Here is a 63,513-nt window from a genome sequence, read left to right on the forward strand (position 1 = left end):
TGAGAAAGTCCTAGTGAGTGAAGCTAGATAGAAGGAAAATTCTAGTGAGTGAAGTCAGATGAAAATCCTAGTGAGTGAAGTTAGGCAGAAGGAAAATCCTGGTGAGTGAAGCCAGACATGTGAAAATCCAGATGGGTTAAGGTTGACCGAACATCTGATGTTTGGAAGTCCAAGTGGGTCATGGAGGATCGGACACTTGGCACGAGACGGTAAGTTCATGTAGGTCAAGGTTGACCGGACACTTGGCACTGAGACACTTGGTGGAGAAGTCCTAGCTGGTCAAGGTTGATCGGATGCTAGACAATGTGAAGTCCCAACATGTCATGGTTAACCGGATGTTGGGTAAATGAACCCTGGACTTAAGTTGATCAGTTAGGGATTGGTAATCGATTATACTAATCGATTACCATATCTTAAGCAATTAGACAAATCACTTAAGCTCGGTAAGCGATCTGCTTGATTACTTAAGCCAGAATTTCGTGAAGCATAGTAAGTTTCAATTTGGCTTAAACGATTAGGGTAATCGCTTAAGCTAGGAATTCATGAAGGCACAGAGAGATTGCTAAGCGATTTAGCAGAGAGCCTTAATCGCTTATAGGTCGTTCTCACACAAACAGAAGTATGCCAAATCAATCAAGCTAATCGATTAGGCATGCATAATCGACTGGTCATTTCTTGGAGACTTAGAGTGAAGTGTTTCTGAACTTCCAAGTAGCTCAAGAGGTGATTCCAAGTAAGAAGAGAGCAAGCTAAGGTTTCATTGTTGTAATCTTATATTAGCTTCTCAGTCTCTTCTTCTTGTATCTTCTTTGTGTGTGAGCTTGTACGAGACTTCTCCGCCTCCGGATTGTTTCTGAGAAAGAGTGTATTCATAATGGATGTGAGAGAGAGGGTCAGATCCTTGGATTAGTCACCGTATTTGAGGTGGATACTAAGTAAATCCATATTGTTAGCATTAAAGAGATTGCTTCGAGTATTCCGCTACAAAAAATCATCGTTAACACGAAGCGAGCTATTCATCCCTAACTCCGGAGTGACCCAACAGTGTGGTGTATAAGGAATCAAGTATAGCTCAAATGGAAGATTGTATGATTAAGTCCACATGGGCGGACTAAATCCAATTAATTCTACATGGGTGGACTTAATCTTCTTGAGGTGGGCTTATAGTTGATTAACACACACACAATTAATTACCATTAAAGAAAATAAACCTTGATTAAGTGATTTAATGTTTAATTACATATAAAGGGAGTTTAGATTAAATGAACGTGGATTCAATATCTAAATCTAATAACCCGATTCATAACATTAATGAGCTGTTAATGATGGATAGACTTTAAGGTGAATGACCCCTATACGATGAGCTTAGTATATAAGACGAGATGCTCATGGATTAAGGCATGCTCTTGAGCTTCTTTGTTGATTTCCTCTCTTCTCCATTGAGAAGGAATACAGATTGCTGCCATCCACTCCTGCAGAAGACAAGCAAAAAGTAAGAGTCCTTAGCAATGGATTCAAATCAACTCTTCGCTAGTTATTGTTTCTATTTTCCATGTTACTTTAAAAATTAATAATAGTTAAATTTTATTATAAATTCATCCTTAGTTCATTATTGATATATCGCAATTCTAACCTATTTAAGCTAAACCTACTGTACATAAAAGGTAAACCTAAAATAAATATTTCAATATTAGTTTTTGATAAGTACTTATTTTAATTTTTTAAAAATAATTTTAAAATTATAAATTAAATATTTTTAGGGATTTATAAGATTCTTATCTATAATATTTTTTTGACAATATATTAAAAAAAAGATAATTACTTTCTATTTAATAATTAATCCTTTCCAGATAAGATCACACTGCAAGTCAAAGCTAGATTTGATCATAATCCTCACTGTCATTGAATCAATCAATAAGGATCATATAGAACATTGAGAGAAATGTCAAGGGTCCCTTCGGATGGGTCTAGTAGCTAGCGCATGAAGTGTTGTCACCATAAGACCTGAGGTTTGAATCTCGGTAAAGTTGAGATAAATGTCTCCTTTATGTGTTAGTCATTAATCCAAAGGTTAGTAACCGCCCATGATTTACCTCCTCCGTGTTGACCCTGGGACGGATTGACAGAGGCGCTGGAAATAAGCGTATTCACCTTTGCCACCATATAAAACATTGAGAGAGAATTGTGTTCACAAATTCCTCATTTCCTTCCCAGTATCAAAAATGAAACATAAGAAAAGAAAAGAATAATAAGGTTAGAAATATAATTATCAAAATATTTAGATTTTCTATCCTTTTTCTCGACTAACCGTCAATTATCATTGATCCGGCGGTACGGACGTGGGACCCCCCTTTGAGGGGAGTCAATGACACGTAGAGGTCAAAAGTCAAATGGTCGTTCGGAGAGGAGTAGGATCGACCGGCCGGAAGGCTCCGAGTGGAATCAAAGACAGCCCGACGGGGAGTTGGGTTTCCGACGCTCATGGTGAACAGGGTCACGGGGCCAAGCGAGCAGCCCGCTCGGCCGAGGCGTAAAGCAGCAATGGTGGAGGAACCGTCTCAGCCGACCGGAGAACGTGGAGTGGAATCTCACCGGTCGGACTGATGCCTGCCGAGCGGATGGACACTCGGCGCGGGGAAAGAAGAGACAAAAGGACAAGGGGACATTGGGAGACATCTTCTGACAACCGGCATGTTCAACGATCAAACCATACGCAAAATCTTACGACAGAAGGTTCTGCTGTCCCATCAGAGAGGTTCTCGGATTGTAGCAGTATAGTGTTAGGCATGCTCCTCTGGTAAGCCCATGCTAAGGTATGGGCAAAGGACACGTATACGCCTTGTTAAGTGTGCCTGAGCCTCCCCACAGCTCTATATAAGAGCCCTCAGATTTCGGCGGAGGTACGCAATCACGCGATCTCACATCTTCGAAGCCACTATCATTTTCCTCTTGTCTGACTTGAGCGTCGGAGGGTCGTCGCCGGAAACCCCTTCCCGGCCCAACTTCTTTGCAGGTTCGCCGGAGATCCGTACGGCCGGTCAGAGACCCACGTCATTAATTGGAAGAGCGCCACGTGCCCAGCGTCCATCGATTCAGCGTTCGGACAGGATCAAATTGGCACCGTCCGTGGGAACACCGTCTGTGGGCACCTGCATCCGAGCGGAAGAGATGGACGAAGCTGGACGACAGCATGCCGTGATGCTCTCCCAGGAGGAGCTCGACGCTCTGATCGAGGCAAGAGCAGCTAAGCTTGTGGAACAACAGAAACAGAAGGCGCAAGCCGAGCGGATGGAGCAACAAGCGACGTCCGCGTCGGGAGGCCGAGCGGAAGCACCACCAGCCACGGTTCCATTTCATCGGGCCCTATTTCGTACGCCTCCTGAAGCCGCAATAGTTAATCGTGACCGAGGATCTTCGTCCGACGAGGCGCCGATGCGAGACAACAGAAAAGGCAAGGCTCCCCGAACAGACGCCTCCCCCGAACGGATCAACCAGCAATTTTCAGACGCCATCCTGCGGGACCCTCTACCAAAACATTATGTTCCACCGGCGATCGGGGAATACAACGGAACCACCGACCCGGACGACCATCTGGGTAAGTTCGACAACACAGCTACCCTACATCAATACACAGATGGAGTAAAGTGCCGGGTGTTCCTTACCACCCTCTCGGGATCGGCGCAACGGTGGTTTCGGAGGCTGTCGGACGGATCCATTACAAGTTTCAAGGAGTTCCGCACGGCCTTCCTCCACCATTTTGCAAGCAGTCGGCGTTACCCGAAGACTAGTGTTAGTCTATTCGCCATCAAACAAGAGCCCAGGGAGTCGCTCCGAGCATACATCCAACGATTCAACCGAGTGACCATGGATATTCCAACTGCCACCTCAGAAACGATGATGAATGCGTTCACACAAGGCCTCGTGGACGGTGACTTCTTCCGTTCACTTATTCGGAAGCCGCCCCGAGACTACGATCATATGTTACACCGGGCCAATGAATACATTAATGTGGAAGAAGCACAGGCGGCCCGAAGAAAAGAAATTCCAACTAAGCGGCTAGCCCCTGCCGAGCGAAAGGTTGTCACTCGACAGGAGGCGCCCAGAGGACCGCGGACCGAAGCAGTCCGCTCTCGCCATGCGAGGTCCCATGGAGTCCAAGAGGTAGCTGCCGAGCAGCCCAAACCAAAGAAGAAGGTATGGACCCCCATGTTTTGCTCGTTCCACCGAACCGACACGCATAACACGCGAGATTGCCAAAGCCTTCCCCAGATCACCCATCCCGCTCCTCGGGGTAGCCGTCGTCGATTGCCATCATCCAACAGGCGACAGCGACACTATGAAGTCGATCAGCGGATATCCGACAGGCGACAGCAACTGTCTCCCGAGCGACATCATCCTCAGAGGCACGAGGACAATCCCCGGATGTCCAAGGAACGACCTAGGTCGTCCGCACGGGAAGAAGAAAATAGAAGCAACACGTCCCGAGGCGAAATCAACATCATCGCTGGCGGACCGACCGGAGGTGACTCCAACAGAGCAAGGAAGGCAAGTGTCAGGCAGCTCCAAATCCATGCGGTCGGCTGTAGTCAAGAACGGGCGAGCGAGCCTCAAATCAACTTCGGGCCCAGGGACCTTGAGGGAGTTGAAGTGCCACATGATGACGCCCTCCTCATCAAAGCGGTAATAGCTAACTATACTATTCATCACATTTTCATCGATACAGGAAGCTCGGTCAACATTATATTCAAAAAGGCCTTCGACCAACTGCAAATTGATCGAGCCGAGTTGCTGCCCATAACAACCCCCCTCTACGGGTTTACGGGCAATGAAGTTCTGCCGGTCGGACAGGTCAGACTGGCAATTTCACTGGGAGAAGAACTGCTCAGAAGGACGCGGACTGCCAACTTCGTCGTGGTCGACTCTCCTTCAGCATACAATGTTATCTTGGGACGACCGGCGCTCAGTGAGTTCCGAGCGGCCGTCTCCACCTTCTACCAAAAAATTAAATTCCCGGTTGAAGATAAAGTTGGAGAAGTGCGAGGAGACCAGCTGGCGACTCGGCGATGTTAAGTCGAGATGGTCCGAGCCGAAGCTAACTCCGCTCGGAAGACGCCACGGATCGAGGTGAACGCCATAACCGAAAAACCACCCTCTTTGGTTTATGAAGAAAAAGAGGAAGTGCAGATTCACCCGACCCGATCGGAAGCCACCACATTTATTGCGGCCGATCTGGAGGCAAGCCAGAAAAAGGAGGTGATCAAATGTCTCCAGAGAAACTGTGATGTCTTCGTTTGGTCGACGCATGAGCTGCCGGGAATTTCACCAAGTATCGCACAGCATGAGCTTCACGTCCGACCGGATGCTCGGCCGGTGAAGCAAACGAAGAGGGACTTCAGCGTCGAACAAAACACCATCATCCGAGGGGAGGAACATGGTGTTGGACTTGATCGACGAAGAGCGAGCCAAAGCGTCCGTCCGGCTGATGGCATACCGGCAGAGAATGAAGCAGAACTACAACCGGCACGTGATCCCTAGAGCGTTCCAGGTCGGCGACCTAGTGTGGAAGAAAGTAAAGTCGGTCGAGGACGTTGGCAAGCTGGAGGCTCCTTGGGCGGGCCCCTTCAAAGTCATCGAAAAGCTCCTCTCGGGTGCCAATTATCTGGAGGATGAAGACGGACGACAACTGGATCGACCATGGAGCGCGAACCACCTCCAGCCTTACCGGGCGGGGTGCAAGATGCGCCAATGTAATGTATGTTGTATATTTTCCGTTCGGCTGTATATTTGAAATGCAGGAGTAAAAAATCAGAAAATTAGCGCAAGTATAAGGCATCGTCAGTCGAACCGGAAGACCGTCGAGCTCCGACGTTAAATATCGAGAGTCGAACCGGCGACTATAAATCCTCCGGGCGGAAGACCGTCGAACTCCGACGTTAAATATCGAAAGCCGAACCGGCGACTATAAACCCTCCGGGCGGAAGACAGTCGAGCTCCGACGTTAAAAATCGAGAGTCGCACCGGCGACTATAAACCCTCCGGCCGGAAGACCGTCGAGCTCCGACGTTAAAAATCGAGAGTCACGTCGGCGACTATAAACCTTCCGGCCGGAAGACCGTTGAGCTCCGACGTTAAATATCGAGAGTCGAACCGGCGACTATAAATCCTCTGGGCGGAAGACCGTCGAGCTCCGACGTTAAATATCGAGAGTCGAACCGGCGACTATAAACCCTCCGGGCGGAAGACCGTTGAGCTACGACGTTAAAAATCGAGAGTCGCGTCGGCGACTATAAACCCTCCGGCCGGAAGACCGTCAAGCTCCGACGTTAAAAATTGAGAGTCGCACCGGCGACTATAAACCCTCCGGCCGGAAGACCGTCGAGTTCCGACATTAAAAATCGAGAGTCGCGCCGGCGACTATAAACCCTCCGGCCGGAAGACCGTCGAGCTTCAACGTTAAAAATCGAGAGTCAAACCGACGACTATAAACCCTCCGGGCGGAAGACCGTCGAGCTCCGACATTAAAAATCGAGAGTCGCATCGGCGACTATAAACCCTCCGGCCGGAAGACCGTCGAGCTCCGACGTTAAAAATCGAGAGTCGAACCGGCGACTATAAAACCTCCGGGCAGAAGACCGTCAAGCTCCGATGTTAAAAATCGAGAGTCGCACAGGCGACTATAAACCCTCCGGCCGGAAGACCGTCAAGCTCCGACGTTAAAAATCGAGAGTCGCGCCGGCGACTATAAACCCTCCGGCCGGAAGACCGTCGAGCTCCGACGTTAAAAATTGAGAGTCACGCCGGCGATTATAAACCCTCCGGCCGGAAGACCGTCGAGCTCCGACATTAAATATCGAGAGTCGAACTGGTGACTATAAACCCTCCGGGCGGAAGACCGTCGAGCTCCGACGTTAAATATCGAGAGTCAAACCGGCGACTATAAACCCTCCGGGCGGAAGACCGTCGAGCTCCGACGTTAAAAATCGAGAGTCGCGTCGGCGACTATAAACCCTCCGGCCGGAAGACCGTTGAGCTCCGACGTTAAAAATCGAGAGTTGCACCGGCGACTATAAACCCTCCGGCCGAAAGACCGTCGAGCTCCGACGTTAAATATCGAGAGTCGAACCGGCGACTATAAACCCTCCGGGCGGAAGACCGTTGAACTCCGACGTTAAATATCGAGAGTCGAAACGGTGACTATAAACCCTCCGGCCGGAAGACCGTCGAGCTCCTACGTTAAAAATCGAGAGTCGCGCCGGCGACTATAAACCATCCGGCCGGATGACCGTCAAGCTCCGACGTTAAAAATAGAGAGTCGCTCCGGCGACTATAAACCCTCCGGCCGGAAGACCGTCGAGCTCCAACGTTAAAAATCAAGAGTCGAACCGGCGACTATAAACCCTCCGGGCGGAAGACAGTCGAGCTTCGACGTTAAAAATCGAGAGTCGCGCCGGTGACTATAAACCCTCCGGCCGGAAGACCGTCGAGCTCCGACGTTTAAAATCGAGAGTCGCACCGGCGACTATAAACCCTCCGGACGGAAGACCGTCGAGCTCCGACGTTAAATATCGAGAGTCGAACCGGCGACTATAAACCCTCCGGACAGAAGACCGTTGAACTCCGACGTTAAAAATCGAGAGTCGCGCCGGCGACTATAAACCCTCCGGCCGAAAAACCGTCGAGCTCCGACGTTAAAAATCGAGAGTCGAACCGACGAATATAAACCCTCCGAGCGGAAGACCGTCGAGCTCCGACGTTAAATATCGAGAGTCGCACCGACGACTATAAACCCTCCGGCCGGAAGACCGTCGAGCTCCGACGTTAAAAATCGAGAGTCGCGCCGGCGACTAGAAACCCTCCGGCCGGAAGACCGTCGAGCTCCGACGTTAAAAATCGAGAGTCACGCCGGCGACTATAAACCCTCCGGTCGGAAGACCGTCGAGCTCCGACGTTAAAAATCGTGAGTCGAACCGGCGACTATAAACCCTCCGGGCGGAAGACCGTCGAGCTCCGACGTTAAAAATCGAGAGTCGTGCCGGCGACTATAAACCCTCCGGCCGGAAGACCGTCGAGCTCCGACGTTAAAAATCGAGAGTCGCGCCGGCGACTATAAACCCTCCGGTCGGAAGACCGTCGAGCTCCGACGTTAAAAATCGAGAGTCGCGCCGGTGACTATAAACCTTCCGGTCGGGAGACCGTCGAGCTCCGACGTTAAAAATCGAGAGTCGCACCGGCGACTATAAACCCTCCGGCCAGAAGACCGTCAAGATCCGACGTTAAAAATCGAGTCGCGCCTGCGACTGTAAACCCTCAGGCCGGAAGACCGTCGAGCTCCGACGTTAAAAATCTAGAGTCGCGCCGGCGACTATAAACACTCCGGTCGGAAGAAGACAATAAAGAAGTCGATTTGTGAATCGTTTGGCCGATCGGCCAAGTAACCAAAAGTACTTCATGAGCATCTAGCGAAAAGTTCATTTGCAAAACAGGATATATTCAGCCGAGCGGACCAACTATGCAAAATACTTCGTAAAAAATCTCTTTCGAACACAAGAGGAGTGGGATGAGAGGCGAATAACGGGGAGAAGTACGGGAACATGAACGGTGGTTGGTGAGCCGAGCGGACGGCACGCGTATTGATTAGCAAAAGAAAAGGCAGGCGAAAGGATAGTGATCCTGTCTGAACGCTGAATCGATGGACGCTGGGCACGTGGCGCTCTTCCAACTGATGGCGTAGGTCTTTGACCGGCTGTACGGATCTCCGGCGAACCTGCAAAGAAGTCGGGCCAGGAAGGGGTTCCCGGCGACGACCCTCCGACACTCAAGTCAGACAAGAGAAAAATGATAGTGGCTTCGAAGATGTGAGATCGCGTGATTGCGTACCTCCGCCGAAGTCTAAGGGCTCTAATATAGAGCTGTGGGGAGGCTCAGGCACACCTAATGAGGCGTATACGTGTCCTTTGCCCATACCTTAGCATGGGCTTACCAGAGGAGCATGCCTAACACCATACTGCTACAGTCCGAGAACCTCTCTGATGGGATAGCAGAACCTTCTGTCGTAAGATTTTGCGTATGGTTTGATCGTTGAACATGCCGGTTGTCAGAAGATGTCTCCCAATGTCCCCTTGTCCTTTTGTCTCTTCTTTCCCCGCGCCGAGCGTCCATCCGCTCGGTAGGCATCAGTCCGACCGGTGAGATTCCACTCCACGTCTTCAGTCGGCTGAGACGGTTCCTCCACCATTGCTGCTTTACGTCTCGGCCGAGCGGGCTACTCGCTTGGCCCCGTGACCCTGTTCACCATGAGCGTCGGAAACCCAACTCCCCGTCGGGTTGTCTTTGATTCCGCTCGGAGCCTTCCGGCCGGTCGACCCTACTCCTCTCCGATCGACCATTAGACTTTTGACCTCTACGTGTCATTGACTCCCCTTAAAGGGGGTCCCGCGTTCGTACCGCCGGATCAGATAGCATATCATTAGAGAAATTAAGATCGAGCGGCCGAATTACAAAACAAGGATGGTTTTGGCCGAGCGGCCGAATTACATGAAGACTTCTACTCAAGAAAATCATAAATGTCCTTTGGGATGAAGGAGAGAAGCGCCACATAATCTTCGGCCGGGATAGTTGTGGAGTCGGGAAGCTGAGCCTTGGACTTCAGGTAATCCGTTGTAGCGGTGATGGCAAGCTCAAAAGCATTATACATCCGCTCGCACACTTTTTCAGAAAATTCGATCGAACGGATGTAATTCAGCCTCAGGGTGGCGACTCGGCGAGGTTCCGCCTCTTGGTATTCCTTGAAGGCGACTTGAGAAGCTTCGAGAGACTCCTGCAATGCCTTCAATTCATCTTTGTGTTTAATCGCCTCGGCCGAGCGGCTTGCCTTCTCACCATCTAGCTGCTCCATCAGCTCCTTGACTCTTTGCTCCAGGCCCCGGGCCTCGACATTCTTCTTCTCCAGATCGGCGATAGCCGTGCTCTTCCGCTCGGTTGCCAGACTTATTTTACAGTCCCGTGATTTGACCTGCCGCTCGAGCTCGGCTAGGGTATGGGCCTGATCGGCCGTCTTTTTTTGCTCAGCCGCCAACAGGTCTTGGGTCTTTTTGAGTTCTTTCTGCAGCTCGACGTATGAGGGGCCTTGAGAGCCGAGCGGGCCACCCGAAGCCTTCAACCTCTTTAGCTCCTCGTCCACCATGGCAAGACGATTGGAGACAGCAATCTCCTCCACCCATCTCTGGAATAAACAAGATTGTTAATGGCCGATCGGAAAGAATGCGTAAAAGACTTCAAAGAAAACATACTTACCCCAGTGGCCTGCTACATGTGGTTGTTGGCCAGATTGCGGAGCGGAATCATCGCGACGCGCGCCCGAGCGTCGGCCCACATCTCGGCCAAGGGCCCCTTCATTGTGATCATGTGCTCGGGCGCGATTGGCCGAGCGGACTCGGGCAGTAGTTCTTCGGTGGGAAGATGTAGGGAGACCCTGATGGTACGGTGTCGTCCGGGAGTCGTCTGAGCGGAAGCTGAAGAAGGATCGGAGGCCAGCGCAGACATCTGGGACAAAATTGCCGAACGTTGAACTTGGAGGGGAGCGGGCGGAAGGACGCTGACGGGAATGGCCTCGAGGGGGTCCGCGAACACATCCAGCTGAGATGGGGTCCGATCGGACGAAATCGCCTCAACCGCTAGGGCTTTGCCACGAGAATCAGCGGTGGCCCGCTCGGACGGCTGCACCGCGGAAGTGGCCGATCGCAGGGGTGTCTCCGCTCGGCGCCTTTTTTGTCGAAGAGGGCGCTCCTCCTCCTGAGCGGAGCCTTCCTCCCGAGCGGAAGACCCTCGGCTGGAAGTTATGCCAACCGCCGGCTCCGAGAGAGAAGCCTGAGTGACCGACTCCCCCACATTCGTGTCGCTCTCTCCTTCGTGCGAGCCGACCGGCTCAATGCCCAGCGCCTTCATCTCTTTGGCAGCCGCAGCCTCGAGCGCCGCCACTTTCCTCTTCAAAATGTCGGCCATCACGGACTCCATGACGATGTCCGCTGCAAAGGAAAAAGGAGAAAATCGGTTAGCAATCAAAGCAAATACGCAAGTAAAATTTTTACCGAAGTCGCTCGGAAAGGGGGTCCTGATCGGACTCAGGCCGAATATGTACATCACCCCTTCAGGCAGGAACTTATTGATATCAAACTTCAGACCAACTAATATGTTGGCAGCGTGCAGATAGTCCGGTCGGATCTTGAACCTTTTAAGCTCTAGGGAGATTGGCGGTCCGACCTGCCACTGGGTTCGGAAAGCGACCCGCTCGGGGAGACGAAGATAGAAGTAGAACTCTTTCCAAAGTTTATTGGAAGAGGGCAGTTTATTGAAGAAAACTAAACCGGGCCGAGCCTGGAACATGTATGTGCCCAGCTCGAACTGTTTAGGGTAATAAAAATAATAGAAAACCTCCGGTCGGAGGGGGATGTTGTGGATTTTGAACAAGACGACGACGCCGCATAGAAGGCGGAAAGTGTTAGGGACTAGGCTTCCAAGCTGAATGCCGAAAAAATTGCAAACTTCAACGATGAAGGGATGGATTAGAAAGCGCAGACCGGCTATGAACTGGTCGCGGAAAACACAGAAAGTTCCGCGCGGCGGTTTGTGCGGCCGAGCGGAGGGAGAGGGTAAGATAAGTTCAAAATCAGAAGGGATTTCAAAAGAGTCCATCAGAATATCGACGTCGCGCCAATCGAAACGCGACTCTATGGTAGTATACCATGGGCCGAGAGCTTAGTCTTGAGGCTGAGAGGAGCTAGTCATTGTCCGAACGGACGAAACCACAAAAGGCAGATGATAGAAAGAAGAGGACGACAAGCGAGGCAGCGCCCAGAGGACCAAAACTCGGGAAAGAAACGCAAAGAAAACCAAAGAGAGGAAAGAAGAAGAGCCTTACAGAGAAAAATAGAGATCGAGGAGGAACACAGAGTCGCCGGAAGAAGTAGCAACGAGATCACTGGAGCACTGAAACGCCAAAGGAAGCTACTGGACACGCGAAGACGCAAATGCGGCGAGGAGGGGGAGAAGGCGAAGGCTTTATAGGGTTGGGCCCGAGCAGCCTCCACCGTCGGATGTAGGTCACGGGAACCGAAGCACGCATCGGGTCATCCATTTCGAACCGTCTCGATCCCGTCGGACACTACGCCGCCGCCGTACGATGACGACAGCATCGCCACGTGGCGATCAGCTACTGGAGTGCATTTAATGAGCGCGTGCTCGGCCTTAATGATGGAGATTGATGCAAACTTCGAAGAGATCCGAGGAATGTTGGCGTTGACTGACCTTATAGCTACCCCCGTGAGGGCCGAGCGGAGGATAGTTGCATATAGACGTCGCTCGGCGTGACTGACAGTCCAGTCAATCGGACTAATCGCCTCCTTCGACTAGACTTGAAGGGGAGGCAAGTGATACGACGGTACGGACGCGGGACCCCCTTTGAGGGGAGTCAATGACACGTAGAGGTCAAAAGTCAAATGGCCGATCGGAGAGGAGTAGGGTCGACCGGCCGGAAAGCTCCGAGCAAAATCAAAAACAGCCCGACGGGGAGTTGGATTTCCGACGCTCATGGTGAACAGGGTCACGAGGCAAAACGAGCAGCCCGCTCGGCCGAGGTGTAAAGCAACAATGGTGGAGGAACCGTCTCAGCCGACCGGAGAACGTAGAGTGGAATCTCACCGGTCGGACTGATGCCTGCCGAGTGGATGGACGCTCGGCGCGAGGAAAGAAGAGACAAAAGGACAAGGGGACATTGGGAGACATCTTCTGACAACCGGCATGTTCAACGATCAAACCATATGCAAAATCTTACGACAGAAGGTTCTGTTGTCCCATCAGAGAGGTTCTCGGACTGTAGCAGTATGGTGCTAGGCATGCTCCTCTGGTAAGCTCATGCTCCTCTGGTAAACTCATGCTAAGGTATGGGCAAAGGACACGTATACGCCTCGTTAGGTGTGTCTGAGCCTCCCCACAGCTCTATATAAGAGCCCTCAGACTTCGACGAAGGTACGCAATCACGCGATCTCACATCTTCGAAGCCACTATCATTTTCCTCTTGTCTGACTTGAGCGTCGGAGGGTCGTCGCCGGGAACCCCTTCCCGGCCCGACTTCTTTGCAGATTCGCCGGAGATCCGTACGGCCGGTTAGAGACCCAGGCAAGAGCGCCACGTGCCCAGCGTCCATCGATTCAGCGTTCGGACATGATCAATCATCTTATCGACTCACCCTTGCACAATATTAATTAATGAACATTTAGTATATAAAGATATTTATACTTCTTTTCATATCTGGAAATATAAAATTCAGATTCATATGATAAGCCAAGAACATCTAGAGGCTCATTTACTCTACAATTTAGATAAAAATGGAATTATGATATTAAGATCTTGGATAGTAACAGGTGATATTTTAATAAGAAAATTAAGATCTCAGATGGCAAATATAGATGCAAAATTATTACCGATTTGTTATCATTTGCAGTGTCAACATCCTTCCATTTTTTTTTTCACCATCAATTATACTCTCCACCCAAACATCTTCGACAATTATCTATCTTACCTCAATGTTACCTCGGAAGTAGGGTCTAGATGTTACACCGAAAGTAGGGTCTAGAGTTCAAGACTCAACTACAGAATATTATTAAAAATTTTCTTATTGATGGATAACAGACCTGAGAATACTGACTATCAGGATAGGTCTCCATCTATACTTTCTCGATTCAATATTACCTGATCTGATTAATTATTTTTTTATCTTACCTCAATGTCGACCTCGTTTACATGAACCTTCAACAATCGATACCTCTTCTCGAGTTTGAAGTGACTACCCAAATGGTGACAAAGCAATGGTGAGAAGAAGACTTTCCATCTAGTTCAAGGCAAATGCCCACTTATTTTTCACCTCTCTTATTTTCTTTTTTTTTTTCTTGCCTTTGTGTCTTCCTTCTCTCCAAAGTACTTAACCTTTTCTTCTTCTCCAAGAGAACACCGCAAAAATGCTATGGTTGGATCCTTTTGTAAACAAATCTTTAGCATCTGAATGAATGAAACAGATCCATAAACAATGATCAAATCAGTTGAACAAAGGTCCCATGATTAGTCGTCATAGAATCCCACTACGCCCTGGTGTTATGATCAATCGACAGCTATCCATTTCTTTCCTCAGCTGAAGCACATCATACCACCTACCTGCGTCGGCATAGATATTCGACAGCATAATTCTTGCTGCACCATGAGTTGGCTCTAGCCTACCCAAACTCTCCGCAGCCCTCTCCCCTATCTTAAGATTCCCATAAGTCCTTGCGGCAGCCAACATACTCCCCCATATCATCACATCCGCCTCCATAGGCATTGATTCGATCAACCCTTCTGCCTCCTCAAGACAACCCGCTCGGGCAAGTAGATCGACCATGCACCCGTAATGCTTGATCGTAGGTGTGATCTCGTACTCCTTTCTCATTGCATTGAAGTACTGCTTTCCTGCCTCGACCAAACCATTGTGGCAGCAAGCACTGAGAACGCCGATGAATGTGATCGAATTAGGTTTGATGTTCTTCCCACACATATCTGAGAATGTTTGCAGTGACTTAGCTGCATGCCCATGCATGGCTAAGCCACATATGATGGCATTCCAAGGAGAGACTGAATCCAAGTCCTTCACAGCTTCAAACATTTCCATTGCGTTCGTGATGCTCCCGCGCTTTGCATACATGTCGATCAGCCCTGCAGCCAAGTTATCGGCGAGAGGCATGCCTCTACTGGTTATGTAGTCATGGATCCACCTCCCATACTCGACATTGCCACAGTCAGCAACCGCCGAGAGAACACTCACCAATGTGACTTCGTTTGGCTCAAAACCCTTGTACAACATCGTTCGGAAGAGGTCTAAAGCCAGTCGAGAGGACCCACTGTGAACATGTCCAGCGATCATGATACTCCATGAGACAATGTCTCTGTCAGTCATATTGTCGAACAGATGAGCTGCTTCGTCAACCATGTTGTTTCGCGTAAGCCCGAATAGCAAGGCATTCCATGAGGGGACATGAGACTTGCAGCCAATTTGGAACTGGAGAGCAGCATGATCAATGAGGCCACAGGCGCCGTAGAAATGGATCAGTGTTGACTGCACAAAAGCATGGCAATCAATTGCCGTCTTGACGATCACTGCATGAAGCTGCAGACCTTCCTGTGTGGCGAAGCAGCGGCCACACGATGATAGCAAATCGACCAGCAGCACTTCAACCTGTCTCTGGCCCAAGCTCTGCAGCATCCCGCGGTAAGTTTCCAAAGCTTCGCGCAATCTATTGGCGCGCAAGAATCCGTCAACCATCGTGCTCCAAGAAACCAAATCCCTCTGTGGCATTCTGTCAAACAGGTCGCGTGCGTGGGAGATTAGACCGGCCTTGGCATAGCCGTTGAGCATCACGTTCCAGGTTACAATGTTCCTCTCCGTCATGGAGTCGAAGGTCAATCTCGAGTCGTCCAGACGCGAGCAGGTCGCGTAGGCGTGAACCAGATTAGTGGCGACGACGACTAGATCAACGACGCCGTACTTGATCGCGGCGGCGTGGACCATCCTCACGGAGCGAGACTCGCGCAGGTGGGCGACAGCGGATGTGACAGTGGCGAGGGTAACCTCGTTCGTCAGGACTCCGGCGGCGATCATATCCCGGAACACGGCGAGGGCATCGTCCGGTCGGGCGCCTCGCACGAGGCCCTTGATCATGGTGGTGAAGGAGACGGTGTCCCGGTGGGGCATTTCGTTGAACACGGCCAGGGCGTCGGGAAGGCAATCGGCCCTGACGAAGAAGCCGAGGAGGATGTTCCAGGAGGTCGTGTCCCGGTCGGTGGCGGAGGAGAAGAGGCGGAGGACGGCGTCCAGGCAGCCGCATTTGGCGTAGAGGCTGAGGAGGGCGTTGCGGGCGAAAAGGTTGGAGCTTTCAAGGCCGTGCTTGAGGGCGAAGGCGTGTAGGCGCTGCCCGGCGGCGACGTCGAGGGCGGCGGCGGAGGATTTAAGTGCGGCGACGAGGGCGAATCCGTCGGCGTAGAGGCCTTCCGCCTGCTGTTGCCGAGGTATGACTGCGGCGGCGGCGGCGGCGGAGGAGAAAAGGCGCTTCGTTACGGTGGTTGAAGAGAGGAAGTAGAGAAAGGCAGCTGCCCTGGACATTCGCAGTATTAAAGATCCATGGCAGCGTTCTTTCTTTATATTGAGTTTTCCCAACTAGATTTGAGGGGGCAACAAAAACGAACTTCGTTTCCTAAAATGGACAAATCGAAACCCTAATTGTCAATTAAAAAAAAAAAAAGTAAATAAAAGAACATTTATAAAATACTTTTATTTGAACGCTGTTAAAGTATTTTTATTTAAAATACATATTTTAAAAAAAAAATTAACTTAATTAAAAATCTTACTTTTATATATTTTTATCAACTTAATTAAAATTATTTAAAAATAATTAAAATCATTTTAAAACTCATATAACAATTATTTAATAACTGTTATAATAATTGTAAAATAATTTTAACTAACTCAAAATTTTAATTATTGTAAATATATTTTAATATACAAGCTTTTTTATATATAATATGCTTTTTTATGAAAAAAATATATTGAAGCAATAACACCGAACTAAAAGAAGTTATAGCTAGGAATCGAATTGTAATAGCAACTTAGGCTCTTCTATTGCACCATTGCCAGAGAGCTATACTATATTTAAAGTTAAGTTTTATAGAAATTATTAATTGACTACTATAATAATAGGGAAATAAAGATTTTTTTAGTATGATAAACATTTAAACTCTCTATTAACTTTTTTTTACCAAAAAAAATATCCTTTTTAGATGAGCAAGTTTGGTCAATTTAGTAAAAATTTATTTATATTTGTTTAACATACATCAAACGAATTAAGTAATAAGCTTAATAATTCATGAATAAATTTGAATATATATATATATATAATTTTCAATGAATAATATTTATGAATCATCTTTATGAATAATGTTTATCAATAGCAAGGATTGTGGACTCTTCTCAAATAATATTTATGAATAAAGTTTATAAATCACATTTACAAATAAAATTTATGAATCATGTTAATCAATTAAACTCTTATCAATATATTAAATAAATAAATATCTTTTAAAATGAACTCAATAACGAACCAATCAAATTTAAAATATAAAAATTTTAAACAATAGATAAATTTGAAATTGAAAATTTGATAATATCTAAAAAAATAAAACCCAAACTCATAAAAAAAATTAAGTCAAATCTCAATAATCATTTCAACAAGATATTTCATTTAAATTTAATTTGATTTAAGCCGATTACTTCATTACTTTATCAACTAAGCCGTAAAATTTAACTGATTTAATGCTCTACCTTTTAATGATTAATAGGCCTTTTAAAAGTGTATCAATATTTTAATTTTAAATTCATCAAAATTAATTATTAGAGGTGGTAAAAAAAACTTTTTTTAAATGTTGACAGATGTGATGTGTTGGATAAAATATGCAAATTGCTTTTTCACCCCCACAGCACCCATCTTAAATGACTTTTATGCCCTCTTTCATCTTATATTTTATTTATTTATAATTTAGTTTTTAAATAAATAAATTATTTTTCATCAAATATTTTTATTTTTTTATTTTATATAATTTTAAATCTTCCTTCTTTTAAATTATCTTCCTAATTGACATTTCATTTTTTAAATATATTTTTATTTACTTTTATTTCTTTCGTTTTATTAGTTTTATTTTTTTAAATAAGTTTTATTTATTATTTTTTCATCCATTTTTATTATATTTTATTTTAGACATGTATCAAAACCTCTTATTCCTTTTAAATTACCTCTTCTTAAATCCTTGACAACTCATGATATATATCATAACTTTCCTCTCTCTTTAAATTACTCTCTAACCTCTCCTCCTTTTAAATTACCCTATAATCTCCTCTCCTTTTAAATTATCTCCATCCAACCCTTTACATATGTAATAGGTACACCATCAAACATGTCGGAGCTGAATTTGGAGGCATTAAAATTTCTATTTTTATATATTTTCATGTATTTTTTTATATCTATAAATGTGTTTACTATTTGTTTTTTGAATAAAAAATTATTCATAAATTATAAATATGTCTACTATTAATTGTTAATATTTTTATTAATTTATATATATATATATATATATATATATATATATATATCTATATATATATAATTTTTATTTTGATCCATAATTTTCATACTTTTAAGATGTTTAGAAATAATAACTCTTAGAATCTATAATAAAAATAAACAAAGATTACAAATATATAATAAAAAAATATTAAAAAATAAAACTGATAAAAAAATAAAATTAGTTAAGAAAAAAACAAAACTAAAAAAAATATCAATAAAAAAACATGAATAAAAAAAATAATTAATCAGTCTGAAAACGTCGAGGAATAAGAAAAAAGGTGTGTAATTATATTTTATGATGAATCAAGGGAGAGGAGTGTGTCAGCGGGATGAGAAAAGCAGCTCTCATAAAATATTTGATTCTAGACTAAAAGCCCTTTATTATTAGTTTAGTGCCATATAGCTTCAATCATATTGTTTTTTTTTTTTTTCTGACGGCCATGGCATCGCGTTTACGGACGGAGATGGAGAAGAAAAGGGGGCGACCGACAGCCGCCGCCACGCCCGTCCACAGCCACTCCCGCCGGAAGAAGAGCCCTCGGCTGCTCCTTTCTCGGAACGCCTTCAAGGCGAGCTTCGCAGACCTCCCTTCTGATTTACTCATGCGTCTGGCGGCGCCCTTCGACATGCCGACCCTCTGGGCGGCGAGCATGGCGTGCCAGTCCTGGAGGGAGGCGCTCCGTCCGCTCCGAGAGGCCATGGTTCTGCTTCGCCTCGGGAAGCGGTACAAGCATGGCCGCGGCCCCGGGATCGCACGCCCCAACCCTAGACGGGCCCTCGAGTACTTCCTCAAGGGAGCCGATCGTGGTTCGGCCGCCGCCATGGTCGACGCCGGGCTTATGTACTGGGAGATGGGGAGAAAAGGGGAGGCCCAAGCGTTGTATACCAAGGCAGCTGAGCTCGGTCACCCGGTTGGACAGTGCAACCTTGGTGTCTGCTACTTAGAGGGTACATTTTTCTTTTCGTGTTGATTGTTTTTTTGTTTATTCAATTGTTGATTCCAAGGATTCTCTGCTTCCTTAATTTTTTTTTTATTCTCACATGCTGATAATCCAATGGAATGGACTGATATATGAGTCTTACCAACTCATGGAACCTGTTACTGAATGAGAATTTTGTATTTTAAGAATCAAAATATTCTTCAAGAATTTATGTCTGTTGCAGGTAAAGTTTGCATCTAATGTTCTCCATCATTTAAATATACGTGTTTTTAGTGCAATTGTCTCTGAATACAAATTAACAATAAAAATCTTATCGTGCATAAAATTATCTGTAAAAGATCTATCAAATAGAGCAAATGTTAGATTTTACATCAAATACAATGAATACAATCATCCACCTATCTAGAAATCTCATACTGTTCTTTCATTGTTCTGCAAATACCAACTGAATATATATCTCCTCGTAACAGTCTCTACTAAAAAATATAAATAACTACAATATATTATGCGCATGCTAAGTAGAATTCCCCTAAATAATTTCAAGCAAAAGGTCTAAAGGTTAAGGATTCAAATAATATGGTACATAAATCCAATACAAAAGCAAGCAATATAGTAAATTTTGATGATCTAGCAGTGAACATAATGGAAAAGATTAACATAAGAGATTAATGAACATGAAAAATACAACAATATCATAAATCAAATAAATGGATGTTGTAATCGAGAGCATAATATAATGAAACAAGTTTGCCGTTTGGGGTATTGTTATTTTGAATGGCATCTATATTCTATACTACCAGGCTTATTGGTTTATCCAATGGAAAATCTATAAAATCAAGTGCTTACAAGAGATTCAATATCGACAAAGAGCATAAAGAAGTCAAGTGCATACACAAGATCAGAGTGAAATGAAGAAACTTTTGTTCTCTCTTGAAGTGTTGTACACACACTATAATGTGTTACAGATTCACCATACTCTTCGTAAGGATGATGAACCTTGTCATTGCAATATCTGACAACTTGAATTCGAAAAGGTACCACCACAAAATACAGATTCTATGACAAAAACTTTTCATTATTTAGAAGTTGTCAAGCAAGGTAAGAGCCATATATTAAAGACTACTGAGTATCGAGATTAGGGACATCATATTAAGAGTTATTGAGGAACTAATATATCAATCTGAGGCAAGTTAGTCTCCACGGCCATTGGCATGGAACCTATGACAACTGAGTGACAATATTGTTCACTTCCTAAGACAAAAATAACCATACAACTACAATACAATTTGCAAATTATATTCACAAACATATTTACTGGACCACATCATGAAAAATCTATTAAATAGAAGATCAATCTGTATAGAAATGTCTCCATCTAAGTTCTTATATGATCAAAAGCATACGTGAAAAGAAAATATCAAACATATACAAAATTGCAACTACATAAGCAAAACACGTTAAAAATTACCAAAGAAATTCCAAGGATAAGGTCTTTTAAAAAATTATTATCAATTATCAATTAATCATGGAGAACAAATTAATAGTTTTTTTTTTCTTGTCAAAGATTCGAGTGTTTGTACATTGGTCAAGAAAGTATTCAAAGCCATTAAAATATGAAATCATGAGATACAATAAAAGATGTATACTGCTTGGAGGAGGGAAACATCCTACCTCAAAGCCTAGATAAGGATACATTCTCTTCATACAAAATCCTTTTAGTTACCATGAATAATGGTTGAAGATAGATGATTTATTAAATAGAACTCATTATTAGCTTGTCCAACATAATTCTCCTTAATGGATGTGAATTGTTTTGAATGTATGACCAAATGAACAATTCATCTAAAATTTTCATAATTAAGTAATTTGGAAATATCATTTGATTAATCTAAAATACACAAAATATAAGTAATTATTCTACATTTTATATTTTATTGGATGTTCTTTTGCTTGAGTGAATTATATATAGCTAAGATTTAATGCTGCACATGCTATAGTTATATATGCTTTCACATTTTTATTTTAAATTTTAAATTTTTTAAAATCTTTTTTAGGTTCTCTCTTGGTAGTCTTGTGCATGAAGTTGAGCTTGTCTACCCTTTAATAGATCCAAAGGACGCTTGTAACCTAAGGCAAGGTTTTTTCATTTCAGCTGATCAACCTAATCCAGAAGAGGCCGTCAGGTGGTTTTACCAAGCAGCTCAAGCAGATTATGCACGTGCACAGTATAACTTGGCTCTATGTCTTCATAAAGGACGTGGCTTAAAGATTAACATGGAAAATGCTGTATGCTAACCTCTCAACTTCATTATTTTATTAAACTGTCTTCGTATGATTTTCCAATTCATCCTGATCATTATATATCGGCATTTAACCCACAATCTACTATGATTTTTTTTTTTTTCATTTAACATGAAATCTACTGTGATTTTCCCCCCTCATTTGGCTATGCAGTTATGTGCAAATGGTAATCCAATATTGATAGTATTTATGGTCAATCTGATATACCCATATCAAATGGCTACTTCAGAAATCCTTCACCTTGGTTGGTTTAATGTGAATATTTTTATTTGTCATCTCTACTAATAGGTGATTCAATGACTGTTGGGTTTGATTTTAAAGCAACGCTCAACATAGTTTGGTATTTGATTCATAGTTTAAAATTTTGTTCTGTCAATTGATATGGGTGATGCTTATCATTTTGCCCGTGAGCCAAAATCAAAAGCCATCCGCATGAGCAAATATTACTGGTTTCTCGTGTCAGTGCTTACCATGCCTCCCCCTTGTATTGTCTGGTACACCTTCAAACAGTATCGAGCAGAAAACGTATTTTCCTATATTCTGAACTACACTTCTGATAAGTTTTTCCTTTTTCAAAAAAATATTGACACACCTGAAAGTCCTGAGGTAAGGGATACATGAGTTACTTTCAGTTCTAAGTAACTGTCAATTGTCTGATATTCATAATTTATGTATTAAGTGAACCACATTTCTGACTAATACCTACCCTGGCATTAAATCCATCTTATGACTGCTCAAATTACTAACCACAACACTCAATAGCAAGGCACCTGTACAGGTTATAATTGTAATTAGTCATGAATATAATGAGCCTTGCTTTAAAGCAATGAAAATTATAAAATGTGGGAGCTAGTTCCTGTAGATGACCCTAAATTTTTTTTGAAGAAAATTACAACATAAAAATAATTATCTATATCTAAAATTATTTACTGCATTAGTGTTCCTTCGATTCTTTCCTTATCTATCCCTATTTCTGCTGTTTATGATGGATTTAAAATAAATCATTTATCATTCTATTTTTATCTAGTTCACTGCAGTGTATTTGTTTATGAATTGCATGTTGAATGATAGTATATTTGTAATATCAGGCCAAATGGTATCTTAGAGCTGCAGAAGGTGGGTACGTGCGAGCAATGTATCTTCATTATGTTATTCAACTGGAGAAGGATTGGCACAAAATCTTAGACGTGCAAGAGAATGGATGAAGCGAGCTGCCAAAGCTGGCCACGGTAAAGCACAGTTTGAGCATGGTCTTCAACTTTATTCTGTAAGTGTTTTTGATTATTTCCTCTAATTTTGTTCTTCAATGTTGAACATCTTTTTATTGAAGTATATAATGTGGGGACCAAGGGGAGCTAGAGGGGAGTGAATAGCTCGCTCGCTTCAATGAAGATGATCTTGCAGCGGAATATTTGAAGTGAAGAACTCTCCAATGCTAACATGAGGATTTACTTGGTATTCACCTCCTTGAGGTGACTAATCCAAGGATCCACACAGTACACACATCTACACTATGAAAATACTCCTCGGAAACAATCAGGAGACAGAGAAGCCTCGTACAAACTCACACACAAAGAAATACAAAAAAAAAAAGACCGAGAAGCTAATACAAATGAAATCTTATAAGATTACAACAATGAAACCCTAGCTTGCTCTCTTCTTCCGCGGAGTCGGGCCGGTCACCTTAGGCTCGACGTTACCAGCCTGGTTAATCATTTTTTCTGGTGGCCGGTGGGAAACTTCCGTGGGGTCGGGCCGGTCACCCCAGGCTCGACGTTACCCAGTCTGGTTAATCATTTTTTTTAAGTTTCCAAGAAATGGTTGTGTGTTGTTGAGAAGCTGTGTGAGAGTTGTTCTTTATGCCTTCGTGAAAAACCTTTTTCTAGGGTTCACTCGATGCCTCTAATCGATTAGGCTTTTCCTTAATCGATTGTTACATCATCCAACCGTCCAACACTTGCAGAACGACGCTTTTTTGTAACCCTAATTGATTGATAAGTCATCTCAATCGATTCAGAAAGCCTTAATCGATTACTCAATCCATTCCGCAACTCTCTGTTCACTTGTAAAAAGACCTTAATTGATTAGCCCAATCGATTAATCCTTTTTAATCGATTGCCTCAATCGATTACCTCTTCTTGTGATAAAATACTGCCTAATCAACTAACCGAATCGATTAGCAGTGGTTGAATTGATTAAGAAAAACATTGTTTTCATGATTTCTCTTCACGAAGAAAACATCTTCAATCGATTCTTCTAATCGATTAAAACTGCCTAATTGATTGACCCAATCAATTCAGCAGCTTTCTGTGCCTTTGCGATTTTGCCTTTGTGAACCTCCTAATCAATTAGGAATCCATCCTAATCGATTTGAGCATGTCCCAATCACTTATCCTAATCGATTGCCCAATCCTAACTCACTTGATTTGAGTCTAGGGTTCCCTTGTCCAATCTCCGGTCAACCGTGACCTGTTGGGACTTCTTCACCAAGTGTCCGGTCAATCCTTTGACCTACTTGGATTTTTCTTCTCGTGTCAAGTGTCCAGTCCTCCATGATCCATTTGGACTTCCAAACATCAAGTGCTTGATCAACCTTTGACCCACCTAGATTTTCTCCTCGTGGCAAGTGTTCGATCCTTCATGACTCACTTGGACTTCCAAACACTAGGTGTTCGGTCAACATTTGATCCACCTGAATTTTTCCATGTTTGACTTCACTCACCAAGACTTTTCTCCACCTAGCTTCACTCACTAGGATTTTCTCACTCATTAGAGTTTCCTGCCTAGCTTTACTCACTAGGACTTTCCAACTCACTAGAACTCTCCAACTACCTGATTTCACTCACTAGGACTTTCCAACCGACTGACTTCACTCACCAGGACTTTCTATCTGTCTGGCTTCACTCACCAAGATTTTCCAACTGTCTGGCTTCACTCACCAAGACTTTCAATCTATCTGGCTTCACTCACCAGGATTTTTCAACTGCTTGGTTTCACTCACTAGGATTTTCCAACTGCGTGACTCTCTTACTAAGATTTTTTAACTGCGTGACTTCACTCACTAGGATTTTCCAACTTCACTCACCATGACTTTTCATTTGGCTGGCTTCATTCTCCAAGGTTTTTCATTTGCCTAACTTTACTCACTAGGACTTTCCTCGCTGTCTGACTTCACTTAATAGGACTGTCAACATTGACTCGCTTGGCTTTTCTTCTTTTACCAACCATTCCGTTAGTCTTACCCTTGCCTAACCTCCCGTTAGACAAGTATCTAGTCAACCTTGATCTGCTTGACTACTCTCTCATATTAAACTGGTCAACCTTTGACCAAAGGAGACTTGCACAAGCATTTTTCCTAATGGACAATTGCACCTGCAATCTTCATATATTGTTAAACATCAAAACTCAAACTTAAGCCAAACTGGCTAACTTTGACCCACAATTGCACCAACATATAAAACCATAGTTGAGTTGTATTAGGGGTGTCAATTCAGGTGAGTCGGGTCTGGTCGGATTGAAAAAAAATTTATAAAAAATCCTAACATGAATCCAACTCTAACCCGAATGCCCAAAACCCGAATTCGAACCCGACATGAATTACCCGATTAAAAATGACTTACTTTGGCTATTTTTTCTTTTCACTTTTATCTTAATACTCCATCGTTAGCATACTAACATTGATATTGATATACATAAAAACATCTTAATTTTTAAAATAAAATTTGATTTAATCCAAAAAAAATTCACTAAAACCTAAATTCGGACCAATCTGAATCTGACCCGAAAATTTTCAATCCGAAAACCCTCCAATCCGAACTCGAATTGAACCCAAAAAAACTCAATCCGAATTTGATTTTTTTCTGGTCGACTTGGGTTAGGTCATCCAGTCGGATTCAATTTTAACACCCCTAGGCTGTGATGATATTCATTATGCATAATCCACAGTTCCACACACATATTGATATGGTTCTTACATATGAACTGGAAATTATAAGAATGTGATGATTTGGTTCAATTGAATATGATTCAATGTGAATGTACAATTCTTAAAAATAAGAAAGAAAGCTCTCGTTAAAGTTAAATTAACAATTAGACGTTAAAAAATAAATTACAAACCCAATATTTTAGAAACTAAACAAAGCTCATAATAAAAGAAGAATGAAAGGATGAGCTTTATCTTATACATCATAAGTATAAAAGTTGAATAGGGTGGAATTTCAAAGTCCGTGATGACATGAAGAAAATTTTGTAGAAACAGAGTTTATGATAGCCATAGTAGGCTCAACACCTAATAAGAAGTACAAGTCCTGTCATATTGTTCACAAATGGGAATGAGGGCAAAACTCATGATGCCTTGGAAGCTATCTGCCATTTGACGGCAATGAATTTTTTTATGTGAAAAGTATTTGATGAATAATTTTTTATTGATCATTTCATTTCAATCTTAGTGGAATGAAATAAAGATACATGAACTCGCATATCCCTTGTACCTGTCAACATCAACTTCAAATTATATGCTATTAAATGGAATGCTATACTATTCTATATATTATAAATATCAAAACTAGTTTGAGTAAAGTAGAATTCTGTTTATCTAAGTTCCTTATTTCTTATCTGAACTTTACGGTTCCCAAAACCATGCATGAGAAACTATGCTTTTGCAGCTAAATTTTATTTTTGTTTGGGCGTTTTGCAACTGAGAATGGAAATTGAGCAATTTCTGTTATATGATTTTTTTTTTCCCATCTTGATTCCCACGTTCTTGATTTGGTATTTTTTACAAATCTATACCTCGTGTGTGTGTGGTATGAAACATCCTGGAGCTAATTTATTCATTCATTCTCTTCTGGTCGTTTTGTTATATAGTAATTTCCTATAACATGTGGCAAAAGGCGATTCGCTCGCCCCAGCGCCCCCGCCAACCCGTCCCTAGTACAGATATCTGATAGCTTTCATCCCTGGTCTCTTCCTAGTCAGGGGATATGGTGGAGGCTCTTGTCTACCTTGAACTGGCAACACGAGCTGGAGTGGATGATGCCACACATACGAGGGACGTAATTCAACAATCTCTCTCCCAAACCTCACGAGCTCGAGCCCGTTTACGAGTGGAGAATTGGCGGCCTTCATGATTGCATCTTTCATCTTTGGGCTTATATATGTTACTTTGTGCAAGCTCCTTCACATTGGTTATATTGCAGAATCCATACTACACTCGATTGAAGCAATGTACCACCATGAATTGGACTCAGAAATCGAATCAGGTTCAGTCCAAATCATGTGGTAAAAGTGGTGCAAACCTAGAGCAGAACCATAGTCAGTTCGATCTTCAGATGACCTTGTAGCTCAAAAGCAATTTTGTCAGCCAAAAGCCGCAAGAAGCGTCCAAGTTGCAGTTCTGCCTCTGCTGAAATAGATAAGTAAATCAGAGAAGATTCCTTTTCTTATAGTTTTTAATCTTAGATGTAATAATTTGAATATAATCAAGCATTGTTAGTTGTGGATTCTTAAATAATGTATACGGTACTAAAGACTTGAATTTGGGGTTTCAGATTACAGAGCATCTTATCAGTATTCTGCATGATTCACAGAAATGAACATTACTATCATGCTACAAAATCATCAACATTCCATTACAGAAACAAGTTATACACGATCGTTAACGAGACAGTAAATTAAGATGAAGGACCATTGGCCACAAAACTAATCCAACAATAGCACTTCCCTAACTAGGTTATATTACAACAGAGTTTAGATTTAGAATGGAAATAGAACTAACAAAAACTCTCTAGACCAATACTTTAGGTCCCAATCAGGATCTAAATGCAAGTCACAAAATGGTCATCTTAAACTCTTCTCGTTATCATAGTCATCTTTCCTGCGACTACTAGCATCACTCACTTTCTCATTTGGTATCTACTTGCTATAGGTGTTGCACCAAACTCATGATATGCCTCAATATCAGAACCACTAGTTTCAGAACCGGAGTTGTTCTCGTTACTCAGAATTAAATTTTCTTCATTCACAAAATTTCCTCCAGCATCTTGTAGGAACTTCGGTTCAGCTGGAAATTGCGCCAACGATGCTGCATCGATTATTTGGCTTGCCTTCTGTTTCTCCCTATTCACGATTTCAGTTCTATAGCGCTGCATGTCTTGATACACCTGAAATATCAAAGGTTAAAATAACTTTGTGGGGTTTGATATGCCTTGCAAATTGATGGTTCTTACCGCCTTCTCGCTCTCAGGTAACTTGCTCCACAACTCCCGAATCATTTTATTGATTTCTCGGCCCTTTCTAGGATAGAGTTGCTTAAACTTCGCCTGCTGCTCAGCAAAAAATAGAGGGTACCCACTCTTGTTTACTTTTGGTTCTGCATTATTAGAGTAACTTTTGTGAAGTTTCTTTCGCGTGCGACCACCACTCCGGCTCTCCAAGTTGCTATCGTCAACAACCTCTGCGTGCTTAGTTACTCGTACATCAGTCTGTCTAGGAATGTGATAGAGAACACCTTTGAGTTTTTCTGCTCCAATAGTAACGGTCACAAAGTAGCCCTGCTCGAATTTTCCGTCAATTACTCCAACAACTTTTTGATATGGAGATGAGGCTGCCAGACCTGGAAATACAAAAAAACGCAGTTATTAGTGACTAAGAGGCAAAAGCTTCCTATTGTCACAAAATGGGTACTAGACAAGAAAAAAGTTAACAAAATATAAAGGCTTATCTATATTTTGATCTATTGCATTACCTACAAAGAAATAGTATAACAATAAGTCGTGTGAGTTCCAACTCAGCTATCTTATTGATAGCCTTTAGAAAGTCGATATCATCTTAATCTATTTTCTATATTTTTTTTGCCACATATTGAAGTTATATCTACTTCCTCTTCAAAAATGTTGAGTTTGGGTTTGTCTTCTCACTTTCGATAATCTTAACATTCTTGTCTTTCCCAAACTATTTCTAACTGATATTACAAAGTCTTTCCTCAAGCCTAAAGGGAACAAAAAATTTCAAAAACTCCTCTTAGTCTCAATCACCCACTTCTACAAATTAATAACATCATCAATATTCTCTTACTAAAACCAACTCAATAACTTCGACATAAACCGATAGCTAATGTGGTTAGAGGACTCAGAATCCTTTCAAGATATGGAGGGTCATAACTTCATAGCATCAGTAGCGTGCAAGTTGCGAGCACAAAAGTATAAATATATAAAGTACACAAAGACTCACTATTCTTTCTCCTTCGTTTTTGTGAAATAGCCTGAGTTTCAGAAGATGGTTCTATTTCTTCAACAGATCGCTCTGTCAGACCTGATGTTGCGGAACTCATGTTCATGGAAGCTAAAAGACGAGAACACATTGAGAAACAGGACAATTGCCCTGTGCCACACTAATGCATATGCAAACAAACTGGAAGCACTAACCTGATGACCGAAAGAAATAGACTTGCTCATAACTACGCAGCAAAGACATGTAGTTTTTGCGAACCAAGTAAGATGCACTTGTGGTAGTGGATGAGAAAGTAAAAGCAGAAGTTACTTCTTTCAATTTCCGGTCTTCGATTACCTGTGACCAAATAAAAATAATAACCAATTATTAATATTTAGTTTAAATGGTGCTAAAGAAACCAAGGCACGAGAATATGAATCAGTAAATTGTTAATACTGTATTTTGTAAGTCGAATACTTAAATGCCTTATCACCAGAAATTTCTGAATAACCCAATAGATGAAGATAATGTAGCTACATGTACCAATCGTAGTGTTGTAGTATCTGTCAGATAAAAGGCAGATGCAATCGGCACAGAATTTCAAAATATTTTGTTGTTGGCAAGTATCAACATAAATCTTGATTGTGGTTTCCAAAGGTAAACAAACTTCTGTAATCATGGAAACGCCATCTCTATTTGCAGGCCAAGGCTTATGCGCACTCGTGGATCGTTCATTCAAGTTCAATTCTAGAATGTGATCATTCACTCTGCTACTAATCAAGAGGAACTCCTTTTTTTCGTTTAATTTACTCATAATATATTAAAAGAGAATTCCAATTCTATATATCCTCCACGCAATTTGCCAACTATATTTACAAGAGCTTCATAAAAATGACACGGTGCTTGTCAGTGTCAAGCAAACGACGACAAGTTAACCAGAACATAGTAGAAAGTTTTGAAATCTTAAACAAAATTTCAATATGGCACTAACCTTTTCAATGCCTCCTCGGGACGTTACCTCAACAAAAAGGCGATGAAGGTCAAGCTCCTTGCCTCCAACAGTTGGTACCCTTTGAAAGAAAACAAATCACCAGATTAAACACCAGATATGTTAAATACATGCCAATTTATCAGCAGCATTTCTGAAGGCAACTAGCAAGATGCTTAAGAGTGTATACCCATTCTACAAAGATAATAGATATTCATGTCGTACTTCAGTGTGGGGTCAAACTCAAACCTCATGATTTTTAGGCAGGAGCGGGAAAGCCAAGGGGCCTAACATAGCACTTGGTACCCAATTCTTTTGTATTCCCTCCTAATAGAGAACTTGACTCCTGACAAGTGGTTGCTATCTTCCTTTGATTGTCTTTTCTAATGAGGACGTTGTAACACCATCTTAGTTTTGACCCACAATAACAAAGTTTATATTTATTATCTTTTTCTTTAGAAAACTCTGCCCGAGGGCAGTCCCAAGTTCAGATAAAGGAAGAGGGTTGTGTCAACTAGCATTAAAACTAATGTAAATGTTCAATGAATGAATCCATTAATCTATTGTGCTAATGCTAGATTGTTCTCCGGAAATAATGTTTAAGGGTCCGATTGTAATGTCTAAGCAAGAACCGCTACATCTCCAAAATTCAGGTGTAGTACTAAATATGCAAAAGTTCATGTTGCAGAGTCCGATTGTAACATATCAACAAGGACCGTTGCATCTCCATGAGAACTTGGATGTCGTGTTAAATAGGTAAAAGTTCTCACACTATAAGTTGGATAATAACAAATATTATAAAAAAACTAATAGTTTAAAATTGAAACATGAAACATAAGAACTCTCGCTAATAAATCAATGGAGGTAATAGATGGTATTTTGTATATATAAGAGACAAAATGAGTAGGCGAGAAACAAAGATGATAGAGAACTCGGGTTTTAAGTTATAGTACATAGAAAAAAGTAAAACAAGAAATGAAGTGGGTATTGTTGTAGTTAGTTCATTAAAGGATAAAATTATTGGAGTAGTTAGAGAAGGGGATAGAATTATAGCTCTTAAAATAATAGTGATAAAAGAAACTATGAACGTAATTAACATATATGCACCTCAATTAGAATTAGATGAAACTACCAAATCAAGATTTTGGAACGACCTAAATGAATTATTACAAAATATTCCATCAAATAAAATGATTTTCATAGAAAACGATCTAAATAGACATGTCAAGTGAGAAATGAGGAATATGAAATGGTGCATGGAAATTATGGGTTTGGAACAAGAAATGAAGAAAGAAAAATGGGTTTTCAGAAGAAAGAAAAAGACGTTGCAATCTCGGCAAGTGGATGAAGTAGAAGAACAGTAGACGATCTAAACAGACATGTCGGGCATTAGCTAATATAAGGCGTACACAGAAAGTCTTATATTCGACCGGCCTTTAACCGACCGATCTTATACTAAGGGGTTTTCAGAAGGCCTAAGCGCTTAGGGCTCGGTCAGGTTTTCATCTGGCCAAGCTCCCTTGCACTCGGTCGACCACTTGACTAATCGGGTATATTATTTCCTAACTTCCAAAGTAAAATACTAGCGTCCTTATATCCGACAGGCTTTATGGTTGGTCGACCCTAATCGAGCGTCCTACTTTGTAACCACTCGGGCAAGACTCTAGAGTTTTAACGTGGGGCGATCGACAGGGTCATATGGGAAGCCCTCCCCTATTCTGACTTTAGCCACCATCTTACATTGACTTTGACCATCACGTCATCTTCTAGATCCGCTCACTATAACCCGTATCAGTAGCTGAGTGTACTCGATGAGTCAAAAGGACACACCATCAAGTAAGGTATCTTGGTGATAGAACAAGAATGCACAAGAGAAAGTGAAGAAAAAGCGAACAATTTATAAGGAATTATATATTTGTAAAAATGAGGGAAAAAAAGAGACTAAGTAGTGGATGAAGCAAAGAATGGAATTTTGAACGATTATATCGAAAATTAGATATAAAAGAAGGGAAAGAGACATTTATAGAATAACTAAAGTGAGAGAAAGGAAAACAAGAGATATTATCCAAATAAAATGTATTAAAAATGAATACAATAGGGTACTAATAAATGATAGAGAAATAAAAAAACAATAGAATTGGTATTTTCATCAACTTTTTAATGAAGATTTAGGTGACAACTTAACTTAAGCAATTTAAGTAGCTCAAATGAGTATAGAAAATTAAATTTTTATCATAGAATTCAAACTTCTAGACCAAATTTTAAATGAGATGCATAATGAAAAAGTCGTTGAAGTAGATGATATTCCGATAAACATATAAAAATGCCTAGGGAAATAAAATATTGAATAATTTATAAAATTATTTAATATGATATTGAAAATGAAAGTTGTTGAGGGGGAGCCTTGGCGCAATGGTAAAGTTGTTGTTTTGTGACCACAAGGTCATGGGTTCGAATCCTGAAAACAACCTCTCGTAAAAAGCAGGATAAGGCTGCGTACAATGGATCCTTCCCCGGGACCTCGCATAGCGAGAGCTTCGTGCACCGGGCTGCTTTTTTTTTTTTTATGATATTGAAAATGAAAAAAATATCTAATCAATGACGAGTAAGTACTCTAGTCCCCTTATATAAGAACCAATAAAACGTACAAAATTACCATAAAACTTTGGGAAAGAGTAATTGAAAAAAGATTAAGGAGACCACGATGACCGAAAATCAATTTAGGTTCATATTTGAATGGTCGACAATAAAAACTATATATCATCGTAGGCAACTAATTGAAAAGTATTAGTAGCAAAAACAAGATCTACAAATGGTATAAGACTTAGAAAAAAATTATGATAGAGTTCCAAGATACAATACCGTGGTGTATGCTTTTTGCAAATAATATTATTTTGGTAGATAAGAAAGGAGTAAATGCTAAACTAGAATCTTAGCGAGAAACACTAGAAGTGAAAGGTCTTAGGCTTAGTAGAGTAAAGAAAGATTATATGAAATTTAAATTTAGCATTTGTTAAAACAAGAGATAACGAGTTGTCTGAACTGAGAGGTTTAAGTATTTAAAATCATTGTTGCAAAATGATAGAGGAATTGAGAGAGATATCTTACATAAAATACAAATAAGATGATTGAAATGGAGGAGAGCGCTAAGTATTTTATGTGATCGTAAAATACCTCTAAAACTTAAAGGGAAGTTTTATAAAATGGCGATTAGACCTGTTATATTATATGACGCTGAATGTTGGAGTATATGAGTAGAAAATGAGACTTGCAGAGATGAGAATGTTAAGATGGATATGTGGAAGTCAGAATAAAAAATGAGAGCATTAGAGAGAGAGAGAGTCAGAGTTGCATCTTTTAAGGAAAAATTTCGAATGATGCATTTAAGATGGTACGAACATGTATTTAAACGACCAATAAATAGGCGATGTGAAACTATAACAAATACGCACATCAAACGAGAAAAAAGAAAATCAAAAAAGACTTGGTTAGAAACAATAAAACAAGTTAAAATTTATTTAAGTATAGATGATGATATAGTAGGGGATCGGGTGCAATGGCGTAAAATGATCCATATAACCGACTCCACCTAGTGGGATAAAACTTTGTTGCTATTGTTGCTATCTTTTCTTTAGATGTCCCTTCCTATGAGGAATAGTTGCATCTACATAGCCTTCTGACCCGTGAGAATTTTGAGCATTAACTCATTGACTTCTTATCCCTCTTTGATCGTCTTTTCCAATGAATAAGAAAACAAAGCAAATAACATAAGGCGGTAACACTATGAGGCTCCATTGTAGTCCTAGTATTGTAGAAAAGTCAACGTGCAAAAGCAAAGGCTTGAATGCATCATTGCATCCCAATAAGATAGTAAATCTTTTATATTAAAACTGGACTAATGTGAGTTAAACAAGCATTAGGAACAATTATCATAACAAAAGCAAACAAGATAGCTCTTGGAGCAAGTTCTATCAAACTATTTGAGCTTATGAATGCAAGAGGTTGGCCTATTGTATTGTTGTGTACTTTATAACAATCATTAACAACAACCAAGCCTATATCTCACTATGTTAAGTGGGGTCAGCACTTTATAACAAGCATTACACTCCATATAATTTCATTCTTACTATCACCATATGTCTCTCATATGTGCTTAGTGGAACTCCCAATTTGGTAGCAAGAAGTAGATCCAGTCTCTAGGTTGATGAGCTTTAGACTAGTAAATAACTACAAAAGGACATATCCAAATAGAAGTTAATATTTTTGTTGACTGTCAAAAGGATGTCTCGTGTTCTTATCTTATAATGTTTATCAGGTTTATTTATTGGCTGTATGTTTATCTTATTATGTTCTTATATTAGGGTCATATGATCAGTTTTAATCCATGAACATAAGCCATGGTCAGTACTAAGCAACAAGTTCCTTTGTATGGGGCAAATTATTAGGGGGTTCTTCTAAGGTTGAGTTTGGAGACTCAATTAAATGTCCCTTATTGTGAAGATTTGGTAAGTGAAAAATGATGTTGGTTGCCATTTGGGTAGCAGATATGCTCCGTATAGGGACCCAAGTCAACATAACAGCCTTTGAGTTAGTTTACATGATAGTTTATGGTTCTTCAAATGTAAGTGAAGTAGAAGCTTTGGGTGTTATTTTCAATACAAAAATTGACATCAATTTTGGATTATTTTATAATAGAATAAGCTTTTTCTAATGAAGTAGGAATAGAGAGTTGAAGCTCATTTGATGGATTTCTAGTTTAACTCCATCAATATGTAGCAAAAGGTGAAACCGTCACCTTGGTGGCCCCTCGAGAGTAGCCCCACACTTTCATCTTAACTCCATCAATGAATAATGGTCAACCAGGTCCTTCATCAATGTCACAACATCTAATAAATTTTCAAATTGATTTCTACATTTTACCTTGGTGCAGCAATAAAATTGCTGGGTGTGGCCCTCTTACAGTTTGTAGTGTAGGGTAAAATTGCGTACAATAGATCCATCTTGGGCTGTCCTTATTTCTATATTTTACCTCATTTAGCGATTATTGTTTAAGATTTATCAATTTGGTATATAATTCATCCATAGTGAGTGTGGAAATATATTTGTCTTTGATTCTGTCACATTAAGGTCAATGTTTAATGGTTAGTTTTCAAACTCATTCTTGTTATATTACAGTGAAAATCTAGGCCATATTCACTTAAGTAGTTCTAACTCGGAAAGAGATTTGTTCGCTAAAAACTTGGTAAATCAATAACCTATCTGTAAATAACTTACTGCCCTAAACAGTAACTAAAGTTACCTAGCCTGCTATGACTTAAACCTAAGTAGAATTTACAACTTTCCGAATCATAAAACTTATAGCTTCCTAATTTAAAATCTTCAAATCATAACTCTATTTAGCTTCTTAGTAGTAAATTTTACATTCCTTATCATTCCATCAAATCATAAAAGCTTAGTAAAGGTGATTCATGATTGGTTAAAGACTGATAGACTTGTTCTAATAGAATAAATATCGCCCTGATACAAAGTTCGAGGAACAGACATTAGAAAAAAGGTCTTTCATGCACAAGTAAATAGTCTAATAGTTAAATTTAAGGATAAATACTATGTTTACCTGAGCAAAAGTAGTAATGCAAACAGAAAGGAAAAAAAAATGAAACTCAAACTTTGCTTGTTTATTTGAAAAGAAATATAAAAGATGAAAATTCCTCAGATCTAATAAATTGAGAAAACTTTCTTTTTCTTTTCATTTCACTTGAACTGTTTCATTTCCCTCCTAGTAACCTCCTTCAAGTAAACACAGCAAAAAGGATGGGAGTTAGTCACACCTTAACTTTGTCCCAACTCTGGAGTGAAAATCCTCAAGAGTTTCGACAAACAATTTCGGATCGGCAATGACATCCTCATACTTTGCCAAGGGTTCAGGATAGTGATGATCCACCATCACAATCTCCAAATCATGCTTGCCCTTCTCAGCATCTTCCCCTCCCCTCTCACTTTCCTCCATTCGAACTGCATGAGCAAAACCAAAATCATCTCAGATAATAAACAACATTCTACTAGAAAAATCACAATGAGTTCGGAACTGCTAGCCCTAAAATGCCGGATAGGGTTTCAGAGCGATTCCCACCAAGAAACAACATCCACAGATCCATGAAGCAAGAAAGGAGGTAACTTTAGGGTTTCAGTCATCAAAAAGAGAAGAAAAAACCTGGCGATGATCAGTACCATTCCGATCTTTCCTCAACTGTCGAATCGGCAAAAAAAAAAAAAAAAATGCATGCGCAGCGAAAAATCACAAAGGAGAGGAACAGCAACTCTACGGGTATATCAAAAATCTGATCGAGGAAAGTATAATGAGACGAAGAACAGAGTTATGTTCCCCCCAAAAAAATTCTTGTACCTTTCATTGCTCTCGCTCTCACAGTGAACGCATCTTGCCTGCGACGCAGTGAAGTGAAGCTGTAAGGCGATTTAGAGGCAGCTTTCAACTCCCGATAAAATAATAAATCGACGTAGAATTTGTACCCTGATTCGATACCTGAATCGGAGTGTGGTGGGGTTCCTGGTAGCTACCAATAACAACGATGCGGCGTGGGTTGGGTAGTTCGTCTGGCAGACTATAGTGCAGTATCTAGTGAAGTATTTATCTGGGCGTTTTTTGTCTCAGATCTACCCAAAAGCATCTTTGTTTGAATGCCCTTAAAGAATTTGTAAAACTATTTAATATATTTATTCATTTATAAATTTAATTATCGATGGATATATATTAACGTAATACACCTTTTAAATATTTCAAAAAGTTGGGTACATCTTTCGATAAAATACCATTCTCGACACAATTTTTTAATGGGAAATTGGAAATTCAATAAATTGGCTCGCATCGTCTTGTACACGCAAATCGCTGGTCGCGATCGTCGGATTGGCATCGACGGCCAAGATCTTCCAGAAGACTGTGGGACCCGCCGAAGAAAATTCTGATGAAATTTTCATCAGGAAGGCCCCTCCCTCCGCAACCGTACGATTGACAGATTCGAATCAGAATCCATTTGGACCATTCATCCACGAAAGCTCTAGATTAATTAATTAATTATTTCTCTCAACTCGCTTTCATAATCGGAATGTCTTTCGGATAAAATCAGACGGCGCCGGTAATGAGTCGGGTCCGCGTTGGTAAGTGCAATGAAATTTGGACAAAAATCACCAGGGTTTTTTTTTTAATAACAAGACACTCTATGCTAAAATAATACAATTATTTTCAAATTTTCAGCTATACGTATTAATGAAATCACAATTTCTATAAATATATTTATAATAGTAACAATATAAATATTAGATGAACATATTGTACCAGTTATAAAATCATAAGTTTTATAATAATCAGTGATAAAGTTAGATAAAAAAAATATTTTTTTAAAAAAGAGTTCTACAGTATATTAGTGAATAATAGATGACAAAATTGAATCTATATTATAATAATTATAAAATTATAACTATTATAATATAAATGTTTTTAAGACGCCATTTTGATTTTCACAAAGGAGTACACGTGTTGGAACCTGATGGGTCAGTCGTCGTCCAATGGATGCACGCAACTGATACTTGATAAGGCGGATAAAGCGGAAGGGCGAAGCAGCAGAGAGCATCAGGGACTCTATGGATCTCCTCCGCCTCTTTCTGTCGCTCCTTCTCCTCTCATCGGTGGCGATCGCCTCCTCCGCCGGCGATGCCGAAGAGGATCCGATGATCCTGCAGGTGGTGGACTCCGCCAAGGACGAGAAGGCGCTCGGCGCGGAGGCGCACTTTGCTAGCTTCGTGAGGCGGTTCGGCAAGACGTACGCCGACGAGGACGAGCGTGCTCACCGCTTCAAGGTGTTCAAGAAGAACCTCCGTCGGGCGTCGCAGCACCAGATGCTGGACCCCACCGCCGTCCACGGAGTCACCAAGTTCTCTGACCTAACTCCCGCTGAGTTCCGACGCGCCTACCTCGGCCTCCGCCGCCCGTCTATGGCTTCTTCCAACGAGGCGCCTATCCTTCCCACTAACGGCCTACCTACAGACTTCGATTGGAGAGACAATGGAGCTGTCACTAGCGTTAAGAATCAGGTTCTCTTTTTAAGCAAATCTACAGGCCAACACCTAATTTTGCCTCTTTTTAAGGCCCTCTTTTGTATGTTGTCTGATTTGTTGTCTTCCTTTTTTTTTTTGTTTTATTTTAGGGTTCGTGTGGATCGTGCTGGTCCTTCAGCACTGCAGCAGCTCTGGAAGGAGCACACTTTTTGGCCACTGGAAAACTTGAAAGCCTCAGCGAGCAGCAGCTAGTTGATTGCGATCATGAGGTATGATCTTTTGGCTTAAAATTCTACATCCATGCTTGATTGTCGCTATTGAAAGGGCGAACCTTTTCTAGAAAATACTTAGAAAGCCTTATTTTATTTGATTCTTTGCTGTCTGTTTCGTGGAATTTATAAGCGAACCTCTTCTAAATAATTTATACGACTGAGGTCTTATTTATGAAAGTTTTCAGCGAGGAAATGCACCTACCTAACAAACAGTAGTAGAATGTCATATCTGTGAATACGAAGCTTGAAAATGTTGCAAAAGTCGAAACTGTATAGTCATTTCAAGATAAGTGGATCTTTAACTGGAAGGATTACTCCCGTTTTTTACTTCTTGGCTATCAGATGTGGTTATCTATATGATTGTATTTAGCTGATTAACTTTCTAGTAATCGTACCATATGCACTTGTTGGATAGTAATCAGAAGGGGAAGTTCTACTTTTTATGAACCTTTTTTTTTGGAAGAACTAGCAAAAATTATTGATACTTAGGGTGATATCTTCCAAAAGTCTCATAATTTTCTGAAACTCTTACCCTGATGGGGTTTTTTTTTTGCTTAAATTCCCTGCTCGTTAACATTTAGTCATTTATGATGTTACAGCTCAGAACGATATATCTCTTAAGTAATCAACATGATTTTTGAGTGGAGCCATAAGGAGGAAAAAACCTGAAACAAGGACCACAAAAGAAATAATTCTGATTCGTTTGTTTGTTAGAATTGTTATAACTAGTCATCTGGAAGATAGAAGGATGTTTCATGATAATTCAGTAACAAATTATACAGGTTTCGTAGACCTGTCCTTCAAGTATCAGTATTTAGATACCGATATGCAATAGAATTTGATGTCTCATATTTGATTAACAATTTCAAGATATAGCTCATCTTCTAAGCAAACTTGTTGTATTTAATGTACTAAACCTGGAATAGCAATCAAATTAGACAAAGGGAAGAGGTCATGAAGTTACCAAGTCCAACTAGTTTAATCATATGGCTAAGGGTTACGTAAGACAAAAATTTAAGTCCAAGAAGAAAAATAGGGCCAACCTGGCTTCATTGTTTTTCAGCTTGATTTTCTGGTCCTATCATTTGGTTTGTACAGCAATTAATGCTTTGAAAATATTAATCGGGAACTAAAGGTCAATCTGTTTGGTTGAAATGGTGGAATTGGTTTAATTGGAAAAATCGTGAATTGGTAAAGTTGTTACAGTTGTCCTGTTCTGGTTTTAAAAACATTGGTAACACCAACACCACTTGATGCTAATTAGTTTGATAGTAAACCAACCAATTCGTTTATCTGCTGGAGATTAAGGTCAATAATAGGAAAATAAGCATACATTAGTCCATACATATTTATTCAGTAAAACAATCCATCCATCTATGTATTAGGAACTATTGTAATTGATATATCTATTTTAAACATTTCCTATATGTTATTTCCTGCTCTACTGTTTTCTGTTGGCAGTTAACTTATGATCTATGTGATCTCAACTAGCATCTTCCACTAGTTTTTGACAAATGAGCTAAAATGCATAAACAATTGACCTCTAAACATGTCCATCTTTAACTTTTAACACCAACCCCTTGTGTTCTAAATGTCCTCTGTGTCCAGATGTTAATTCAATCTTCAATTTCGTGATCAATTTTGTTGGCTTCTCTTTAAGCTTGATTTACTTGGGTGAAAAGGCATGAGGGAGACTGGGAGAGAGAGAGTTAGTAAAGAAAAGCACAGATTTTTGCTCGAAGCCATATTTTTCTTGGATACTCCTCACTCACAGATATCTGCTCATGTTACAAATCATATTCAAGCAATTTATCGGATTCTTGCAGTGTGATTCAGATGAACCAGATGACTGCGACCAGGGATGTAATGGCGGTTTAATGACCACTGCATTTCAGTACTTACTCAAGGCTGGTGGGCTTCAGCGTGAAGAAGACTACCCTTACACTGGGACTGACCGAGGTGGTTGCAAGTTTGACAAGTCCAAAATTGTGGCTTCAGTTCAAAACTTCAGCGTCGTCTCTGTTGACGAAGATCAAATTGCTGCTAACCTAGTGAAACACGGCCCTCTCGCAAGTAGGTGTCCCTACGCTGTTGTTCTACTGATAATCTCCAGACTCAAATTTCTGCTATTCTCTCTGCAGTTGGCATAAATGCAGTGTACATGCAAACCTACATCGGAGGTGTATCGTGCCCATATGTTTGTGGGCGGCAGTTGGACCACGGCGTGCTCCTGGTGGGCTACGGCTCGGCAGGTTATTCCCCCATTCGCCTTAAGAAGAAGCCTTACTGGATAATAAAGAATTCATGGGGAGAAAGCTGGGGTGAGAATGGGTACTACAAGATCTGCAGGGGTCACAATGTATGCGGTGTGGATTCGATGGTCTCCACAGTCACTGCAGTAAACACTCAACAAGATCAGTGATCATTTGCTCTTAGTTCATGTATTATAGCCTGCATATATAGACTTCCATTTGCATGTGTTATCTTAAACTGCTTGAGATAGTAAGGTAAATTTCTGGTGTAGGTTTCTATGTGGCTATGCCAACTCCTAAACTATGATGTATTATCAGTATATATTAATAAGTATGCTTTGATAATGTCCCAAGAGGTTTAACACAATTTTGAGTTAAAGTAATCTGGGCCTTGACTCTTTAGTTTGCCAAGTTGATTATGAGCCAACAGTGTTTCCCTTTGTGCAAAAATCAAAAACGTCCTCTTTTTTTATTCATCACATGAGCATGTCTTTTTTATTTTTTTTATCGAAAGAGCAGCCCACCAGATCCCTTCGTATAATGACACGAGTACGTTGTTTAACATTATTATCTTTTGTCATTAACATTAAATCTTGAATTGATCGGATAATTTCATAGTTGTTATCATATTTATATTAGTTATAGTTTCACACAGTTGTTATAATATAAATACTGTTAAACAAAATATGTTTGTATTGAAGTAGTTATAAAATTGTAACTATTATAACATGAATGTTATGTGAGCAAGTTAATTTGGTGTTGTAGTAATTATGATTTTATAGATGTTACAATATAAATGAATGTTATGTGAGCAAGTTAATTTGGTGTTGTAGTAATTATGATTTTATAGATGTTACAATATAAATGGGAGTAGTTTTTATAATGGGTATGTTATTGAATATATCTGTTCAATCGATTTAGAATTTAAATTTAAAATTGGTATATTAAAAAATCAAAATCGATAATATTCGAGGGCAACTGTGTGACTCTTTTGATAATTAAAAAAAAATGAAAGAGGATGATTCCTGATCCGGCGGTAAGAACAGGGGACCCCTGTTCTAGGGAGTTAATGTCACGTGGAAGTCAAATGGCCAGATGGCCGACCGGATATGGGTTGGTCGAACGCCCGACCGGCTGACCGGGTTCTAACTGAAGGCGCCCCAGCAGGAAGCTAGGCCCCGGCACTCATGGTACAGGAGCGTAGGGCCGAGCGGAGGGCACGCTCGGCCGAAGACATGAGGTAGCATACTGCTAAGTCTCCACAAAGCACATTACCGAGAATCTTCCAAGTAGACCACCATAGGTGTCCGGCCGGACGTAAGGCATAGGCTGGCAGGCCGGACGCTCGGTCGGGAACGAGGGGAAAGAGACAAGGGACGTCTTTCTCTGACAGCGGGCATGTTCTGCGTTTAGGCCATACTCCAAATCTTACGACAGGGGGTTTAGCTGTCCTATCAAAGACGTGCTAGGACTGTAGCAGTATGGTGTCAGGTAAGCTCACTGACAGGTCCTTACTAGGGTATGGGCTGAGGACACGTGTACACCTCGGTATGTGTGCACCCGCTTCCCCCTAGCCCTATATAAAGGCTCTCATCCTTCACCGGAGGTACGCATTCTACGATCCTTGGAGCCACTTTCTTGTTGAGCTTTGCCTGACTTGAGCGTCGGAGGGTCGTCGCCGGGAACCCCTTCCCGGCCCGACTTCCTTGCAGGTTCGCCGGAGGACCGTACGACCGGTCGGATATCCACATCAGCGACTCGGAGAGCGCCACGTGCCCAGCGCCCGTTGATTCAGCTTTCAGACAGGATCAAATTGGCGCCGTCTGTGGGAACGCTCTTGCATCCGAGCGGAAGCAATGGACGAAGCTGGACGACAACACACGGTGACGCTTTCCACGGAGGAACTCGACGCTCTGATCGAGTTGAGGGCTGCCAAACTTGTGGAGCAAAAGCAGAAAGCACCAGCCGAGCGGCCTGAGCAGCAAGCAACGTCAGCATCTGGTGGCCGAGCAGAAGCACCACAGGCCACTGTTGCATTCCATCGGGCCTTATTCCGCACCCATGAAGCCGCAGCAACTAATCGAGATCGGGGATCTTCTTCGGATGAAATACCTAGACGAGACGACAGAAAAGGGAAAGCCCCCCGAGCGGACGCATCGCCCGAGCGGATTAATCGCCAATTTTCAGAGGCTATTCTACGAGACCCTCTGCCCAAGCACTACGTGCCTCCGACGATCGGCGAATACAATGGAACCACCGATCCGGATGATCATTTGGGCAAGTTTAATAACACGGCAACCCTGCATCAATACACAGATGGGGTGAAGTGTCGAGTTTTCCTCACCACCCTCTCTGGATCGGCTCAACGGTGGTTTCGGAGATTGCCGGACGGATCTATCTCAAGCTTCAAAGACTTCCGAACGGCTTTCCTCCATCACTTCGCAAGCAGTCAGCGCTATCAGAAGACTAGTGTCAGTCTGTTTGCCATCAAACAGGAAGCCCGCGAATCGCTTCGAGCCTATATCCAGCGGTTCAACAGAGTGGCCATGGATATTCCAACGGCCACCTCGGAGACCATGATGAATGCCTTCACACAAGGCCTAGTGGATGGGGATTTCTTCCGATCACTCATTCGGAAGCCGCCTCGAGACTACGACCACATGCTACACTGGGCCAACGAATACATCAACGTGGAGGAAGCCCAAGCAGCCCGGAAAAAAGAAACTCCAACCGAGCGGGCTCCTCCTGCCGAGCGGAAGCCGCACGCCGCTCAACCACCCAGAGGACCAAGGGCCGAAGCAATCCGCTCTCCCCATGCTAGGTCCCACGTGCAAGAAGTAGTTGCCGCTCGGCCCAAGCCAAAGAAGAAATGGACCCCAATGTTCTGCTCCTTCCACCGGACGGATACGCACAACACAAGGGATTGTCGAAGTCTTCCCTTGATTGCTCATCCCGTTTCCCGAAGTGGGGGTCGATGATCGCCCTCATCCGATAGACGACAGAGAACTCATGAAGCCGATCAGACTCAAGCTGACAGGAGAAAACAACAGACTCCCGATCGGCATCGCTCTCCGAGGCGGGAGAATCGCCGAATGTCTAGAGAACGGTCCCGACCATCCGCTCGGGAAGAAGAAAATAGGAGTAATACTTCCCGAGGCGAGATCAACATTATTGCTGGCGAGCCGACCGGAGGCGACTCTAACCGAGCAAGGAAGGCGAGCGTCCGACAGCTCCAGATCCATGCGGTCGGCTGCAGCCAGGAACGGGCAAGTGGACCCGAAATCAGTTTCGGGCCTCGGGATTTGGAAGGAGTCGAAGTCCCCCACGACGATACTCTCCTCATCAAAGCGGTAATAGCCAATTACACTATTCACCGCGTTTTTATTGACACAGGAAGCTCGGTCAACATCATATTCAAAAAGGCGTTCGATCAACTGCAAATTGACCGCGCCGAGCTGCTGCCCATGACAACCCCCCTCTATGGGTTTACGGGCAATGAAGTCCTGCCGGTCGGACAGATCCGACTGACTATCTCACTGGGAGAAGAGCCGCTCAGGAGGATGCGTACAGCAAACTTTGTGGTGGTTGACTCTCCCTCATCATACAACGTCATTTTGGGACGACCGGCGCTCAGCGAATTCCGAGCGGCCATCTCCACCTTCCACCAGAAGATCAAATTCCCTGTTGAGGACAAAGTGGGAGAAGTACGGGGAGACCAACTAGCAGCTCGGCGATGCTACGTCGAGATGGTCCGAGCAGAAGCCAATTCCACTCGGAAGTCGCCACGGATCGAGGTGAACGTTATAACTGAGAAGCCGACCCGAACGGAGGCCACGACGTTCGTTGCGTCCGACCTGGAGGCAGGCCAAAAACAGGAAGTGATCAAATGCCTCCGGAGAAACTGTGATGTCTTCGTTTGGTCAACGCACGAGCTGCCCGGAATTTCGCCGGGCATAGCGCAGCACGAGCTACATGTCCGACCGGACGCTCGGCCGGTGAAGCAAAGAAAAAGGGATTTCAACGCCGAACAGAATGTCATCATCCGGGCGGAAGTTGAGAAGCTTTTGGAGGCCAGCCATATTCGCGAGGTTTAGTTCCCGAGCTGGCTAGCGAACGTAGTATTAGTCTCCAAGCCGGGCAACAAGTGGAGAGTGTGCATAGATTTTCGGGATCTCAACAAAGCTTGCCCGAAAGACTTTTATCCTCTGCCTCGGATTGATCAATTGGTGGACTCCACAGCTGGCTGCGAGCTGATATGTATGCTCACGCTTACCAAGGCTATCATCAAGTGCCGCTCACCCGAGAAGACCAAGAAAAAGTCAGCTTCGTTACAGCCGACGGCACGTATTGCTAAAATGTAATGTCGTTTGGACTAAAGAACGCGGGAGCCACTTATCAGCGATTGATGAACAAAGTGTTCAAAGAGCAGATCGGGCGAAATCTGGAAGTATACATGGACGACATTCTCATCAAGTCCGTCCGAGCGGCCGATCTCTTTGAAGACATGGAAGAGACTTTCCGAACGCTACGGAAATATGGAGTCAAGTTAAACCCACAAAAGTGTCTGTTCGGAGCAAAAGGAGGACGTTTCTTGGGTTACATAGTGACCGAGCGGGGCATCGAAGCAAATCCCAGCAAAGTGAAAGCCTTACAAGATATGCCGCCTCCAAGAAATCTGAGGGAAGTGCAGCGCTTGACCGGTCGGATAACTGCTCTGTCCAGATTCATCTCAACGACCGCCGACCGGAGCCTATCTTTTTTCAAAATCTTACGCAAAGCCACCAAGTTTCACTGGGACGAAGAATGCGATCGGGCGTTCAAAGATCTGAAGACATATCTAAATTCTCTTCCAGTACTAGCCAAGCCAACTATGGATGAGCCACTTTGTATCTACTTATCTTCAACCGAGCAAGCCGTCGGCTCGACACTAGTAAGGGCGAGCGGAGAAGAGCCTGTATATTTTCTTAGCCATATTTTAAAAGATGTTGAATCTCGCTACACTGGACTCGAGAAACTAGCTTTCGCTTTGGTCCTCGCCGCTCGGCGCCTCCGTCCTTATTTCTTGGCTCATACTATCATCGTCCGGACGAATAGCTCATTGGGAAGAGTGCTGTTGAATCCCGAAGCGTCCGGACGGCTCATTAAATGGACGACGGAGTTGAGCGAATTCGACATCCAATACCAGCCCCGGTCGGCGATAAAGGCTCAGTCCTTGGCAGATTTTGTCACCGAAGTACAAAGGCCAGAACCCGAAGCCATGTGGAAGATATTTGTGGACGGATTGGCCACTCGTCTCGAGAGCGGTATTGGTGTATTGTTGCTTTCTCCCCAAGAAGAAAAGATGCATCTATCCGTCTGGCTTGATTATAGAGCTACAAATAATGAAGCAGAGTATGAAGCCCTTATAGCCGGCTTACAGGCTGCTCGGCATGTAGGGGTCGGACGGGTGACGCTACATTCAGACTCTCAATTGGCCGCTCAACAACTCTCAGGCTCCTTTGAAATCAACAACGCTCGGCTCAAGCTTTACGCTCAAGCCTTCGAGAAACTCAAGGCCGACTTCAGAGAGGTTATTATCCAGAAGATACCCCGAGCGAAGAACCAAGCGGCCGATGAGTTAACCAAACTCGCAAGCTCAATAACGTCGGTCGCCATCCAGCAGCCAATTGAACAAGTTTCGCTGGTGGCTCACGTCGACCGGATGGAGGGCATCTCGTTTCCGAGCGACTGGCGGACACCCATCATGGAGTTCCTCTGCTCGGGTGCTACATCGTCCGATCGGGATGAAGCCCAGATACTAAGGAGGAGAGCCGGTCGGTTCACGCTCATTGGTGACCAACTATACAAGAAGGCTTTCTCTCGCCCACTGTTGAAATGCGTGAGCTCGGAAGACGCGGCGTACATCCTCCAAGAAGTGCATCAAGGATCCTGCGGTGGGCATCCGGGCGGACGATCGCTGGCTAAGAAAATCCTGCTGGCCGGATACTTCTGGCCATCTTTACAAGCAGACGCCGCTCGGACCGTCGCGACGTGCCTTTCTTGTCAAAGGTATCATAATTTCTCTCATCGACCGGCGGAAGAAATGAAGGCAGCTACTGTGTCTTGTCCGTTCGACCAATGGGGAATGGATATTGTGGGTCCGTTTCCTATGGCGACCGGACAGTGGAAATTTTTATTGGTGGCGGTTGATTATTTTTCCAAGTGGGTGGAGGCCGAGCCGCTAGCCAAGATCACCGAGCAGATGGTCAAGAAATTTATCTGGCAACATATCATCTGCCGATTCGGCATCCCCCATCGACTTATTTCAAACAACGGTCGGCAATTCACAGGAAAGTTGCTCGAAGATTGGTGCAGAACCTATGACATCGAGCAACACTTCACGTCTATGGCGTATCCTCAAAGCAATGGTCAAGCCGAAGTAGCCAATCGGGAAATTCTTTGTATTCTGCGCGCTCGGCTCGACCACTTGGGAGGAAGCTGGGTGGATGAAGTGCCTGGCGTCTTATGGGCCATCCGCACGACCCCAAAGGAAGGAACGAGCGTCACGCCTTTCCATCTGGTGTACGGCGGCGAAGCGGTGATTCCTGTCGAAGCCGGCGTTGAGTCCGTCCGGATCCAGAATTATGACGATGGCAACGCCGAGCGGAGGAACATGGAGCTGGATTTGGTCGACGAGGAGCGAGCCAAGGCGTCCGTCCGGCTGATGGCGTACCGGCAACGGATGAAGCAAAACTACAATCGGCGCGTAATCCCCAGATCATTCCACGTAGGTGACTTGGTCTGGAAAAAAGTAAAGCCGGTCGACGACGTCGGCAAACTGGAGGCTCCTTGGGCAGGCCCCTTCAAAATCATTAAAAACCTCCGCTCGGGCGCTTATTATTTGGAGGATGAAGACGGGCGACAGCTGGACCGACCGTGGAGCGCGAATCATCTCCAACCTTATCGAGCTGGGTGAAAGGTGCACTGATGTAACTCGCTTTTGTGTATATTTTGGTCGCCTATGTACTTGTAATGCAGGCAGCAAAATGATAAAAAGGATGACAAATAGCTTCGTCGAACGGCGGTGTTCAAATTAGCGTAAAATCCGTCAAGCTCCGACGTTAAATATCGAGAGACGAGCCGGCGTCTATAAATCATCCGAGCGGAAGACCGTCGAGCTCCGACGTTAAATATCGAGAGACGAGCCGGCGTCTATAAATCATCCGAGCGGAAAACCGTCGAGCTCCGACGTTAAATATCGAGAGACGAGCCGGCGTCTATAAATCATCCGAGCGGAAGAGCCCGTAAAAGGGATGTATAGACGAGGCGGCGTCTATAAATCATCCGGCGGAAGACCGTCGAGCTTCGACGTTAAATATCGAGACAGGCGTCTATAAATCATCCGGCGAAGACCGTCGAGCTCGGACGTTAAATATAGACGAGCCGGCGTCTATAAATCATCCGAAGCGGAAGACCGTCGAGCTCGGCCGGTAAAATAGCGAGTATAGGGCATCATCATCCGAAGCGGAAGACCGTCGAGCTCCGGCGTTAAATATCGAGAGCGGCGTCTATAAATCATCCGGCGGAAGACCGTCGAGCTCCGGCGTTAAATATCGAGGCGAGCCGGCGTCTATAAATCATCCGGCGGAAGACCGTCGAGCTCCGGCGTTAAATATCGAGGCGAGCCGGCATCTATAAATCATCCGGGCGGAAGACCGTCGAGCTCCGGCGTTAAATATCGAGAGGCGAGCCGGCATATCATCCGGCGGAAGACCGTCGAGCTCGGCGTTAAATATCGAGAGGCGAGCCGGCGTCTATAAATCATCCGGCGGAAGACCGTCGAGCTCAGGAAATGAAGACGAGGCGGCGTCTATAAATCATCCGGCGGAAGAGCCGATCAAACGTTAAATATCGAGAGGCGGGTCGGCGTCTATAAATCATCCGAAGCGGAAGACCGCCGAGCTCCGGCGTTAAATATCGAGGCGAGTGGCGTCTATAAATCATCCGAGCGGAAGACCGTCGAGCTCCGACGTTAAATATCGAGAGGCGAGTCGGCGTCTATAAATCATCCGAGCGGAAGACCGTCGAGCTCCGACGTTAAATATTGAGAGACGAGCCGGCGTCTATAAATCATCCGAGCGGAAGACCGTCGAGCTCCGACGTTAAATATCGAGAGACGAGCCGGCGTCTATAAATCATCCGAGCGGAAGACCGTCGAGCTCCGACGTTAAATATCGAGAGGCGAGCCGGCGTCTATAAATCATCCGAGCGGAAGACCGTCGAGCTCCGACGTTAAATATCGAGAGACGAGCCGGCGTCTATGAATCATCCGAGCGGATGAGGCCAATAAAAAGGATGCAATTGTCCAAGAAACTCGCCGTCAATATCGTTCGATCGTCTCTACGTTCCGCTCGGCCCAGTACCCAAAGGTACTTCATCGGTGTCTAGCGAGCGGTCTCTGCTATCAAAGCGGAATGTTGCATATTGAAAATATTACATATTTAGCCGAGCGGAAGGACAACGCCAAATACTTAAAAAAACACATTTCGAATACCAGAGATGTGATAACAGGCGAGCGGACAACACACATTAACCAGCAAAAGGACAAAGTACGCGAAAGGGAAATGTTGCATTAAAATTAAAACTTTAGGCCGAACGGCCTAAGTACAAAAAAAAAGAAGATCATTTTTTGGCCTAGTGGCCTAATTACATATAACGACGTCTACTCAATGTAGTCATAAAGATCCTTGGGGATATTGTCCAGGAGTGCCACTTGATCGCCGGCCGGAATAGTAGTGGACTCCGGAAGAAGACCCTTAGACTTCAGATAAGTGGTGGTGGCGGTCATAGCCAAGTCGAAGGCTGTGTACATCCGCTCGCATATTTTTTCAGAGAATTCAGGCGAGCGGATGTAGCTCTGTCTTAAGGCAGCGACCCGACTCGGCTCGGCCTCTTGATATTCTTTGAGGGCCGCCTGGGAGGCAGTAAGGAAATCCTGCATATTCTGAAGTTTCTCCGCATCGGCCGAGCGGCCCGCCTTCTCTCTATCAAGCTGCTCCGTCAGCTCCTTTACCTTCAGCTCCAGGCCCCGAGCCTCCATGTTCTTCTTCTCCAAGTCGGAAATGACTGTGTTTTTTCGAGTGGTGGCCAAGGTTATTTTTGTGTCGAGCGACTTGACTTGCCGCTCGGACTCGACCAAGGCATGGGCTTGATCGGCCGTCTTTTTCTGCTCGGCCGCCAACAAATCTTGAGCTTTCTTCAGCTCCTTTTGCAGCTCGGCATACGTGGGGCCTTGAGAGTCGGACGGGCCGCTAACCGCCTTCAGTTGTCTCAATTCTTCGTCCACCATCGCCAGGCGGTTGGAGACAGCTATCTCTTCCACCCATCTCTGGCGAGAGAATTAGAAGTTGTTAGTGGCCGAGCGGAGATAATGCATACCAAACACTGAAGAAAACAAACTTACCCCCGTGGCCTCCTGCATATGGCTATTGGCCAAATTTCAAAGGGGGATCAGCGCGACGCGCGCCCGAGCGTCAGCCCACATCTCGGCTAGAGGCCCCTTCAAGGTGATGGTGTGCTCGGGCACGGTTGGACGATCGGCCTCTAGCAGCAGCTCTTCAGTCGGGATATGAAGAGAGGCCCGTACAGTGCGGCCATGGCCGGGGGTCGTCCGACCGGCGATCGGAAGAGGATCAGAAGCCGGCGCCGAAAACTGAGAATGAATGGTTGAGCGCTTGACTAGTTGACGAGCGGGCGGAAGGGTGCTGACCGGAATAGCTTCAATAGGGGCCTCCGGCTCATCCCATTCCGAAGGAGTCCGATCAGACGAAATAGCTTCGATTTCTGGCGCCTTGCCGCGAGCATGTGCAGTAGCTCGGGCGGACGGTTGAACGGCAGAGGTAGCCGAGCGGAGTGGAGTTTCCACTCGGCGCCTCTTAGAGGCGGGTTGTCCCTCTTCCCGAGCGGAACCTTCTTCTTGGACAGTTTGTCCTCCGCTAGGAGTGGCTCCGCTTGCCACATGCTGGTGAGAAGCCTAAGCGGCCGACTCTGCATGAGTCCCGCTCTCCCCTTCATGCGAGCCGACCGGCTGGATGCCGAGCGCCTCCATCTCCTTTGCTGCCGTGGCTTCGAGCGCCGCCGTCATTCTCTTCAAAATGTCGGCCATTACCGACTCCATGACGATGTCCGCTGCAAAGGAAAGGAGAAAAATCAGTTAGCAATCAAAGCAAATGCCCAAGTAAAATTCTTACCGAAGCCAGTCGGAAGAGGAGTCCGTATGGGACTCAGACCGAAGATGTACATCACTCCTTCGTGAAGAAGCTTATTGATGTCGAGCCGTAAACCGGCTAGCATGTTTGCAGCATGGAGGTAGTCCGGTCGGGTCTTGAATTTCTTCAGCTCAGGAGTGGGGGGTAGGTCGACCTGCCACTTGGTCCGGAAATTGGCCTGCTCGGGCATACGGATATAGAAAAAATACTCCTTCCAATGTTTATTGGAAGAAGGCAGTTTGTTAAAGAAGACTAAGTCGGGCCGAGCTTGAAACATGAAGGTGCTCGGCTCGGATTGCTTGGGGTAATAGAAATTAAAAAAGATGTCCGGTCGGAGGGGGATGTTGTGGATTTTGAACAAAACAACAACCTCGCAGAGAAGGCGAAAAGTGTTGGGTACTAGACTGTCGAGCGGAACACCGAAAAAGTTACAAACATCGATAATGAAAGGATGTACAGGGAAACGCAGACCAGCGGTAAACTGGTCGCGGAAGACACAGAAGGCTCCGCGCGGCGGCCTGTGCGGCCGAGCGGAGGGACCGGCCAAAAGAAGTTCAAAATCATCGGGGATTTCAAAATTGTCTGTTAGAACATCAAAATCACGCTGGTCGAATCGGGACTGCATGGTGGTGTACCATGGGCCGAGGGACTGGTCTTCAGGATGAGAAGAACTAGCCATGATCCGAGCGGAAGGAATAAAAAAGGTGGAAAGGTAGAAGAAAGGCGACAACAAGCGAAAAAAGGCCCCAAGGAATGAAACGGGGGAAAGAAATGCGGAGGAAACACTGGAAACAAGGAAGAAAAGATATAGAGCCTTACTGCGAGGAAAAGGATCAAGGAAGAGGCGCCGGAGAGCGTCGGAAAGCAGGAATGGAATCGCCGGAGCACCGAAACACCAGGGACGAAGGTAGAGGTCGCGAAAACAAATGAGGGGGATAGGGGAGAATGAAGATTTTATAGGGTGGAGGTCGGGCGGCCTCCACCGTTGGATCCAGGTCACGGGAATCAAAGCGTGCATCGCACCGTCCATTTCGAACCGCTTCGATCCCATCAAAGCACCACGCCGTCGTCGCCGTACGATGACTACAGTGCGCCACGTGGCATTCAGCCATTCGAAGTATTTAATGAACGCATGCTCAGCCTTAATGTCGAAGATTATCGCAGATTACGAGGAGGTTCAAGGAATGTGGCTGTTGACTAACCTCAAGGCCATCCCTGTGGTAGGCCGAGCGGAGGATAATGCCACGCAGGCGTCGCCCGGCTAGACTCGCAGTCCAGTCAGTCGGACTAATCGCCTCCTTCGACTAGACTTGAAGGGAAGGCAAGTGATCCGGCGGTAAGAACAGGGGACCCCGTTCTGGGGAGTCAACGCCACGCGAAAGTCAAATGACCAAGTGGCCGACCGGATATGGGTTGGTCGAACGCCCGACCGGCTGACCGGGTTCTAACTGAAGGCGCCCCAGCAGGAAGCTGGGCCCCGTCGCTCATGGTATAGGAGCGTAGGGCCGAGCGGAGGGCACGCTCGGCCGAAGACATGAGGTAGCATACTGCTAAGTCTCCACAAAGCACATTACCGAGAATCTTCCAAGTAGACCACCATAGGTGTCCGGCCGGACGTAAGGCATAGGCTGGCCGGCTGGACGCTCGGTCGGGAACGAGGGGAAAGAGACAAGGGACGTCTTTCTCTGACAGCGGGCATGTTCTGCGTTTAGGCCATACTCCAAATCTTACGACAGGGGGTTTAGCTGTCCCATCGAAGACGTGCTAGGACTGTAGCAGTATGGTGTCAGGTAAGCTCACTGACAGGCCCTTACTATGGTATGGGCTGAGGACACGTGTACACCTCGGTATGTGTGCACCCGCTTTCCCCTAGCCCTATATAAAGACCCTCATCCTTCGCCGGAGGTACGCATTCTACGATCCTTGGAGCCACTTTCTTGTTGAGCTTTGCCTGACTTGAGCGTCGGAGGGTCGTCGCCGGGAACCCCTTCCCGGCCCGACTTCCTTGCAGGTTCGCCGGAGGACCGTACGACCGGTCGGAGATCCACGTCAACAACTCGGAGAGCGCCACGTGCCCAGCGTCCATTGATTCAGCTTTCGGACAGGATCACTTCCAAAAATCAAACTCTCATTTGATTTTTGCTCTCCCTTTCACTAAAAGGAGAGGCAAGTGGAGCTAACTTTCTACTTTCGTAGCCAGAAAGTGAGGGCCTTAGCGTTTGATCCTCAACGACCAACTCTAAACCCTTAACTAACGAGGATACAGTGTTCCTTGATTAGCTTCCCATCCTCAAGTTTTGCAAGAACAAAAAAACCTAGTTCGAAGAATAGGCGGCAGAGTAGAAGTATATCACCGAAAGCAAGAATCTTGTTTAGCTTGGTTGGCAAGAATCTCTCCTAAAGTGTCACATGCCACATTTGAATCGTATAAGAGAATGGCAAGGTAAGGAAAGAATAGTGATTGCACAATCCTAAAAGAGTCGGTAAGCATAACAAGTTGGTAAAAGATGATTGTGTTCATCCCTAATATCTCCGTTAATCTGTCTCAAAATCAATACGACGAAAATAAATTACAGATGACTACTAATCATTGGAATAATGATTAACGCATAAAAAATACATTTATCTTAACTATGCCAAAATTCAAATTGCAGAGCTCAAGTTAGCTAACCGCCCTCACATCGTCACATATAGCACCAACATGGACATCTGATTTTGAGAAAGTCCCTTGCCCTTAGAAGAGTTCAAACCTTAACAAGCTCATTGCCTTAATTGGCGAGCATTGCCACTCGTCCATCACACCTTACTGTACTATAGAGAGAGGCATCAACACCCACTAAGATGGAAAAGGGGAAAGATATTGTATGTAAAGATATGTCATAAATTCTAGCATAAGTTTTTAAAAATTATTATATAAATTATAAATTTAAAAATGATCAAAAAATCATATTTTAAAAGTTATAAAATAAAAATAAAAGGATCAAAGTGATATGAATTTCAGAAATTTAGGAGAATTATTTAGGATTTAAAAAGAACAAATATTTATGCAACAATTGCCACCAAAACAAAAAAACATCTATAAGTTAAGAGCAAATCATTTTTTTTCAACAAAATAAAAACATAAATTAAAAAAAAAATCTAACAATTTTATCTGAAATCCAATCACATAACAATTTTAATTAAAAGTAATTCAATAGATAAACAAACTCCACAAGACCACTAAAGTCACTAGAGGATTAAAAGAAATTGACAGAAGAAAAAAATGAAAAACAAACTTCGGCCTCCACTCTGCACTATTATATTTTACAATCTAATAATAGCATAGATATTCAAATCAAATAAAGTTGGCAGGAATTGTTTATATACAGATATCCATTCAAGAACTGCAACATGAACAGTAAATTCATCTACACTGTCCCCAAATCATGAACCCGTTTGTATTTTACACCTTTCTTTTCTTTTCTTTTCTTTTTTTTTTCTATTTAAAATAGATTCAATTCACTTGTAGGTCCACAAACATGCAAATGCAAGCAGAAGGATAAGCTCCACAAGGTGGAAAGTTTGAGCATGTGATGCCAATAAATGTTGAGTCACAGTCCACACATCCAAGGTGACAATCTCATCCATCCACAATCTGATAGATGTCGATCAGTGTTTTGTGTATCTGACCGGAGGTTGAACTGTTCGGCTGGTTCCGGTTGAACCGGTTGGAAATTCAGTACATTTTACTGCTTTTGTATATGGCATAGCTCCTTCACACAGCTTACAGTTCTTGAATAGATATAGACGAAGTGCTTCCTCGCATGGTAAGGTAGAATACAGGATAGCGAACAGTGAGGCATCGAGTCCCCAATACAACTAGGACATGGCACTAGACTTACAACTCACAGTGACCGAACCGCAACCGAAATTGCGCAAAGAATGCAATCCTACACACTAATATTTAACTATTTCAGAACGAACGAGAGAGAGAGAGAAAGACCTGGGCATTCTAATAGAGTCGGGCTGCTCTTCATCCAACTGTGGAGAGTCATTAAAGATGATGCTTGATGGTTGCCACACTTGTCGGTTGTTTCTGCCCTGTGATAGACTTTGATGGCATTAATAGGGTTTCAGGAGCTAGATCAAATTTTCAGGAGCTTCCTTGCCCTTACCCTGTTTATGACCGACAACCTCGACTTCATGCAGTGTCCCGTCAGCTTCGCTACCTCTGAGAGTGGAGTTGTTGGATGTGTCAGTATTAAGGAAGAGGCAAACCGCAGCACAATCATCAATTTTTGAAGTTGGATACTTGGACTTCCAGGCTTGTACAGCTGACTCAATGAGATACCGAGCGGCGGAGGCCCTTGTAGGAGCAGATGCAACTATGTGTATTGCCTCTTTGTTGGATAGAACATCCCAAACCTGACAAAAATTTATAAAAAGTCGTAAGGATGCAACGCTGAGTTTGTACATTTTTGTCAGCTAATATCAGGAGTGTGTTAACAGAACTGAATACATCTCACCCCATCCGAGGCCAACACGATAAACTCATCTTTTTCAGTAATGCGTCTGTAAGAAACTTCAGGCACAGATATTAAACCGAAATCCTTTAAACAGAAATCTCCAAATGCCCGTGCCATAGCCAAGCCTGGAGAATCGATATTGGGCAGCCATACCCGAACCACCTCTGGTTCATCCCTCAAAGCAAAGATACGGCCTCTACAACGCCTAATTCTTTCAGCTTCCCCTGCAGAGGAAAAAGATTATATTCTCGAGGAAAATTAATCGTAAGGCATCACTGCAATAATAGAAAGTAATTAGAAATGCAAAGGGAAGCGAGACCATTGAGTGTATCTGTCCACAGTTATTACATATACTAGCAAATTCAAACATCAAAATCATTTTAAACTTCTTTCATCGGTGCAGAAAACTCATTCAAAAATTGCCCCTTGAATCAAAAAAGGCTTCGATAAGTAGAAACAAGATATGTGTGTGAAAGCGAGGGTAAGAAGTTGAAACATAGTGAATAAAGAGAAACAAGACGATGTGTGTGTGTGTGTAAGCGAGAAAGAGAGAAGTTAAAACATAATGAATAAAGGATAACTAAAGGAACGAGAATGGGAAGCTTCAAATTTTTTATGAATTGGCTCAACTTTTAGATCCATAATTCCATATCGTTCCATCATTATCTATTCAAAACACAATACTTAAAAAGGGAATCATATTCTTGTAATTTCAAATAGAGCTTCGATATATTTCCTCTTTACAAAAAGAAATTTGTTACAGATCCCCGTATCAACCTTATAATGAGAGAGAATCACTATGCAGATTATCCTGCTCTCAGAAGGAAAGGAAGTCAATGAACACGCATTTGGACTGAACTCAGGGGTAACACTTTGAAAATGAAATTAATATGTAAATTGGCTTTGTCAAGCTTAACAAAATGTCAAAAAGGAAGAAATTTTTTATAAGATCACTCCATATATTTACCTTCAATGGGACACAAACATTTACCTATCGCTATACAGTTATCCAAGTGGTGATGCATGAAAAGATAATTTACATATCGGCCATTGCCCATATTCTCTGTTCCAAAAACTGTCCATAAAATCCCACACACATCATACACAGAAGTGAATTATGCTATGGCCAGAAACAGAACACCGTAGACACTAGACGATGATACTTTAGCAGAATACCTCACCTTGCCACTTAAGGTAACTCATGCGAGGACTAGCAATTGTCTTTATCGGTAAAATGAACTTTTTTTCATCAATAATGCAGATAAAGCTTATTGCAAAGGTAGTCAATGAATTCTAGAAATACAAAGAACAAAAAAGTTGCAAGCCAACACACTTTAAGCAATATGAAATGAATGTGAAAGGATCGCAGTGTGTTCCTTTATGGTTAAAATGAACACACACTAGTAATAGTGCTTAAATGTGAAGTCCTATACTTCCTTGAGGACACAAACATAAAAAATCAAAATTGTGAAATAACAAAATGCCAATTCAACAAATTAAATAATTTGTTTATAACATGTTATATGACGCATATGCAGGATCTTTCAAACAATAAAAATATAAATATTTTAGCATTTATTTAAAATATTTTTTTTACTATTACGATCAAATAAGTCATATACAAATATGTTTAACTGTTTAAGAAAATTTAGAAACATATTATGTAGTGAATTGAATTGTTAGTATGTTATATTTGTTATAACATACTAAACAAGGCATAGTATGGAATTTCATGACAGTGTGCACCTCTAAAGGACCAAGGCTTCACAAGTTCTAATCTATGAACTACTCATTCAATACTATGCAGTCTGCAAAGGAAACTAATTTGATGAATTCATACATAATATTTGTCTATGTTTTAACATAGGCTAGCAACCTAACGCAACCCTCCCCCTTTATCCAAGCTTGGAATGATAAAATTTATTCGCCATGGGTAGAGTTCAAAAGGAAACTAGTGCCATGAAAAAATAATCAAATATAAGAACCTGCATTGTAAGATGAGTTAAACACTTGCATGTATCATGACATCCCAAATTTGCAAGTGAAAGTTAGAGAACGAAACATTGAATTGGCACTAAAAATGCAGTAAGATTTGTCAAGGGTAGACAAGATTGTCCCAAATACTTTTCACTTACCACATTGCCTATTATTCTAAGAGTCTGACCGACCAAACTCCCACCAAAAGATAATCATATGAGAGGATGATGTTATTTCTCATAAAAACTTCTCAAATGAAAATGGTTGAAAGCAAACATTTACAAAGGAACCTTAGTGACATATGAATACCAAATAAGTCATACATTCAATGGTAAGTTAGGAATGTCAGAAGTATATGTATTGCCTATTCTAGCATCCCAAAAGGGGCATCACCAAGATCCTATGCCAAAAATGGATGATGACGATACACATGCCAGGATGCATGAATATGCAACATTAGCATTGTTGGAAGTAAGATAAAAGGTTTATAACGAAAACATACTAGGAAGACTTGGTTTTAGATCCAAAGTCAGTTGGACGGCAATCAAGGAGTTATTTTCATCTCTAGTGCCCAAAACTGCTCTTGAGTCTCCAACATTTCCAATGACAAGATCTTGAGCCTACAGAAGACAAAAGACCATTCACCAAAGAAAATATTGGATATTGTTTACAGCTAAACCACAATTGATAGACAGTTATATTAGTTGAACATGAACATTATATGGGAAGTTATCAACCTGCTTAACCAGAGTGACTGCTGTTGTCCCACTATAGAAGCAATCAATCTCCGGATGCAATCTCAGTTCCTTATCCACTATTCTGAAAGCCTTCAGGAATGAGTCTTTCATTGTTTTTGAGAATTTTGAACGTCTATCCTTCTCGTCAAATCCAGTAGAAGCTATGGATTCATCCATGGGGATTGGAGATGGAATTACATTTGAATTCATGGTGTCGGTATGGTTCTGTTTGGATTCATCATTTCCTACGATTAGCTCCCAACTGGCACGTAGATTCAAAGGGAGAATATCTCTTACTTTCCTTGCCACCGTGTGGCCATTAGGACCATGGCCATCAAAAACTCCACAAAAGACTGTATCACTCCTATCACCAAAATTCTGCATGTCGAAGGTAGAATTTTGAAGAACATATAATAATCTCAGAAACAAAGAGAAAAGCACTTCTGGAACGAGATCACATGGCCAATAGTTCAATTTAGTAGTGAAAAATGACTGTAGAATGGAATCCGACAGACCTCCCAAACGATCATGGCATCCTGGTTAGTCCCCTTCTTGCCCTGCTGGGTGAATAGCGAGGCGGTGTTGGTGGAGCCATTTCGAAACTTCCTCCCGGGGATCCTGCAGAGCTCGTCGTCCTCCTCTAGCGATGTCCGTGTCAACCTCCTGAGGCGACCCCGTTGTCGCCTGGTCCCCGAAGCCGGGGACGACGGGCTTGAGCCACCTCTCTGCCCATCGGCCGACAAGCAGGACCCCATCGGCAGGGCCCTGATCACTTCCAATATGCACTCCAGAGCAGCCAGACAGCTGAACCAAACGAATCGAGTAGGCGGATCCGTCGAGCCCCAGATTAAAACACCACTTTTTGACCTCTTCTATCTGAGCAATCCAATACCCTCACCGTCAAACTTCTCCCTCTGCTCCCCAAGACGAGAAACCGATTCAAGACGAAAGGGGAAGGGGCAAAAAGGCAATCTTGAGGAATTGTAAATGGAAATAAGAAGGAAACAAGGAGCAACAACAATAAGGAAAGCAATAAAGACGAGTATATCTACCTATACCTACAAGTAGCTGGATTAAACAAAATTTTGATTGCAAAACGGATAAGATCGAATAAAAACAAAATCTTCAGGGAAAGATCATTAAAAAAATCGACAACGAGAAGAACACAACGAAACTATTCTTTACAAAAAAAGGTAACCCTTTTACAGAAAGGGGGCGAGACAGGAAGGTATCCATCAAAAAGAAGAGGGATAGAAGAAGGAAGAAAGAACCAGCTCTTCCGTAGGATTAATCGATTCAACGACGACGAGGATCGTCATTCGTCAATGGAGAACATAGGGCACAGGAAGTTTCAATCTCCATCTCTTTAGCCATGAATCCTTGGCGTTCTTCCTACTACTTCTCTGCAATTCCAAATGCGTGGCTCCAATGCTTCCTTTATTCCCGTTCGTTTCCTTCTCTCTCTCTCTCTCTCTCTTCTCCCTCTCTCTCTTCTCTCTCTCTCTCTCTCTCGCTTCGTTTGGGTTGTGTATTTTATTTTTTACCCTACGTCTATCTATCCTAGGAAAATTTCATTTTGACCCATGTAGTTGGAAGGATTTTCTCAAATGTACTCCATATTTTTTAAATTATCATTTCACCCCTTCTAGTTTGAATTTATTGCTTAAATATCCCTGAGTCGTTAAATATTTTTGAGTCGTTATTGTATTTTATTTTTTAAATTTTTTACCCTACGTCTATCTATCCTAGTGCAAGTTTGATTTTTTTTAGTTAATTCTGAAAATATCAAGCCGATCCTATACCAATTAAATTTTTATATTTATTCGTATTCTTCAATTTGCTCCTTCTTAAACCAAAGACTTATGTTAAGATTCGTGTCAAAGTTAAAAATCTAAAAAACATGTACAATCTCGTAAGTTGATTTACAAATAATTAAAATAGTTAATAATTTTCAAATTTTAACATGCATTATGTAAATTCAAAATTTGAATATTTTTGATGTTAGAAACTCCTCGTGTTAAATTTAAGAAATCAAAAAGTTCATAGTTTTCTAAAATTTTGACCTAAAATATTTTTTAAAAACTTGAATTTATACAGCGTATTCTAATTTATAAATCAATTTTCTCCTTGAAACTTAGCATTTGTTGTAATACAACTTAGCATTTCTAAAAGTGAGGGCATTTTGATAATATATCAAATTTATAAAGCATAAATGAAGTTGTTAAAAGTGCATTTTTAAAAAGCAACAAATTACAAGACAAAATCTAACTTCTATTTAGTTTCTTTTACTCGTTTACTCCTCTACTTGTTTATTTTTATAAATATCTTTCACTTTTGTTTTCTATAATGCATTATATTATATTGTAAAATTCCATAAAACATAAAAAAAAAAAAATCCATATTTTTATAAATAATGTTAGAATATAATTTTATTTTAAAATTATGAAATTTAATAAAAATTCATAAAATTAATATTTATAGAAAATTTGTTCAACCATAAAATGCGATTTTTATCATTTTGTAAATTCAATATAAAGATTTTGGAAGGTGAGGTTGGTTTTTAACTCTTTTAACATTTTAAAATCAGTAAAAACATAAAAATTTAACAAATCAATAATGTGAAATATATATAATATATACTACTCTTCGCGCGCACGTTCCATGTATAAGATACTACACTTCATCTTAGTAAAAAGGTTGAGGAGATTTATTTTCTAACATTATTGTCGGCTCAAGATATATATATATATATATATATATATATATATATATTAACGATGTTACTAATCTTAAGATATGAGATTAAAAGGGTAAATCTTTTGATCTATATTTTTATGGACCAGGGGATGGACCATATAGAATTACGGTCGGATCGTGACAGGGATATGACCGCAATTGATTATGATACCTTTTTGGATTCACCGTCCCTCCAGATTATAGTTTGGGTAGGAACGGGTGGAAGGTCACCCCCCACCCGAACCCTCGACGACCAACAACCTGGTCACTTGCCTACCACCGATGACCTCCAGGCACCAGTCCCGACCTAAACTATAACGTGGAAGGACGATGAATCCAGGAAGAAATCACAAACAATTGCGATCAGATCACCGTCACGATCCAGCCATAATTCCATGTGGTCCATCCCTTAGTCAATAAAAATGTGGACCAGGAGATCTGGTCTCGGGACTAAAGATAACCATGACAATATATATTTTTTTATATAAAAATAACTAGAGAAAAGTACTAATAAATATTAAAATTATTTTTAATGTAAAAAGAAAAAATATTAATATAATTTAATTTTCGACTTCATCAAAATTAATTTTTAAAGATCCAAATTCTTAATTAGATAGTAAGATAAAATCTTATTTTATTATTTAAAGAAAGGAAATTAAATAATAATAATATTTTAATGATCTTTAATATTTTAAAATGTCTAATCTTTAATCAAATTGTATAGTCTCCCATTTAACTCATCTCGTAACAATTATATTTAACTCATCATAGTTTTTGTTCAAATCAACTAAATCAAATGCAAAATTCAAATTACATTTTCAAAGATCGATAAGACATATTCTTACATTTAGTAGTTTGATCCTCTCAAGCATCTTGACGAATGGTTGAAGGATTGATATTGACAAATAAATGATAGTAACTTCATTCATCTTCTTTTGTTGGCGGCTTGACCACCTAATCGTTGATCCGTCAAAGGGTCAACATTGGCGTAAGTTCAATCGGTATCAATTCACATACCATTTGATTATGTCTAGAAGCTTGACTACCTCTAGCACTTTGAAGAATCAACATCGACAAAAATCCAACATCAATAAATTCGCAACCCACCTTGACATCAACATGTGTTTAAAGTCGATCCAAGTCCATTAGTTGTTAAATGGTCAAGGATCCATATCCAAGTCCATTAGATGTTGATAAATCTTATCTATTGCGAGTGAATGTTGGATGAGATTTTAAATCGATCCTTTTGGATCATCTATTTAAGCAAAATCAAAGCCTCAAATAAATTTCAACTCTAATATGAGTGAACCTTAAAAACATATATTTAATTAGATTTTCTTTGATAATTTTAAGAAACTATAACTTTGCAAAACATAAATTCGATTAACAATATCCTTTTTATATATATAATTTTTAACAAATATACTTAACAATAATTGCTACAACCTTAGGATAATTTTGAGGGCGTCCTAAGTAATTATTAAAACTGCAATAACTTCAGTCCTTTCATGTGCTCAATTTCACCTGCCACTTTTGTTTTTTTTTGTTTTTTTTGTTTTTTGTTTTTTTGACTCTTCTATCAAACACTAGCACGACCCTTTATTTACTTTAATTAATATCATATATTTGATTTATACTAATTAATCTTTACATAACAGCCTTAGTCCCATAAAAATTATCCTCCGCCCTTCAAGCTAAATAAAAAAGTGTTCGTATTCATCAATTCAATATTTTTAAATCAACCATTCATTAAGAATTCATTCATTAATTTATTGAACTTAAGATGAAAAAGTGTTTGGTTGGATGATATGAGAATAGGGCATGAGAAATAAATGAAAAATTAATACTTGATTTGAAAAATTAATGATGGATCCTACGAATTCAAACTCTAAATATAAAAATAAATTATTACTCACCAAAATGAGAGAATGAAAATCCTTCTATTCATCTTTTCCACTTCTATCATTTTTATTTTTATTCTTATTTCCATTCTCGTTTTGTTACAATATACGGGTATTTAAAAAATTAAGAAGATATCCTACCATGCCCCGAGGCAAGGTGTCCCTTCTTTCTCTTCTATGGCCTCTTTTTAGAGCTTTAATCGACTATTGACACATCATCTCAACTAGTTACCTCAGACATCTTAACCTTTCTCTAAAGCTCGCTTTTTAAACATAAACTTCTCCTTGTAGGTGTCTTTTACATTTTACAAGGAGTCTTTTACATTTTAAAACTTCTACTTCTGGTCGTAAAAAAGTTAAATCATAACCTTTGATTTTAAACCTCCAACATGTGGAAAACAAGAAGTCATGATTATATTGTTGGCTCACATGAAACATGGACAGACACCAAAGCATGGAGGGTAGGATAAAATAGTTGCCTATATTGTTAAATAATTCATCATGCATTCCACGAGCGCCTTTAACCATAAAAAAAAAAATTTGAAAGTGACAAAGGGTTTAAGTCATAGGCTAACATGCGATTAATAACACATGCACAATGATTTACCATTAAAGAATTTAAATTTCAATTAAGTGATATAATACTCACGCATAAAAGAAAATTTAAATTAATTGAATCTAAATTTAATATATAATTCGATTAATTCTATTCATTAACGTTAATAAGCTATTAATGAGTTCAGACTTTAAGGTAAATGATATCTGCAAAGATGGCCAAGATATATAATGGTAGAAATGAAATTTAGGCAACTTGCTAGATTAAGTTTCATCTTCTCCACGCTTCCCTATTGAAAAAAAAAAAGCTAAGGTTGTTCTTTACTGAAGATTATTCCGTAATTACAGGAACTCCGATAATAAATAAGACATACAATGACTCTTGCAATAGATTCAAGTTAGCTCATTATTAGTTATTGCATCAATTTCAATTTGTGTTTTACGATAAATGATAATTAAAAAAATGATTAATCAAATTGAGTAACGTTGAGCCTAGAGTAATTGATCCGATCTTTGAAAATTTTTCATCGACCACCAGGATAAATTGAGAAACGCTCACAACATCCTTTAATTGTATGTCCCATTTGAAAAAAAAAAATTCTATAAATTCACCATAGCTCGAACC

General features: G+C 42.1%; 4 protein-coding genes and 1 pseudogene across 7 annotated transcripts; 2 read left to right on the forward strand and 3 right to left on the reverse strand.

The window, feature by feature from the left end:
- Window positions 1–13,637: 13,637 nt before the first annotated feature.
- Window positions 13,638–16,276, reverse strand: LOC121981564 (pentatricopeptide repeat-containing protein At5g19020, mitochondrial-like). The gene has a single exon (XM_042534153.1). The coding sequence runs from the start codon at window positions 16,181–16,183 to the stop codon at window positions 14,120–14,122; it is 2,064 nt and encodes a 687-aa protein (XP_042390087.1). The 5' UTR covers window positions 16,184–16,276; the 3' UTR covers window positions 13,638–14,119.
- A 2,302-nt stretch (window positions 16,277–18,578) lies between these two features.
- Window positions 18,579–26,987, forward strand: LOC121981566 (annotated as a pseudogene).
- A 58-nt stretch (window positions 26,988–27,045) lies between these two features.
- LOC121981565 (high mobility group B protein 15-like) lies at window positions 27,046–36,172 on the reverse strand. The gene is made up of 7 exons (XM_042534154.1): window positions 36,040–36,172; window positions 35,465–35,648; window positions 29,640–29,718; window positions 28,864–29,005; window positions 28,670–28,780; window positions 27,667–28,052; window positions 27,046–27,600 (listed from the first exon to the last, which is right to left on the reverse strand). The coding sequence occupies exons 1-7, from the start codon at window positions 36,044–36,046 to the stop codon at window positions 27,334–27,336; spliced, it is 1,176 nt and encodes a 391-aa protein (XP_042390088.1). The 5' UTR covers window positions 36,047–36,172; the 3' UTR covers window positions 27,046–27,333.
- A 1,081-nt stretch (window positions 36,173–37,253) lies between these two features.
- Window positions 37,254–40,597, forward strand: LOC121981567 (cysteine proteinase 1-like). The gene is made up of 4 exons (XM_042534156.1): window positions 37,254–37,742; window positions 37,856–37,975; window positions 39,805–40,051; window positions 40,120–40,597. The coding sequence occupies exons 1-4, from the start codon at window positions 37,293–37,295 to the stop codon at window positions 40,398–40,400; spliced, it is 1,098 nt and encodes a 365-aa protein (XP_042390090.1). The 5' UTR covers window positions 37,254–37,292; the 3' UTR covers window positions 40,401–40,597.
- Window positions 40,598–53,776: 13,179 nt separating this feature from the next.
- LOC121981568 (probable protein phosphatase 2C 33) lies at window positions 53,777–59,220 on the reverse strand. 4 transcript variants are annotated; one of them, XM_042534158.1, is made up of 7 exons: window positions 58,968–59,220; window positions 58,212–58,610; window positions 57,697–58,074; window positions 57,462–57,579; window positions 54,983–55,206; window positions 54,632–54,881; window positions 53,777–54,567 (listed from the first exon to the last, which is right to left on the reverse strand). In XM_042534158.1, the coding sequence occupies exons 2-7, from the start codon at window positions 58,449–58,451 to the stop codon at window positions 54,425–54,427; spliced, it is 1,353 nt and encodes a 450-aa protein (XP_042390092.1). In that variant the 5' UTR covers window positions 58,452–58,610; window positions 58,968–59,220; the 3' UTR covers window positions 53,777–54,424. The 4 variants fall into 4 exon arrangements, with proteins under 4 accessions (XP_042390092.1, XP_042390093.1, XP_042390094.1 ...); XM_042534159.1 differs by having other exon boundaries at window positions 57,697–57,921; window positions 57,994–58,074; window positions 58,212–59,220; XM_042534160.1 differs by having other exon boundaries at window positions 53,777–54,557; window positions 58,212–59,220.
- Between the last annotated feature and the right edge of the window lie 4,293 nt (window positions 59,221–63,513).

Source organism: Zingiber officinale, chromosome 5A, assembly GCF_018446385.1.
Source record: "Zingiber officinale cultivar Zhangliang chromosome 5A, Zo_v1.1, whole genome shotgun sequence".
In the NCBI taxonomy this organism is placed as follows: Eukaryota; Viridiplantae; Streptophyta; class Magnoliopsida; order Zingiberales; family Zingiberaceae; genus Zingiber; species Zingiber officinale.

What these genes read in the sequence shown, in the direction of transcription:
- LOC121981564 (XM_042534153.1), bottom strand. Translation starts at nt 16,183, where the DNA reads ATGTCCAGGGCAGCTGCCTTTCTCTACTTCCTCTCTTCAACCACCGTA.
- LOC121981565 (XM_042534154.1), bottom strand. An exon ending in AGAGTTGGGACAAAGTTAAG is followed by an intron (nt 29,719 to 35,464) that starts GTGTGACTAACT and finishes TTTCTTTCAAAG; the next exon opens with GGTACCAACTGTTGGAGGCA. An exon ending in CTATTTCTTTCGGTCATCAG is followed by an intron (nt 28,781 to 28,863) that starts GTTAGTGCTTCC and finishes CTCGTCTTTTAG; the next exon opens with CTTCCATGAACATGAGTTCC.
- LOC121981567 (XM_042534156.1), top strand. Translation starts at nt 37,293, where the DNA reads ATGGATCTCCTCCGCCTCTTTCTGTCGCTCCTTCTCCTCTCATCGGTG. An exon ending in TCACTAGCGTTAAGAATCAG is followed by an intron (nt 37,743 to 37,855) that starts GTTCTCTTTTTA and finishes GTTTTATTTTAG; the next exon opens with GGTTCGTGTGGATCGTGCTG. An exon ending in GAAACACGGCCCTCTCGCAA is followed by an intron (nt 40,052 to 40,119) that starts GTAGGTGTCCCT and finishes TTCTCTCTGCAG; the next exon opens with TTGGCATAAATGCAGTGTAC.
- LOC121981568 (XM_042534158.1), bottom strand. Translation starts at nt 58,451, where the DNA reads ATGGGGTCCTGCTTGTCGGCCGATGGGCAGAGAGGTGGCTCAAGCCCG. An exon ending in CAGTCACTCTGGTTAAGCAG is followed by an intron (nt 57,580 to 57,696) that starts GTTGATAACTTC and finishes TGTCTTCTGTAG; the next exon opens with GCTCAAGATCTTGTCATTGG. An exon ending in GGTTGTCGGTCATAAACAGG is followed by an intron (nt 54,568 to 54,631) that starts GTAAGGGCAAGG and finishes ATGCCATCAAAG; the next exon opens with TCTATCACAGGGCAGAAACA.